The following is a 72,089-nucleotide window of genomic DNA, read 5'->3' on the forward strand; positions in this document are numbered from 1 at the left end:
TCTTGGTTTCCATTTGATGGAGATGTTTGGGAAGGATTGGGAGGTGTGGCCTTTTGGAGGAAATGTGTCACTAAGGACAGACTTTAAACTTTCAAAAGCCCGTGTCATTCCCAGTTAGATCTCTCTGCCTTTTGCTTGTAGATTAAGATGTAAGCCCTCAGCTACTGCTCCAGCACCATGCCTGTCAGCATGCTCCCATCATTCCCACCAGGATGCTCATGGACTCTAACCCTCTGGAACCATGAGCTGCAAATTAAGCACTTTCTTTTAAAAGTTGCTTTGGTCATGGTATTTACTCACAACAATATAAAAGTAACTAGGAAACTCTCCAGACTCCCCCTGCCTCACTTGACAAACAACTCTATCCATGCCAAATCCTTTCGTATCCTCAGACTTATTTCCCCAGGCTCTGAGCACTATTGTCCCTCTATATCCTGCAGGCCTCTGATCAAATGAATGTCACATCCTTGAAGTTACCTCTGTCTCCTTCTCCATAACAACTGTGACTCTTTCCCACCACACCCTAGTCTCTTTCTTCATTGTGGTTTTAAATTCTTATAATGAAAGTATTACTATTTATTTACTTGTTGTTTTAATATCTTCTGTGGTAGAAAACACATTCTCCACTCTTAGAACAAGTAGAACAGTATATATTTGAAGGATGCTTCTCCCACAATGTGCCCTCAAATTTGCCAAATACATGAATGAAACAAAGATCTCAAAGGATGGTAAAAGAGGAGGAGTCCCAAAAGAGCAGAGGTTTAAAGAAATTAAATATTACTGTCAATTTCTGCAATTGGTTGTGTTGGTTTAACTGTGAACGTGTTTGAATATGAATTTGAGTGCATCCACGGGAAGAATTTATTACCTCTAACATGCAGGAAAAGTGAAGGCACACAAAGGGACTGTTCCAAAAGCAATACAAGGAGTTAAATAGGGAGCTTGGCCTTGGCCCCGAATTGCTTTATTTTATACGCTGTCTGGTTCCCACAGAATGTGAGGTGGCTTTGAAAGACACAGACAGTTACACAACTTACAGTGTCCACAAAAACAAAACAATCCAGTTGCTCAGGAGAAGCACGGCTATTCCTGGTATAAGGTCTGAAAGCGACTTCTCCCCTGGGTCCTCACAAAGGGGAGCAAACCACATCCTCTGTCCCATCTTCCAGGATGTGCAACAGTGGGGATCCTGGGACTGTTTTTTGACATTCTTCAATGTGGGCTGATGGCACAAAACCAAGCCTCAGATCCGTGGAGAAATTCTCCAAGGGACCAAATCAAGACAGGCCAGGTGTACCATTCTCTGATGGTCTTTCTCAACCCACAAAAGACATCTGAAGACTCTGGGATTTCACAGAGAGACCTTTATTCTTAGTCCCATGAAATCTCTCTCTTCCACTAACATCTCTAGTAAATATTCGGTAACAGCAAGCAAGAAGAAACAAGCGTTGTGGAAACAGTCAATGTTCTGGAACTAAACCTCCATCCAATTACATTGGTCAGATGTTTCAGGAGACATCATTTCAGCAGTCTGGAAATAAAATGCATTTCTCTCTCATGATGCATGTTGAATGTTCTCAGAGAGTTGATGGCATCAGGCAGTTCTTCCACAGGGCATACCTGGATGAAACTGGCAATGTGTCCCCTACGTCCTCAAAACACAGCATCCTATCAGTCTGAGGCACATTCTAGAGCCAATGGAAAGAGGCATAGAAAGGTCAACCACTTCCTCATAAAAATATGATCTGTCATTCTGTTTGCATCAGAGTAACAAAAGTGAGTGTCATTGAAACATCTAACTGCAAGAAATTCTGGGAAACAAAATATGTACTTGGGCAGACTTGTGTCCACCTAAAACTCAAATAGAACATTTTCTACAAGACAGAACGGGAAGGTGTTAAGGAGGTATGGAAAGACAATTAGGATCCACTACAGGGTAGGAACATCTGCTCATGAGTACCAGCCCACTGCAAGCCAGAAGGAAGTGACGGAGACACCAGCTATTGCAGGCTTGGGTTTTCTACATTAATGATCCTGTCTAGTGCACAATGAAAGATGAAGGTCCCAAAGTTGTATTCATAAGCAAAGTTGTACTCTGATTAGCTGAGAGGGGGGAGGGAGGAAGGGAGGGAAGGGGAGAGGGAGAGGGAGAGGGAAGGAGAGAGAGAGAGAGAGAGAGAGAGAGAGAGAGAGAGAGAGAGAGAAATAGATGCTTCTTCTTCTCTCAGATGCCAACGATGGCTAAAAGAATTCTTGGAAAATTAAGAAATTCAGATAAGCTAATTGCAAGATGTTAGTGAAGTTAAATGAATAAGGAGATGGCTACATTGGACTCTTAGCTACTAAACAGATGAATGCTGGCAGGCTTTTACCAAAATAAAGCACATTTTTCCTGGGATAGTTGGTCTTGGACCATTCTTTCTGGCAGCCATTAGATGACAGCATTGGTTTGTTTGCTAAGACGTTCTCAGATGGATGCAAAATGATGATGTCAGCATAATGTTATTCTCTTTGCAGAGTGAGGTAGAAAGCACACACCCATCATGTCCAAGTGATATTACCACTCGTATTTATGAAAATAGAGCATGGACATAATACACACACACACACACACACACACACACACACACACACACACACACACACACACACACATATATATATATATATATATATATATATATATATACACACACACACACCAAAAATAAGGTTTAAAAAAGAAAGAAAAGAAAAATGTTAAAGAACAATTTATAACTCTTGGTTCTCTCGCTCCCTGTTCCCATGTACCCTCCTTCCTCTTCTCTCTCCTCTACAGGAGGTAAAGAATGTAACAATGGCCAGCCATGTTCAAAATATATAGTAGATTTGGTCCGAGAAGCCCACATATGCACTCTGTCAAATGAATATTTATTTAGACACCAAGTTGGCAAGCAGGCAGTCTATGGTTCAAGAGAAATAGAGGACTGCTCTGTTGAATATGGAGTAGATTCCAGTCTATCAATCCGTGGGCATGCTTCCAAAATCTAAATTGAACAGCCACTGGCAACCCTGAGTAAGTTGCCTTAGCATGAATTGATGTTCTTCTGGATGTGATTTCCTTAAACATGTGTGTTCCTATGTTCTTGTCTGCATACCTGGGCATGTAAAGAATGGCTCACCCAACAGAGCAGGGCTTTATCCAGATACGATTGGGACAGAGGAGCAGGAAATGGAAACTCACATCCATTAAATACCCTGTGTGCCAGAGACAATAGTGTATTGCTTATCTTTGATTTCGCACTTGATTCCCGCAAGAATCCTGTGAGTCAAGGATTATTATCGCCCTTTAGAGATACAGAACCTGAATCATAGGATGTAAAACGACCTGACCTAGGTCACTCACTGAGAAGTAAAGATTCAAACCAGCTCACTCTGTGGTGTCAGTTCTTTCAAACTGGATGCACTGCTGATCTGGCATTCTGCTTACTCTAGCCTCCTTCCCAAAACTGACCATAAATAGTGGTTGGATCTACCCAGCAGGGAGAAATACCAAGAGGACTCTTCTGCTAGAACACTATGGAAATTTGAGCTCCAAAGACTGTGTGTGCCATATTGCCTACTATACAAAGAGTTTAACCTGGTGTCTTCAGTCCAATGCATTTAGGAAAGAAAGGAAGAAAGAAAGAAAGAAAGAAAGAAAGAAAGAAAGAAAGAAAGAAAGAAAGAAAGAAAGAAAGAAAGAAAGAAAGAAAGAGTGAATGAATAGGAATCATTACAGTTCGTTTAAGAATGATGTACTGTTTTCAGAGACATTTCATGATGTCTACCCTGGATCTCAGCTCTTTTGTATACAAAGACTTCCTGCACCGGGTCTCATAGTGACCCACATCTGTCCATAGCATCATTGTTACTACTACTGAGCACTATGTTTTATACAAAACATAGCTGAAAACGTACAGAATAGCTCATGTACAGAACATAAACTGTTGTTCTGTGTCTGTCCTGATTAGCTTTTTGTCAACTTGACACAAGTTAGAATCATCTTAGAAGAGGGATTCTCAATAGGGGGAAACACCTCCATAAGGTTGGCTGATAGGCACGTTTCCTGAATGACAATTGATAAGAGAAAGCAAAGCCACCACTGTGCAAAGATGATCCTAAGTTGGATACATTATATAAACAAACTATCAGGAGCAAGCGCTAAGAACGCTCCTCCATGGCCTCTGCTTTAGCTTTTGCATCCCAGGTCCCTACACTAAGTTCCTGTCCGACTTACAAAATGAAATAAACTATTCCCTCCACACACTGCTTTTTCTCACCATGTTTTATTGCAGCAATACAAAGGTCTTGTGGGTGTTATCTCATCTAATCCTGTAATAACTCTACAAAGGATATACTTCCTTCATTTTTTAGAAAACAAAGGTTTTGAATGACTTCATCACTTGATTCTATGATTCAAAGGACTGGATCCAAAATTGCCCAGTTCTAAAGGTGGTTCTAAGCCAATTTGACATTTGAAACAGATTTGTAAAAGTATAGCTCTACACCACACATTTTCAGGGATTACAATAAAAATAATAATTTTCCTTATTCTTCCAACTTAAAATACATAATGCCAAGGAAGAAGAAAGTTTTCGGATGCTTTGCTAGAACACCTCACCTATAAAACTCACATTTAACACCCCTAAGCCTTCTGCCTCAAGGTTCACATTAGCTCACGGTTTTAAGTTTCAAACATGGGGAGAAACAAAACACCAAGCACTCAGGAACATTGACAGAACTGGTATAACTCAGGTCGAGTTTTTCAATCTTTACCACCTTTGTTCATTCATGGTGTCCACCCAGGAGCACACAAAGCTGTGGGTGTCAGAGACATAAAGCACATCTGACACAAGCGTGAGCAATAACCAGCCATTCAAAACTCCTAAAACAATGACAGAGGGAAACTGCTGCAGAGTGGGCAGCTCCTGTGTGCCTGGGAATCCACTGGGCTAAGCTCTATGTGGAAGACGGTGTTCCCTGCAGGATTAGGCATACAAATGCACTCATCTGAAGTTTATCTAGTGTCAGCAATTGTCCGCCTAACTTTTTAAAACTTAGAACAAGGGGTTGGGGAATTATCTCAGTGGTAGAGTGCTTGCCTAGCAAGCACAAAGGCCCTGGGTTCGGTCCTCAGCTCCGGAAATAAAAAAAAAGTGAGTCACTTAAAACTTAGAACAAACAGCAGAAGCTCTTTCTCCAGAACTGTTGATCATTGGCATTGCTGAAGATTACCAAGACATCGTGAAAATAAAAGAAGGCAGCCGGACTTGCGGAGAGTGGAGATTGTTTGCTTATTCCATTGATTCTCTCCAGGGGATGCACCTCATCCTCAGAGGCACCTGGGGCTGACTCCACCCACCGCAACTCCATCATCACTTATCCAAGGAAGCCGCTGCTGAGACTGCTGCAGGCCTCTGCTCTCACTCTCCATGCATAAACTCAGCCATAGGAAAACCAGCTCCGGAGTAACAAGTGAAAACATTCAGGGCAATGAAAAATCCCTTCTGCTCTGTTATTTCCTCATCACAGCCACTTATCTGTGTACAAGCTCAAAACATTTTTAAAAAGCAGCAACACCGTTGCACTCAGTGTTTACGTGGAGGAACAAAATCATCACTACCGCCCTTCCCTAAGGACAGCACAGCGCCTCAGAATTCACCTGGAAAGACAGCCTAACAAATCACGAAACACCTTCCTCATTGCAGGTGAGACTTTTAAAAGGTAAAAGTGAAAAGAGATTTAGAAAGTATTCAAACTGAATCAGGATGACTTCATGGGAAAAGATATTATTTCATATATTATGTTGCTTCCATATAATATACATCTGCATGTCATGGATATGGAGGGAAATTCCTATGTTAGTATGGTTTCAATAAGTGTATCACGGATCAATGAATTCAGAAAGTAAATATTGTTTCTAGTGAGCCGCGTTTTGATCATCTGCTACTCTTCGCCCTAAAGTGATTCACCTAAATTACAGCCACATTAGAATATTTGTCCTTAGGGGAACTCGGTCTCTTGATAAGCCACTTTACTAACCATCATTCATCCTCACAGTAAACTGCAATAGTTAACAGGTTATTAGCTTCCCTGTTTGGGTACACAATGACATCTTGATTGCCTCAGGGAGAGTGACAAGAAAAGAAGTAAGAATGGATCCCTGAGACTTTCCACCAAGGAGCTAGAATTCAAGCATCAGAATCCCAAGGGTGGGAGGCATTGAGAAGCATCAGGACTGGGTCACTTCAGCTCCCATTGGCAAAGTCTCCTCCATGAGTGATGAGTCTGACCTAATCCTAAATCGTATCATTCCATTTTGGGGACATTGATATTGTCTTAGTCTCTTTTTCCCTGTTGCTGTGACAACATACTTTGACAAAAGCAATTTAAGAGAGGATGCATTTATTTTAGCTCGTCCATCAAAGTAAAGTCCTTCTAGAAACCAAGGGATCTGGAGTTTGAAGCAGCTGGTCACATTGCATCCACAGTCACGAGACAGCAGGGATTGGTCGTCACAGCTCAGTTCCACTCTCTACACTTCCCCTGTCCAGAATGCCCTGCCTAAGAATGGCTAAGCCCACAATTAACATGGGTCTTCCCAACTCAACTAATGTAATCAAGATAATCTCCCACGGCCATTCCCACAGGTCTGTCTCCCACATGACTTTACATTCCATCGTGTCAGTGATCTATATTAACCACTACATGTAACTATTAATGACTCTCCTCGTGTTGACCCCAACCTTATTGCTTAGTATCTTTTCCTCCTTGACCAGTAATAGCACAAAACAACTCCTCATCCGTCCACTCTACCTTCAAAAGCAGAAGGATGCAATCTCCCTCATCGATTAGTCTTTGACCAAGTTCTTCTAAGCACCTTCACATGACCTCACCTCAAATTTCCTCTTCACCCTGATCACCTTGCTGGTTTAATAATAACTTGCCCATGCAGTGTGCCTGGGTGGTTAAGATCAGATCTGCCATAAAATTGAACTGTGTTAGCTCGTTCTTACTTCTCTTTATTTCCTCACTCAACACTAAAGGGAATTTATCAGAAAATCTCCATTCTCAACCTCCTCAGCCATGCCACTTCCAGCCATTCTTAGCAGCCACAGAGACTTTGTGACGAATGGTCACACAATGTCCTGAAGAGTATAAAATATAATGTCAGGTAAAATTCCAGCCAGAGGCCACCACCACACTAAAAGAAATTTCTCTCCTAAAAAGAGGCACCTGGGTGATTGTTTATTAGCTAAACAAATCTAGAGAGATATTGGTAAAACTCAAAATAGTAAGATACACCCTGCATTATGCAAATATAGCTGTAATGTATATATGTAAATATATGTAAATATAGTTTTATATTCACCGTGTTAAGTCTTACATGTCTTCGATTTTAGCAATCTGTACTTTTAAAGATATGTAATGTCTCTCTAAATAGACAATAATCTCTTCCCTGATATAAAGTTGTTTAATTTATCTCCAAAGTGTTCCTAATATATACAACCATGCTATAAATTTCATTTTTCCCTTTGTTTACTTTTTTATTGTATTTTTTATTTACATTTCAAATGTTATCCCATTTCCCATCCATAAACCCCCTATTCCATCCTCTCTCCCCCTGCTTCTATGAGAGTGTTCCCCCATCTAACCACCCAACCTTTCCCGCCTCCCGGCCCTGACATCCCTTTACACTGGGGGAATCCAACCTTGGCAGGACCAAGGGCTTCCCTTCCCATTGGTGCCCAACAAGGCCTTCCTCTGCTACATTTGCAGCTGGCGCCATGGGTCTGTCCATGTGTACTCTTTGGATGATGGTTTAGTCCTGGGAGCTCTGGTTGGTTGGTATTGTTGTTCTTTTGGCATTGCAAACCCCTTCAGCTCCTTCAATCCTTTCTCTAACTCCTCCAGTGGGGACCCCGTTCTCGGTTCAGTGGTTGACTGTGAGCATTTGCCTCTGTATTTGTCATGCTCTGGCAAAGCCTCTCAGGAGACAGCTATATCAGGCTCCTGTCAGAATTCACTTCTTGGCATCAGCAATATTGTCTGGGTTTGGTGGCTGTATGTGTATGGGCTGGATCCCCTGGTGGAGCAGTCTCTGGACGGCCTTTCCTTCAGTCTCTGCTCCAAACTTTGTCTCTGTATTTCCTCCTATCAATTTTTTTGTTCCTCCTTCTAAGAAGGACTGAAGCATCACACTCTGGACATCCTTTTTTTTTGAGCTTCATGTGACTAATATCCACTTATCATTGAGTGCATACTATGTGTGTGGTTTTTGTGACTGGGCTACCTCACTCGGGATGATATTTTCTAGTTCCATCCATTTGCCTCTGAATTTCATGAAGTCATTGCTTTTTATTCTCTAGAAATAAATTTTTGAGATATCATCCAATAAGCATTGGTTAAACTAAAGAGGGGTGAGGCCTGCCTCTTGGATACTTTGGTTCCTTTTATCTGGAAGCATCATGAGTCCTTTGTGTGTGTGTGTGTGTGTGTGTGTGTGTGTGTGTGTGGTGTGTTTAATGTGTAATCTCATAGACTCTTCATGCCTATGACTGTACATGTAAGAGTAAGGTCAAGTGTGGTGTTTTATAGCTGAGACTCAGGAAAAAATGGAAGATCCAGGAGAGAGATGGGAACCACATCAAACATTCCCATGCTACTGCTACCTTAGGGGGCATGTAGGCTGAGAGAGCAGAGATGAGAACAGAGAGAAATTAAAATGTCTGTATATTTGCTTAAACCTGTAATAAACAAACCAGGCATGCAACATCTTTGCATAACTCTCTTACTAATATATGTATGAGTAACATGATTGCATATGGAATTTTGCAAAATAAAACAATGGAGACAGTCCCTGCCCTCAAGGGGCCCTGGTGTGAATACTACAAAAACAGAATAATAAATGGTCTAGGGAGGCAAGCTTATCCAGCTAGAAGATGGTGTCTGCCCAATGCTAGCGGAGAAGTTAGTTCAGGGAGCTTGGAGTCTGCTGATGAAAATTCAAGACTGTCCAAATCAAAAGCCAACCTTAGCCTTTAATTTCTGTCTGTGAAATAGGACTGATTCTAACCACAAGATAAGACTACAATGAATGGGTATTGGCTGAAATAAAGTATGGAGAAAGAGCCCTATACACTATGAAGAAATATGCAAATATTAATTAAAATTAGTCCTGAATATTTAAAGCAAGATCTTTATTAAAATGTTCCATCATTTCCTTCACTTCCATCATTATCGCTCTATTAATATTCATTAAGCATCTGCCTACAAGTCACCCACTTACTTGTACGTGCACTAACTTTAATCCTCCCCCAAAGTCCACAGATGAGAACCATTATACCCAACACAGCGATAAAGGAACGTGGCGCCTAACACTGATGGACACGATAATAAATACAAAGTCTTTTTGATCTGCTCTTAGGATTTCTTCCAACATATCTCTACCAGAATGCTGAGTTTGAGTATGAGGATCATGGTCTGATTCAACCATGTGCTTTCTTTCAATAGTCTACTCATCCCACCAACATTGACCAAGATACTAAGATAGTTCCAGGTGTATTAAACAGAGAAGATGGCTTTGTTCATTCAGAGCCGAGTTCAACCCGGATAATAAACAAATAAACAAATACATCAGTATGATGGTACCAAGAAATAACAGGTGCTAAGGAGAAAATTTAAAAGACAACCAAGTAAGTGAATGATGACTGAGTGAACAGCATTATCATTTATCTAATTAGAAAGCTTTCCATTTTCTCAATAGAACTTAGTCTTTACATTTGTCCTAATTCTTCAACCAAAGGCCAAGGTCATGGGGTCCCAAGCAAATACTTCCCGTTCCAACATAGAGTTGCATGCTGTTGGAAAAGGAACTATATAGACTGGAAACATATGATCACCTTACAGTTTCTCTTAGACATCCTCAGTCATGTAAACCTCCTCTTGGGTTGATGACCAGCCTGAGATGGTGTCACAAAATGAAGACCATCTGGGAAAGTTGCTGTCTGCAAGTTCACAGTTCTAGTATGCCTAAGTCCCAGGACTGTCAGGTACAATGAGATCCAAGATTTGCATGATTCCTAGCAGGAACATGGTGATGTGGATACTTTAATGTCAGAATTAAGACTAGAGGCACTGGAAATCTGAATGAGAGAGAGACAATTAATTACCATGTAAGAATGTCTTCCTAGGCAAAATCTACATGGAGTCTTGGCCAAGACCCCCTTAGTTTATTACCAATGAAAATTAATTTGTTTTAGTTGGTTATGTTGTGAAGTATAATATGTACTATAATCGTATGTGGTTTTCTAATGACCAGAATAAATCCCAAAACATCAAGTACAGCTCCTGGGCTATGGCAGACACAAAATTCTCTGGGATGACGCCAACTGAGATCTAGAGATAATGTGATGAGTGCCTTTGAAGTCCAGCCTCCTCATTTAAAGAGAGGCTCTCTCAATAAGTAACCCTTACTGACAGTTTACTTCTCCTTGGGTGGGGAAGGCAAATAGCAACAGTGAAGTTCTGGGAGCTAAAGTGTGAGACCTACGTTGAAATGTATCTCAGCTATTTCCTGGATGAGTCATCTTCTCTAAGCCACTTATCCTTTTTAAGACTATTTCCTCATCTGTAGAAGGGAGATAATACTTATGAAGCAGCATTCTTGCAAGGATTAAGTAAAGGGACAGACATCCACATTCATCATAAAGACCAAGACATCATCCGCCTAGATGTGTTTACTATCAAGACGTGTTGCTTCGGTCTGATTGAGATGTGTCCAGCTGAGAGTTCTCAGCAACGATTCCTGATGTACTTTTGAGATGGAAAGGGAGAGAGGTTTCAGCCTTCCAATGTTACAGTTTTTGAGCAGAAAGTGAGGGTGCATTTTCTGAGCTCTGTTACGCTTCCATGACTCAAGAAGTGGCTACTCCAAGTTCAATGCCATGAGTTTTGATGGCTATTGGAGTCCAGAAGAGACCTGCTGCGATTTCAGTTCTTATGACATGTGAATAGGAACAGAAGACATGATTATTTATTAAGGAAGAAAGGCACTCCTGAGTTGGAGCTGAAGAGAGTTAAACAAAATATTCAACCGCCACAAGAGTTGCATCCCCTATGGTTACTATACACAGTACCTGCCTTCTTCTGTTATCTGTGTATCATGTGCCTTATGTGCCTTTCTTATATAAGTTGTCCCTTACATGTAGCCCTGGATGGGAGGTGCCAGTCTTTCTTTCTGTCATTAGTGTCTTTCCTATGCTAATCTTGATGCCCCTCTGCCGCCACATCCCAAGGATCTTCATAAGCACTGAACAAATACTCCATTTATCCACCCAATTCTTTATTAATCATTCTCCATCTGTCATTGAATATCCATAAGCTCATTTGATAAGTCCATTCTGAGCCCAGTACTACACAGGAGCAGTTCAAGGACTGGGTTCACCATCCAGAAGGGGAGGCAGGTAAGTAAATCAGTGTCTAACTGTGATGCATTAGGATTGGGACAGCAACAGTAAAAAAAACAATGCTGATGAGAAGAGTTAATGTGGCTGCCCAATCTTCGGTCTGAAAGCAGCAAACAGTGTCTCCAGATGACTTTAACAGAAATCTTACCACACAGCAAAGGTCTGACGAGGACATCCAGCCTGGCCTACTTTCATGGCCTACTCATGGGATGACAAGTTGTACTTGCTGATGCCAAATTCAACATAGCAAATCCCCAGGTACTGTGATGAGATGTAACTGATTCTAGTGACAGACATGTCATAAATGGTACAGACACCGTGACTCCCAACATGGAGAACAAGATAGCATGTCTCCTCTCTGTTCTGATAGTGGACATAGGTGCGACTTTCCCCCAAAGACACATCCTAAAGGAATCCTCTGCATATAAAAGTGGATTTATCAGATGCCAGATGCAAAACATCTATAGAGTGCCTCCCATGTACCAAACACTAGGCTAAGCAACTCATATGCAAGATCTTTCAGGACTCCTTCAGCTCTTTTGGATACCTAGCTATACAGACAAACTGAGGCTTGACAAGCAAGCAGAGTTTGCTCAATATTGTCCACTTGGAAAGTAGCAAAGCCGCTACTTGATTTATGACAACTATGTGACCCCTTGTGAAAAGAATAAATGTTAGCTATTGTTGAGAGGAAGAGAGTGAAGATGAAGAGGTCAGGAGCCCCAAGAATTGAAAGAACAGTCAACATCTGAAGAAAGGGTACGAGACACACAGATTTCTTTGCCCCAAAACTCTTTTATTCTTTTATTCCTAAAAGCAGGCCTGTGAATGGAAACTCACCATCCCAAATCCTGATTGATGTTTATCTCTAGAAGGGAGTTTTCAGAAGATATCCCAAGTCCTTCCAAATTCTAAAGACTACCCATATCAAATCTCAGGCAATGAAGTGTAGCACTGGAGTGATCGAATTCCTTTGTCTTCATTAAAAAAGAAGAGAGAATGAAGTAAGCAGGCGGCTATGACAGTGCACAGCACCCCTTCCAGGGTTGAGCCTGCTCCGCACCACTGGAACTCACACTGAGGAATCTTCCTGTGGATCCTTACTATCTTGTCCGCCCAAAGGGACTGTGGCTTCTTCAATCTGGAAGAGGGGATCCTATGACAATAAGGTCCAGAGAATACACTCACTCCAGTGGGTTTTTCCTTTGATCTCCAAAAGGCCAGTGGTTTCTGCAGAATAATAGTTCCTCCGTTGACCTTTCGTTGTCTAGAATGGACCTTGATTGTTCTTACTAATCAATACCTTAAGTCAAACTTCAAGTTCATGCATGGGGTACCAGGACAGACTGTGTATAGACTTTTCACAGTCTTCCACTGCTTTAACCAACAGCTTAAACCCTCACTACGTTAATTAAGCTAACAGTAATTTAACAACACCCCACATTAATTAGGCATGTATCAATGAGAATTTGCAATGAAGCAAGGCCCCAAAAGTCAAGCCACAGCTTCTCTGGCACAGCTGTCGATCCCTCTCCATGTGCCCTTATCTCCCTGTTTCCTGTTCTCTTTTACATATATCAAGATTTCTACTGCTAGCCTGTCCAGAGGGCATCCCCTAGAGCAGTGGTTATCAATCTTCCTAGTGCTGTGATTCGTTAATACAGTTCCTTGTGATGTGGCGACCCCCCAACCGTAAAATTATTTTTGTTGCTACTTCATAACTGTAATCTTGCTATTATGAATTATAATGTAAATTTATGATATTGCTGATGGTCTTATGCAACCCCTTTAAAAGGATTATTTGTTGTCCCCTTCCCAGGTGGGCTACAATCCACAGGTTGAGAACAACCACTCTTCAGCTCCTGAGCCAGGCAGAGGCCTCTCTTGCTGGCAGTTGAGAGGAGTCCATTCCAGGCTTTTGCCCAAGGCCATTGGATGAATCATTGGTGAAGACAAAGTGCCTAGCCTTCGAGGTGTGGCTGCTCTAGATGACAGACCATCTATCAGTTTTCTCCTTGATTCATTCATTTTCAAGGGCCAAAACCATGACAACATCCATGGTTCTCATTGGCAAGACTCATTAATGACAGCAAGCACCCTACAAGGCCTTCCATGCAAAAGGTGAGAGATATCAGTTCCTGTAAAAGGGCAACACACTGCACAAAGCCCAGCCATGCACAGAGCCAATGTGTGCTGTGAGGTCAGAGGCCAGTAAGGTGTGCATTCCATAATGAATGTCTGAACTTGCCAGATCTTGGGGAAGTTGGACTTCTCCCAAGAAGAGTCTTGCCCTGACTCTTGATAACTGTCAGCACATCTCAGAAAGGCAGGAACTCTTGAGATAGAAGTGCCAAGCAGCCGGGAACCATTAAGGCTAAAATTCAAGTTGCTGAAGGAAACCGGAGCCTGGGTTCTTCTTTCTTCTCCAAGCTGAGCCCTGAGAATTCAGGGAAAGAATGCCATTAATGTGAATGCACTCCAGGCCTAGATAGCAACATTTCACCAAGGCAGTGAATTGCAGCACACGGTTTCTCATTGACATTTTGGACTGCATTGTTCTTTCTTATGATGACCTTTCCTGAACACTGTAAGGTGCTGACCAATGCCTCTGGCCTCTACTGTCTAAGTACCAGCAGCATCTCCTGCTGGTGACTATGACAACACTGTCTCAACATTGCCAAATGTGTCCCAGCAGACAAATTCATCCTCACTGGAGAACCAGTACTACAGTGGCTAAAAGTGTGTGTTCTGGAATCACACCGTCGGTCTATCAAGGGACCTTACAAGATATATTAATTATTGTGATCCTCCATACCCTCAATGGAGCTAAATATGCTAAAAACAGGTTAGAGGAACGAATGAGACAGGCTTCATAGAACCCATGACACATATCACACCTGCTTGTCAGAAAAGGAAACTGAGGCCCAGGGATATAAGAGGAATCCTGCAGCAGTGAGCAGCCATGCTGGGGTTTTACCATTGCATGGCATAGTCCCTAAAATGTCCCAGAACCACTGTATCTAGCCCCATCCTGGACACTGTAGCTAAAGGAGCAAAAAGAGAAAAATCTCTGTACCACATCTCCAGATTTAGCAAAGTAAACAGCCCAGCAGGTTAGTAACGTCTGCTGCCTGCTATGCTGGTAAGAAATGCAATGGTTCTCAGAGATCAGCACTTGACCCAGCCCAGTTTGTATAGTCAGAGCACTCAAACAGTGTCCCCAAAGATGCCAACCCTCTTCCAACCTCATCATGCTGCTTAATTCATCAAGCAAGCAGTAGGCAGTTTTAGAGGCTACAGTGATGTCCCCAATCCTGACCTAGCAGGTCTGGATTGAAAATAGGATTTTCTATAGACTGAAAAAGAGAAGTTGATGAGCTTCTCACACAGCCTGGATCAAATATCTTCACTCAGACCCATATGACGGGCCAGTATAAAACATGCCGGCAATCACGTTATCCACGGCAGTGTGGTTAGAGGTTAGCACACCCAGGTCTCCAGTGTGGTGCTCCTTGCTCAATGTCAGAGACAATTAAAACTTACTCAGCATGAATAAGCAATATGGGTGAGTAAGTAAAAAAAAAAACCCAAGTGCCACAAACAGCTCGTCCTTTTCCTTGCCGGTTGCCTAAGAAGGGACAATGATCCTCGGGACAGACAAAAGGGTTTCTTTCTCAAGTGGAGTGAACTAGTTTAACTTCCCTGAATTTCACACAGGGAGTGAGCTCACTGCTGAAAGCTCACGTTCATATTCCCTCTGGTTGTATTAAGTCACCTGCATTACGGCTGTGTCACCAGGAGCCTTCAGGAACCTCAGTAACTTGGGCCTGTTTCGAGTGATAGGACCTGACCCCAGCTAAGACAGTGGGAAGGACCAATCCCCATAGTGATCCTGTAAGGACAACTTCAAGGGATGTTTTTATTCATCTCTGGTAGAGAAGATCCCAGTGTTGCTCAGAGGATAAGAATTCAACCCGGGAGGATAAGAATTCCCTGGGAAGATCTAGAAATAAATACCCTTTACTCCACCCCAGAATAGCATCCATCTTTGAACATGGGAACCTATGTTATAACAAGTTCAGTTGAGTCTAAGACTCAACTTTAGAAAAGCACCACCCAAGATGGACTTCTCTTTAACTGTCTATTCCATCAACTCACTCAACAAATACTTGTCGAAGGTCTACTCCTTAATAGCTTTGCCACCAGATGACAAGTATATAGGACTGAATTAAAGGGACAACTGTTTTTGTCCTTGCAGGCTTTACATTCTCCTCCATACAGCCATGGGGTCTGGTGAGCACTTTTGAGCATTAACTCATGAAGGAGTTTAAAACATATCCTTATTCCTGGCAGGTAGATAAGTACCGAATCCCACAACCCTGCACAGCATTTAGTAAGCCTTGGGATTACTCTGGGTGACAAAATGACAGAAACGGAAGTGAGAATTGAGTGACGTCACCCTACATTTTTACAGTCCCCTGGACCACCCCAGCACTCTTTGCCCAGAATCCTGAACACCTTGAGACCAGGTCTCATGCTTCCTGGCTTCCTGAGGCTCAGCCTGGCACCTGGACCTCACTCCGTATTTGCTGAATGAGTGCACAAAGGGTTAAACCCCCATTAGCCTGGTAGCTTACCCAGTGCTCTCAGAGACCTTAGAATGCCTGAGACAACCTGGCCTGAAAAGGGGGGCCCCTGTCTGTTCACAGCCCATTTCAGCAGAACATCTATAAGCAGAAGCTAGGTATCTTCCCAGTTCCCCTCAAAGAAGTTGTCTTTTTCCAGAAGTCCCGCCCTATGCAATGGAGGAGGGCAGGAGAAACTGCAATGGAAGGACAACAGATGGAGCTTTTATCTAGGGCTTGGGCACTGGGGAAGTGTTAGCCCCTGCCCAGGAACATTACCTAGGTGATATTAGCAATTAGCAGCCCAGAGTTTTCTCAACTGGAAATCCCAGGACAGCCTGAAAAGGGCAGGTTTGGCCTGGTTTGGACACTTGCTGGACTTAAGCCAGACTATGTGCTTACTTGGGAAGGAAAAGCCTAAAGCATGAAAAAGTATTCTGCATGCTGAAATCATGTTACCCAAGAGCAAAGTAGAAATGAGGATTTCAGGTCATATTTCAGCTCTCAAGGAATAAAATCCCCTCTGAGTCTGTCTATACTGTCTGTACTTAGCTTGGTGACTTGCGTTTAAAAACATAGTTTATAGAAGAGGGAGTTTGGGGATACAATGAGAGCAAAGATACTTGGGGCCTACAGGAGGGCCCTAAAGAAAAGGAGGAGGAAGGATTAAAAGGAGAACAGGAAGAGAGAGGAGAGAGGGGGAGGAAGAGTGGGAGAAGCAAGAACAATGGGGAAAGAGGGGGAGAAATAGAGGAGCTGGAGCAGGAGGAGAATCAAGAGGAAAGAAGAGGAAGAGGGGAGGAGGAAGAAGAGGAGGAAGATCTGGAAGGGTTTCAAAGCTGGGACACCAGTGAGCATCTCTTGATGAACAAACTTTACAGCTCATGCACCAGAAGAATACACCGGAAGTAAATGACAACTGATACCCCAGAAGCCAGAAGCTGATGTCAGTTTAACTGGCAGCTTGCCTATGACAGTACACGAGCAAGGCTGACTCTTGCCCCTGGTTTTCAAAAACCTCTTAGACAAAGCACATGTAAATAATTTAGGGGCTCACAGCCTGTGCATGAAGGGAGGGGGAACAGGGGAGGAAGAGCATCCCAGCTCAGCCACCTGCCTGTTGCTACCCAGTGTAGAAACCACACAGCAGAAGCAGCTCTGAGGGAGGCCATGAAACTACCTAAAGGCTCAAGCTTCTCCTCCCAAGGTGACTTGGGGCTCTGGACATGGGTCTAGACTTGTAAGAATGCAGGGGACCTTCCAGAAATTCATTAGGTATTCAAAGCAAGAGGACGTACCAGGAAGTAAAACCAGCAAGGAATATGGAGGTCAGACAATGATCAGTCAACTGCTTGCCCAAGTCAGGTGCCCTTTTGCCTTTGAGGTCAGAAACCTTTTTTGAATCTGAACAAGGGCTCCCTCCTAGAAAACTCTGTCTCTGTTCTTCTCTGTGTGTGCCTGCCTCAATCTATCTTTCTATCCCTCTATCTGCATCTCTCTCTCTCTCACACACATGCACACACTGAACTAATGCGTTCAGATCCCTGGATAGGTATCCACACTGTAGACAGTAGGGAGATACAGATGATTTGCAGCAAGCAGGTGACATGTCTTAAGAAAAGATAGAAGAATGGATGACCCTGGAAGATATGGAAAGTAAAATATGCCAGACACAGAAATAAAAATGCCGAATGGTCCTGCTTGCATGGGAGTCAATGAAGTCAAATACAGTTATGTAGATACAGAGAAGATGATGGTGGTCACACAAGTGGATAATGGAGTCATGTGTTGGTCAAAAGTCAATGTTGCATGAATGCAAGATGGGTAACTATAGGGCTCTAACATGGAACCTTATGACTATAGTTAATGATATAGTTTCCTACACAGGAAATTTGCTTTTTTAAAAAGTAGGATATGGGCGCTCGCTCCTCAAAAATAAATGGTGGCAGATAGATGTGTTACATAGCTTGAGTGTAGGAATCAACTCACAGTGTACACATATATCAAAGCATCTTGTCCCATACCTCAATTTTTTTAAGAAAAGTGTCAGGGGAAGAGAAGGTGGAAGTCTTCATTTGAAACCCAACAGATTTCGGCATGAGACCCTGCACTGGCTCTTGTATGAAGTCAGACCAGTTGGATCATGGTTGAGTGGACTACAGTACTACAGGCTATGCAATCCCTGTCTGAAATATTTGGAACCAGAAGCATTCAGAAGCTTGGACATTTTCATATTTAGGGATATTTGCACATATACTGAGATGTCTTGGGGACTGGATCAATTATTAAATAAAGTTCATTTTTACAGCACATGCACTTTGCATGCATGGTCTGAATGTACTCTTATTTAGTGTTCATGGGGCATCCATGAATTGGAAGACATGAGCAGGTGTGGAATTTTCAACTTGATTGATCAAGTCTACATTCAAAGGCTTGGGTTTTAGAGCACTTCAGCTCAAACCCAGTTCTCAGTTTTCAGATCAAGAATTCAGAGTCATTTTGCACCTACCCCCCAAGACTGTAGAAAAGACTGAGCGCCTTGCAGGAATAAATGGCACAGATCCCAGAGCTTGGGGCAAGCACCTGGTGAAGACTTGTGAAGAAACTCAGCTCTTGTGGGTACAGCTAAGAGGAGAGGAGCCTTGGTCATCACCACATGCAGCAAGGAGTCCTGGTGGCACAGACAGTGGCTGTGACACAAACATGGGAGGCATGAGACATGACTTCTTTCCGACATCCATGGCACCTGAGCCTGGTGGAGTCAGAAATTCATGATTGGAGAATGACCAATACAGTGGCTCATCAATTGTGTTTTCAAACAGATCAGACAACCTGGTTATGCATAAGTTTTAAACTTGGCAGCCACCAGTCTATTCTTCAGGTTGTGAAAGCAATATTCAAATGTCTGATGAGGCAGATTCCCAGTCGGATGATAAAAGCCTCCATTGAAGATGCCGACCATAGATTCAGCATGGACACTTCATCCTGGCTTACTCAGAGGGAAGAACGAAGATCGTTTGAGGTCATCCTGTTTACAGAACATGTCTCCAAATGCTGAAACACAGTAAGCACTTAATAGCCTCATATTAATTGGCAAACTGAATGAAATAAGAGTCACCATTGGACACTGCAAAAGAATAGAGAAAATATTAAAAATGTGGCCTTGGGGCTTCTGTAGTTACCCCATTGCTTCCATTCTGAGATGTTTAGAGGGACACCAGGACTAGACATGTCCTCAAAGACCTAGACCCAGTCCTTGCTACAGATTGAGTTGTGCCCCCTTCCCACCTCCATATGTTGAGGTCTTAATCCAAAGTCTCTCAACTTGACCTGGTTTGAAGATGGGGTCTTTGTAGGTAAGTTAACAAGAGGTCCCTAGGGGAAATCTAATATTACCAATGTCTTTAGAATGGAGGAGATTTAAAGATAAGCACACATCCAGATAGAATACTACAGAGATGTGAAGGTAAAGATGGGTGAGCTAGACTGAGGACACAGAATAGCTTCACCTATGTCCCCTGGAAGAAAACAGCCCTGCTGCTGCCATATTGTTCTCGGCCTCCACAAGTGTCTCCAGGAAAGGTCACACTGAGGCAGTAATGAGCTAGGACAGGAGATGGAAGGGAGGTAGAAGGGATGGGGGGGAGGCTTAGCTTGTTTTAAGTTATCTGCACAGGTACCATAGGCAACATTGTGATTTGGTTTGTTTGTTTTTTGGTTTTTGGGTTTTTTTTGGTAACTCTGGGGAGACAAGGAAACCAAGCTTCAAAGACCCTTGTTACTATACTGGGAAGGGATTGACAAAGACAATGTGCATTCCAGGGTTGATGAGAGGATGCTCAACATGTTTCTGTTGCTAGTTGTGAGGCTGTCTCTGTCATCCAAGCCACCAGAGGAATTTAAGGCAACCCAAGAGAAGGAACTTCTGGCCTATGCACATCCTCCCAGTGTCTTTTTTCCTGTCGTTATAAGGAAGAACTCAAGGGCTAGGGAACAGCTGTCAGTGAAGCTTGGGGACCTGAGTTTCTTACTTCAAAACCACAAGGAAATGTCAGGCATGGATACACTTGTAATCTCAGTACTGAAAAGTCAGACACAAGCAAATCCTAGGAATCACTGACCAGCCAGCCAACCTTATTCGGTGAGCTCTAGAACAGTAAGGTATCTCGTCTTGGGGGACAAACTGTGGATGACATCTAAGGAATGACACCCAAGGCTATTCTCTAGTCTTCATGAACACACACACACACACATACACACACACACACACACACACACACACACATTTGCACACGATGTGCATCCTCATACAAGCATACACATAAAGAAGAAAGTAAGTTGCCCCATTGAGTTCTCACACTCTCCCATCCTTCTTTAAAAATTTAGAGGAGACCACATGAAGATGGTCTGAATCTAGGAGCCATTGAGGACAAAAGATAATGTGGTTGACATTTCCCTTCAAAGCTATTTATATGCCAAGCTCAGCCCGCCTCAACTAGAGTAGGTGGCATCTAACCTATGGGTCCCCATCTAGACCAGACTGCTCCACACTAAGCTTCCCTGTTCTGCCTCTCTGAATGGAACAGGGGCATCACTGAAACAGCAAGAGGAAGCAGGGAAAATGAGGCATGGGACCATGCAGAAACCATGAAGTCGCAAGAACTGGAATGGTCACCACCCTATCAGATCCAGTCCCACATCTTAAGATCTTGAGATATGTAGGACCTCAGCAGACTACCAGCATGGGGACCATGGGCCTCCACAACCTTTCTTCAGCTGCTGGCCCACTCATCCTTAAACTCGATCAGGAATAAGAGAACACCCCTCTTCTATAGTTCAGCTGACTTCCAAACAGCTCTGGTAACTAAAATCTTTCTTTACTGTGACCTCCTATTAGGATACAATAATTTACTGCCTCCCCGAGCCACCTATATTAAGTGACAGTAGAATAAAGTTTCAACCCAGCTGCCACTGACTCCCTTCAAGCATCTGAGGGTGGCACTCATGTCCCATGCCCTCTAAACAACCTCAGCCCTTCAGGGTGAATGACCTCTGCTTGTCCAGCCTCTCCCCATTTAACTTCACTTCTGCTCAAGTTCCTCTGAACTCCTGCCAAAGCCAAAACAGCTTGCTGTTTGTCATTTAAGACTGATGCTGGGAGGAACCTCACTCCGTGTCCTTTACTTTGCTCATCACCCTGGCAGAATGTGTGCCTGGAGCAGTTTGGGAGGATTTATTTTGGCTCACAGTTTCAAGGGCTATCAGTCCATCACCGTGGGTAAAAGCACAGCAGGGGGGAGCTCCTGATGCTGCTGGGTCACATCTTAGGAATCAGGAAGCAGAGGTCAGAACGGGAGGCGGTCCAGGACACAACCCTCAAAGGCCTGCCTCAAGTGGTCTATGTCACCAGCCAGATATGATGTCCCAAAGGTCCCACAAACTTCCCAAACAGCACCACCAATGGTAAAGAAGTGCTAAAACATTAGCCTGTGTTTTCACATCCAAAACCATGCCACACTCCAGTCTCAGTCTCCTGTGTTCTCCAAGATCCAGACAATCCCCTCTTTGGCATATCATGACAGCTCTGGGCACTCCAAAGGACATCTTTGGTCTTGGGATAAAATGTACAAAGGGAGAGAGTGGAAGACAGAGGCAATCATGGAGGGAAAGTCATGTGTTTTGAAAGCAGGATAAGGGTGTGGAGTGAGGGTGGAAAGGAGCCCCCTCCTTCCCATTGCTCTCCTAAATGTGCACGAAAGGCTGTCACTGGATTTATCTGCAAAGTATGGAAATGAGATCCTCTGGGGCAGTCAGCTGGAGGATATGCAGATCTGATGTGTTTACCATGGGATGTTCTGAATCATAAGGAGGCCCCTCCCCCACGGTCTCTTGAATCAGGTGAGGATACATTTTTCAGAATTTCTATTTCTGACATATTTGCTATCTCTAAATTTCTACCTTTCACATGTGCAATAAATAGCCACTATATAATTTATAAGCAAACAGAGCTGCAATCCTAATCATAAATATTAATGGAAGAGCAGAGATTAAGACGCATGCTCAGTCTCGGAGCCTGAAAAAGCACTTCTCTGGGATATGTCAGTGTGGCAGCCATTCTTACCTTCCACTGACACTGGCTGGCTGCACACAACAACGTTTCAGTGCTGCTGTAAAAATCATCACTTTTGTGGGACCTGTCGACTCTTGGCAGTGTTATGAAGAAGCTGGTAAAGCTGCGTCGGCAGAGGTAATAGATCTAGCATGAGGGAGAGGACCATTGCACTGATTCTTACCAGCTCAGATGACACTGAAGGATTGTGCTCTGTGTCGGAAGTTATGCTCTGTAAACAACCCTGAAATATCGTTGGTGTCTTTTCCACAGTCAGGGACGAAGATATCTAGGACAACTTGAAACCCTACCAGCAGAGGAGATTAGATAGAACTGGGTATGCTTAGCCTGCCTTGAATGTGAGATAGATAGGAAATAGTGCCATTTTATAAGGAATCGTCTTGAGGGAGAAGAAGGACGTACTTTATGTGGTCCAAGGGTTAGTGCCAATAGGGGGAGTTACAGGTAAGAAAACACATCCTGCAGAACTTCCCCAGAGTGCTGCCTCCAGAGATGAACTGGTTTCTGCACTAGCGGTGGGCGGTGGGCGGTGGGCGGTGGGCGGTGGGCAGTGGGCGAGCACACAAGTTGGCTTCTGGTTGAAGGTGCTGCAGAGCAACATAAGGGCTGTTGACCTAGAACGTGAGCTCCTTGGGTGGTTTTACGTGGTAGATGGAGGGCTAGTTTATTTCAGTAGTTGTACGGTGATTGAGCCCATGTTCTTAATTCAAATGAGGTTGTGTTTACTTAAGCCAATCAGAATTTAAAAGAAAAGAAAATCGTCCAGAGGCCAGAGAAATGGCTCAGCGGTTAACAGCATGCACTGCTCTTCCGGAGGACGTAAGTTTAGTCCCCAGCACCCATGTCAGGCAGCTCAAAACCACCTATATCGCCAGCTACAGAGCATCCAACGCCTTTCCACTGGACTCTGCTGGTGCGTGCACTCATGTTTACATACTCAGACTAAGACATGCACATGCATAAAATCAAAATAAATCAAACCCTTTCTAATAAGTAAGAGACACACAGACTCTGGAAAAGTCATGTCTGACCGCTGTTGAGGCAGTATGGACGGGAAGCCCTCCTACCAGCCCCAAGACCCTAAGTGCAGCAGCGAGTCTATCTAACACACTCTCCAGCCCAAGGTCACTTTCACTTTCTATTGACCCCTCCCCCCCTCCCCCCCCCCCCCCCCCCCGCCGCAATTGCTCTGTAAGTCGCCTTTCACATACGCAGATCTAAGCAGCCGGAAGTTCAGTTCTTCTCTGGAAGAGAGAGTTCTTCCAGGGAAGTTCCACAGGCTGTGGGCTAAATCGTCTGGCCTGTGACTCTAAAAGAACTATAACCCAAAGTCCCCAGTGCAACGGGATCTGCCTGACTCGGGAACAAGCCACCTTGGTGCCTTTCCTTTCCTCCTTCCCATCCAAAGGTGCCTTTCTTGGACTCTTGACCATCTGCTTTCCTGTTAGAAGATAAAACTGACAAGCTTTAAACTCTTTATCCTGGCTTCTCATCCTGCCTTTACAGGATCCTGCGTCTACAGGAGTGCACACTTATTCGGTGCTGTCTTCCACAGTGTGTTTGAACCTCAAAAGGCAAACAACCACCACAGGTAAGTCTTTTAAGTTTCGATGCTTAACAGGACTTCTTAGAGAAAATTTTTGTTGTTGTTCAGGAAGGACTTCTGGGCCCCCCCCCCAAATAATTCACAGTTATATTAGAATCATATGTTTTGCTCCTCGCCATTTGGAAAGCATTTTCAAAACCTTACTTTTTAAAATCTGATTCTAACAGTAACCCAAGATGAGTCTTGTATTGATTATCTTCACTTGGGGGCTAGCAAATAAAGACCCAGAGCGGTTGTTTAACTTTATCAAGGCCACACAGCTTTCAAAACCACGCCCAAATAAATCCCTCCATGCCAAACCCATAGCTCAATCCACTGCACCACACTGCCCTCCAGTGTCTTGCCCAGCTATCGACGCAGCATGCAGAGTCCATCTCAGGTTTCAGAGATGCTGAATTTGGATGCTGGAGGTAAGTTTTAGAATGATCCTCACTCAGCTCACTGCCGCCCCTCAGAAAGCCAAGAGATCTTCTCAATGGCCTAAGACACGTAGGTGATATCTGACTGTCCCCTAGCATGATTCTAAATGGGATGACATAAGCAAAGGGCTCATACAGAATAGCATGTTCGGTATGCGCTCAACCTTCCATGGATGGTCTGTTGACACACTTCACTTTTCCATCCATCATCCTGGAGAAGTTGAGACAGTGAACATAAGTCCCCACTCCTCATATCTCTGTCTAAAGCCCAGATGCACACTACTGCTTGAATGGTCTTCAGAAAGTTTGCGAAATGAATAATTTCAGCAGAACATGTCTTCGTCTAAGACAGTGGTTCTCAACCTTCCTAATGCTGTGACCCTCTAATACAGTTCCTTGTGTTGTGATAACCTCCACCAAAAGTTTTTTCATTGCTTCATAACTGGGATTCTGCTGCTGTTATGAATCATAATGTAAATATCTAATATTTGACCCCCAGGGGAGTCATGACTCACAAGTTGAGAACTACTGGTCTAAGGGAAAGCAAAAACCCAGGAATTTAAGGGAAAAGACAATAATACCAACACTACTAACTGGTCTCTAATGCACAAGGCATCTCAGATTTTGTGTCCCCCCCCCATGGGTTATCACCATGCGTCCTCAAGTATCTGAGCTTGTCCTCATTTGAGACATTCTGTACCTTGCTCGGACCACATGGATCATGTGGACAATGTGCTGGACCACATGACTCATTCTGGCTGGAGTCAAGAAGACAAGTAAGTCAGTGCGAGCATGTGTCCTGCCCTGCTTGGGTGTGCAAGACTCTAGTCTGCAAGGTCTCAGATCAGCATTCTAGGAAAAAAGCAGTATACAACGGATGAGGATATAAGAGGGGACTTAGTAGAGAGGTACCATCTGAAGGATGCACAATTTGAAGGACAGAAAACCAAGGTTTCCCAATGAGGGCATTCAAGTCCAAGTTTGTTCTACTTCAGTCTCTTTCTTTCTTTCTTCCTTCCTTCCTTCCTTTCTTTCTTTATTTTTTAATCACTTGCCCATTTTTCCATTCTCTACTTTAGTCTCTTTCCAATTAATTAACTAATTAATAATTTCTTCCATAAGATTATCAGTGTCTTCATAATGTTTGTGGCAGCATTTTACCCTGTTTATTGTCTTTTATCTGTGATGATTAACTGTGTAAATGTTCTCCACCAATAAAGTGAAATCAGGTTTGAAAAACGTACTTCCCATACTGCCTGCAGTCCTTCGCCCACCTGCCTGAAGCCTTCCACACCTTATCTAGACATTTCCCAACCATCCCCACGAGACAGCCCAACCTCCTTTCATGCCTCTCTGATCCTCATCCAACCCATCCCTCCTCCTTCCTCCAAATCTTCCTCTTGCCATGAATCATGGGGCCCACTCAAGCCTCCTTCTCTCTGAAAGACACAAAATGGTTTATTTACCTAAGACTCCCTCCACCCCCAGTCTTCTCTGTCCTCATAGGACATCGAGGTGAAGAAAGTATGAGGCCTAGCAGAACAAGAGAGGGAGCCTACTGTGCGTGACTCATGGCTTAGCAAGGATGAGTGAGAGAGGCTGAGGTGGGTGTGGGAGCAGCAAACACACAAAGAAGAGAAGGATTAATTGAGCCAAGCCAAGCTCAACCTTGAAGATGCTACTTCGGTGTGTTCTCGAAATAGGGCTGAGCTTACGGCTGGTTCTTACTTGTTAGTAACCAGTTCACCCATCCCTTCTCTTAAGTCCTCCTTAATTAATCTTCTTAAAGAGAGCAACCTGACTCTGCCAGATTTGCTGGCCAAGTGTCAAAAACCTGTTCTACCACTAAGATTTCAGCGAAGTGCGTCTTAGAGATCTTCGAATGGAGTTTGCACAGAGAATAAGGAAATAGCTGTCCTTCTCCGGTATGTATGTCCACACATACTGGCGAACACTCGAACCCTGAAGGACTATGGAGCTGCATGGAGCTCACCTTGTGCGTGAGCTCGTGTATGCATTTAGCATGAAGTGTGTGTGTTGACTTCAACTATGAGCGAGAACATGTGGTCTCTTCCCTCCTGGAAAGCTGAAGAAGTTAGACACACATTTAAACATCTGCAACACTCTGAAATCAATTGTAACACAACAGAAACCCTGAGAGCATCCTCGAGGAATTACAAAAGACACTAAAGGTGCCTTCCCCGAGAAATGGATACCTAGTGTTCTCTTTGAGTTCAGGAACTGTGTCTTGCTCATCACATGGGGCTGGCTCATAGGAGGTAGCCATAAGCACACACTGAACAAGTACCCAGGATTCCAGAGAATGTGTAGGAATCACCAGACAGAGTGGAGAAAGGAGGTTCCTGACAGGAAGCAAGCATCAGAATGAAAAGCCCAGCAGATGGCCATATCAGGACAAAGGTGTATTTTTGTGTGGGAGTGGCTTTGCGAACACAGATGAAGAAGAAGGAAGAAGAATCAGGAAAAGGAAGAAGGAAGCTGGGTCAGGAAACCATGCTAAGATATTGCAACTTGGCCCTGGGAACAAAGAGTGAACTTACTAGTGGGGACCAGCCAGAGGGTTGCCCTTGCACACAGACCCTCAATTGAAAACACTACTTCCTAGATTCCAGCAACCTGAGGCTTTCTGGTTTTCCGCCTGAAAGTCATAGCAGCTTGAGAGAATAACCCAGAACATGAAGTGAATTGGTAAGCATGTCAACATCTGGGCAGATGTCTCCCTGCTCACTTGAAGTCCATTGTAAGACAGCTGAGAACTCTGTCCTTCACCACTTTGCTTCAAGTACATTCAACATGGTCCTGTTACCTAGTTCCTCTGGATCTTAGGGTGTAAGCCAGCAAAGGGAGGCTGTCGCAGAGATAAGCGACATCCCCTGGCACATCCCTGGGCCCTACAGAATAAGGCAGTCTGTAGAAGTGAACAACAACCCAGGTTGTAGCCTTAAAACAGACAACACCACATTCTCCATTCTACCTTTGTTTCTTGCTTATTTTTCTTCTCATTGACATTCAGTAAGTGAAATCCTATATCAATGTTACAGACCCAGATCTACCTGTAGCTCTCTAATTACCACACATCTATCATGGTGCTTAAAATAGTCCAAATGGCAGTTCTTGAGAAATCCTGTTCAAACAGAAGGAATATCACTCAGGAAGGTCTACTCAGACTGTCATGCTTAAAGGAAGTCCAAGTTAATTGTGTGGAGAGGAGACATGGCCAACCTCTAAATATTTCATACATGAAGTCACAGTACCAGAAACATTAGAGGAAAGTTCATCTCAGAAGCCAACACACCTGAACATTCAAATGATACTACCCACCCACCCCCAGCCCTCAGGCAGCAGCTGCTTTGTGATACCCCAAAAGAGAACCAAAAGTAAACGATAATACTGAATTTGGGGGATGTATAGTCACTACACATCTATAGATATCCAAAGTACCTTGATACTGTACCGACACGGTACCGAGAATCGGGCGAAAGCCTACAGGATGAAAGAAACACACACACACACAGGTTATCGTGTCAAGCCAGGAGAGGGAGAGAGAGGGGGGGGGGGGAAGAGCGGAAGGAAGAGTGAGAGTGAGGAAAAAGAGTGAGAGACTCCTGTAGCTTTATTCACCACTTATATACCCAAGTCTCCAGGTAGAAAATATCTGGGAAGCACAGTGGGAAACCCTGGCTCGTAACTACCTGGCTCGTGACTTCGGTAACAAAAGACCGACTAGGAGACCTGAACTAATTAGGGAGAAATCCAAGAGCAGCCTAAATCTCAAGGATAAAGACTGAGGAAGCAAAAGGCAGAAGTAAACTGACCACCACCCAGGTGTGGTCCAGGTGTGTCGGTTCCACGTGCATCAGCCGGGCTCAGCAGAGGTCATGCAGTGGAGACACCGGGTGTTCACTACTTGGTCTTTTCTTCCTGTGCCGTAAATACATGGGAGAGGCCTCTGTCCAACAATCCCATGACTTTAACTGTGGTCATACAGTTACAAAGCAGCCAGGCCCAAATCCAATATGGCACTACACTTGAGTCTGATGTTTCACCTCCCCTACATTTCTCTTTTCACTTTGTAATACATCTTCCTCTTAAAGGCTAGAATGCAAACTAGCCAGCTGGTTTCCCAGGGATTTAAATATATTGCAAATTCCATGATAGTTGGCTTAGTCCTAGCAGCTGGGGCAGCAGGAATCTGGAAGCGCTTTGTAAATGAGGGGCTCAGGCCGTTTCCTTTTGGTGGTGAGGAAGGAAAGTAAGACAGAAAAAGTCCACCTTCTGCTACTGCCCACTAACCCACGTGATGGGACTGATAGGGCCCCAGTGAAAAGATTCTGCCAGAGAACAGGGGTGCACTTGCGCTGACAATTAATCAGTGTGAGAGGCTCTATGGAGGACATCAGGCCACACCACATCGTTCATTGCTTTCAAATTCATACTGATAGGGGATAGGGACGTAGCTCAGTAAAACTGTGTTTGCTTAGCAAGCAAAAGGTCCCAAGCACCACCAAATAAAATTCATACTGATTTATTACCTAACTCGATTCAGTGCAGAAAATCATTCTTGAACACTTGTTGAAATCTAGCTTCTCCCCACTGGAAGATTCAAGAGATGAAATGACCTAATACTGCTTGAAGAAGTTCAGTATTTAACAAGAGAAACAAATATACCGACAACACGCTGTAAAACTAAACCAAGTAAAACTAACGCAAAAGTGTGGTTCAAGCAAGTGAGAGGTCAGAGAGTTTGCGCCTGTATGCTAATGAAGGGATCTTTATTCAGCCCACGCCATCTACATGCACCTACTGTAATCTAGGCACTGTACAGAAAGCCAGCACTCATAGGTTTGCAACTCAACTCATAAGCCATTCAGACACTGTGGACTCCTAACACTTAGTAGATCAATGACTGTGAAAATGGAACACAGGGGACTAGAGCTGGAACAACATTTAAAAGTCCTTGCTGCTCTTGCAGAGGCCCTGCATTAGGTTCCTGGATCCCACGTGAGGCATCTCACAGGCACTTGCAATTCCAGCTCCAGGGGACCAGACACCCTCTTCTGTCATATTGTTATGCACCCCTGGATGTCAGTGAACACACATGGTATACATGATGTACATACATTCATGCATTCACACATACACATAAAATAAAACTAAATCAGTATATTAAAATGAAAATGATACATCCCCAAACTAAAAAAAGGACGAGATTCTTTTAGCTTCTATATTTGAATGGTCTTTTATTGTTTAGAGATAGTATTCATACGCTAACCGCTGCTGACCCTGGCAGGTAGTTGCTTCAGAGATGGAATTGAGCATTCAAAGACTGACAATAGACGTGCACACCGAAGCCATTTCCCTACAACAGTTCATCAAATTACCAACGTTGCCTTATATGGCAGGTGCTACAGTCCCACTTTGTTGATAAAGAAAGTGATGAACAAAGACATTAGCATACCCAAGTCACCTTTCAAGGGAGGGAGTCAAATCTGAACTCAGTTGGTCTGCCTTAAAATTGTGACTCAGGTGAAGCCTTCTTCCTTCTTATAATCAAATGCATTTTGATGGTGACCTCGTGTGCTCACTGAGCTATGGTATGGTTCTCAGCTTCACGTTCACTTTACCAGGTACACGTAAGGCAGACAAACTTGCTGTCCATTCCAGTCCAATTAGGGGACCTGTCTTTTTCACTCACCCAGAGGCCTTGAGTCATTTATTTATTTATTTATTTATTTATTTATTTATTTATTTATTTATTTATTTACACTCCAAATGTTGCCCCCTCCCAGTTCTCCCTTGTAGAGTTTCTTCCCCTCCTCCCTCTCCCCTTCATCTCTGAATGGACAGCACCCACTCCCTGGTATCCCCTACCCTGGTGCATTAAATCTCTGCAGGATTAGGCTCATCCTCTCCCACTGAGACCTGGCATGGCAGCCCTCGGCTACATATGTGCCAGGAGTCTAGGACCAGCCAATGTAAGCTCTTTGGAACTTTTGACCCAAAATCGGTCCTGTCAAAAAGAAATGCAGGGACAAAGATGGAGAAGAGACTAAAGAAATGGCCAACTAGTGACCGCCCCATTCTGAGACCCATCCCATGGGCAGGCACCAATCCCTCACACGATTAATGATGTCATGCTGTGCTTAAAGACAAGAACCTAGGATAGCATCACTCTGTGAAGCTTTACCAACAACTGACTGAGACGGATGCAGATACCCACAGACAAACATTGGACAGAGGTTGAGGACCCCTGTGGAAGAATTAGCGGAAGGATTGAAGTAACTAAGGAGGGTGACGCTTCACAGGAAAACCAACAGTGTCAACTAACCTGGACCTAGGCCAATCTCTGGGAGCTCCAAGAGACTGATCCACCAACCAAAGGGTCTTGCCTCTTCTAAGGCCGCTGTGGACCAAGTCCTCTGATCAGTAACTGAGGCAGTCAGGTCTGGCCTGGCATAGATACCCAAAGCCAGTATGATATTCAAAGGAAGTTTACTTAACTTTCGATTCCTGATGATTGACGGAAGTGCCACACACTCCATTTGCCTGAAAAAGATTACTTCAGCATGGAAAGTTTTCAGGGTGCGCAATACTAGCTGCCCACTCTTTCCATGAGGGAACTGTGAAAGCAAACAGAATCGGGTCCTAGAAAAGCTTCCTCCATTAAAAGAAAAAGAAAACTCTTTTGGAAGCTGCTAGCTTCAAAATCTTTTGCTTTTATTGGTGTAACACTGGTGAAGCACCTAGCGCATGCCTTATAACATCCTCACTGCTATAATCACCATTACCAACCACCATTTTCCGTGCCCCACAACAGCCAGGAATCATACCAGAATCTGTGCTTCTGCAAGAGATACAGGGTGTCCAACCCAGCGCTGATGGTTAGTCATAGCACTGGAGAAACTAAAATGTCAATGGTAACCCTCAGGTCTACAGATTGGCAATTAGGTGCTCTCTCTCTCTCTCTCTCTCTCTCTCTCTCTCTCTCTCTCTCTCTCTCTCTGTGTGTGTGTGTGTGTGTGTGTGTGTGTGTGTGTCTCTCTCTGTCTCTCTCTGTCTGTGTGTGTGTGTGTGTGTGTTCATGAAGATATGAAGACGCATGTGTGTATGAGGATGCATGTGTATATGAGGATGTCTGTGCCCATGCATGTAAGACCAGAGGTCAACCTTGAGTATCATTCCTCAGCTACTGTACACCTGTTTAGAGGCAGGGTGGATTATAAGTGTGTGCTATAATTTTGGCTTTTTACATGGATTCTGGGCATCAGGTTCTCCCGCTCATGAAGCAAGTACTTTAGCCACTGAGCTGTATTCCCAGCCCCATTAGTGAGGCTGAAGCAAAGATAGGTGATGTCCGCAAGTCTGCTAGAAGTACTCAGTGTGGAAACAGAAATTTGCACTAATTACGCACCTCATGACACAGGGACTCAGACAATAAAAAGTGTGTGGTTAGGACCAAGAACCAAAAGAGCTGGACTTTAAGACTAGATGGACCACAGCGAGCCTGACTGGTGACACTGTCAATCCTAATAGTCCCAATCTTTTTTTCTCCACAAATAACAAAATGCCCCCAACCAAATATGTGCTGCGCAGAACTGAGTTATAATGTTTCCGTTGCACGCGCGCGCGCACACACACACACACACACACACACACACCATTGTTGGCTGGAGATGGGTCATGGAGCTTCTCTAACACCTGGTTTCCTTGTCCTTGTCCTTCAAATAAGGGAAATAATTCTCTCTTGCTCTCTGAGCTGAACAATGATGCTCCCTTAATGTTGAGGGTAATGATCTTTCCACCACTGACTTTGACCTCCTGTATGGTCAAGTGGTGAGTAGATGGATGGGTGGATGGATGGGTGGATGGATGGATGGATGGATGAGTGAGTGGGTGGGTGGATAGATGGGTGGATGGATGGATGGATGGATGAGTGAGTGGGTGGGTGGATAGATGGGTGGATGGATGGATGGATGGATGAGTGAGTGGGTGGGTGGATAGATGGGTGGATCGATGGACAGATGGATGGACGGACGGATGAATGGATGGATGGAGTGCATATTTACATTGTGCCTAATGTTGCTCTAGGTAGTCTACAACTATCTCATTAGGAAACAGATGGGTTCAAATCCAACTCTTCCATACAAAAACCAAGTCTTCCAAGATTACTTTGCCCCTTCCTTATCCACAACATATAGATAATTAAGGCAGAAGTCAGGAGATAGGGTTATGTCTGTGGGTCTCCCAGGGGCCTTGTCTGTCCTTACATCAGTTTAACTGCTTGCCTTGCTGACTAACATGTACTCACTGACTAACATGTGCTCTGAGCCCCCAATCTCCTGGGTCCTGTATAATGTGAGGGACAAAGCGCAAGTGCCCTCTGTCCTGTTCTAGTATCCCACCCTCCAGGTGTTGCCTCTAGACAAGAAAATCACAGCCCATGCCAAGACTCCCAGTTACAGCAGGGTTCTAAGGAGCAGCTGGGGGGTTGTTTTCATTTCCTCGGCGCACCCGTCTCCCCATATTTAGTTGATATACTCTAAAGAAAAGGCCCCAACACCTGGGGGTAGATTTTTGAAAAATGTGTGGACCATATGCATACCTAACATGCATCAGGGCCGGGGAGAAATTGGTACAACGCAGCCAGGCACCAGCCATATTTTTTTTAATTCCTTAACATCTTGCCTACAAATTGCATCCTTGAACACTTCAGAGAGTTGAATAAGCCCCAAATGCTTGCAGCTTATTTCATTATTCCTTGTTTGGGCCTTTAAAGGAGAAGGGAGCAGAGGATGTCAGGAACAGTTTAACAGCATCAGGGCCCATTAGGGTGAAGAGCAGTGAAATAAGTTGATTCCTGCATTTCTTTTTCCTTTTTTCCAGAATCATACACTCCTCTGCAAGCAGTCCTATGGCCGCCTTACCACCGTGCATCCTATCCTCTCCTGAGTCGGTTAGCCCACTGGTTGGCTGCCTATCTTTTAAAGCATAGAAGATGGAACACAGTTAAGGAGACAGTCTAATGGCAATAAGCAAAGTAGACGAGGCGATGGCACTCAATGTGTTAGAGGACGGCAGGAAGAGAGCCAAGCTTCTGTACTTCTATTGCTCCTCTGCTCTGCAGCTTTATGCAAGCCCCTGCACTTCTCTGGACTTCTGATACCTCCTTTGTTTAAGTGCAACAAAGGTGGCAGTGTCCACCTTCAAGGAGCCGAACTGTTCTTCTCAACACTCTACTACACCATGACCTCTTTACCATAATGAACTGACAGCTTTGAAACCATGAGCTAATGTAAATCTCTCTCTCTCCCTCTCCCTCTCTCTCTCTCTTTCTCTCTCTCTCTCTCTCTCTCTCTCCCTCTATCTCTATCTCTATCTCTATCTATCCCTCTATCTCTCTCTGCGTGTGTGTCTTTATGTGTGTCTATGTAACTCTGTTTCTCTGTCTGTCTCAGTCTGTCTCTCTGTCCCTGTCCCTGTCCCTGTCCCTGTCTCTGCCTCTCTCTCTCTCTCTCTCTCTCTCTCTCTCTCTCTCTCTCTCTCTCTCTCTTTCTGCGTGTGTGTGTGTGTGTGTGTGTGTGTGTGTGTGTGTGTGTGTGTGTGTACGTGTGGTCTATATTTGTGTGTGGGAGTGTAAGTCTGCACACCTCTTTGTGTATGTGTAGAAACCAAAGGAGTTACAATGAGTGACCTTTTCTATTACTCTCTGCCATGTTCTCTTGAAACAGGATCTGTCGCCAAACCTAGAGTTCACCTTTTTCCACCTGGCTGTCTGGCCCCAGCAGTTTTCCTGACACTGCCTCTCTGAGTGCTAGAGTTACCTAACCTTTTCCTGAGTGCCAGGGGCCCAAACTGTGTGTGTCTTCATGTTGTAGCACGAGACCTCACCCACTGAGTGACCTCCACTGCCCCATATCTTTCCTCCTGAACTTATGCCAAATAGTCTGTCACAGCAGTGAAAATACTAAATTGGGTTCAGGATTCTATCTCAAGTATCCAGGTCAGGGAATTCTCTCCTCTGCCATTCTTAGAATCAAGTTGGACAGAGTAAACTTACTCAAATATATAGCCCTGGCCAATCCTGTAGACATATGCAAATGCTGCTAACTATGTTTGTCTGTATCAGTTGATATGATGAAATATCAATACAGGATTAGAGATACTAGAAACAGATTTAGGAAGACAGCATGTAAATTCAGGAAAGCTGAAAGAAACATCAGATCACAATGCAGGCCTGATCTCAAATGAAGGAGAAAGGAAGGCAGGAAAAGATAGCATTCAGACCTTAAAAGTTTGGGGGGAAAATACTCAAACTAAAGTAGTGAAGTGGCCCAACAGAATTCCTTATGTCCAGAAACAGTCTTTGTTGATATTTTTGCTAGACCCAGCCAGTGGCTGGGAGCAGTTCATAGGAAGTAGGGTTTGGGCAAGAACATCCTGGTGGACTTCAGAGTATCTGGGACTCTGGTCTATCATAACCTCTAAGATCTAAGAGGCTTATTCTCATGGCTGCCATGGTAACTGTATACTGCATCATGGGAAACATGCAGAGCACTTGTAAAGTACTTGAGGGCTGATTTATAAACCTAGTTGAGCATTTTTGTAATATTTTTCTAAACTAGTCAAGATGATAAGGCAAGTTCCCCTAAAGAAGTACATGAGCTCGACATGAAAGGCAATTCAAGTATCATAAGTGTGTGAAACTCAACTCAAACTGATGTGCAAGATACAGATGACAACAGAGTTCCGTGGTAGGTGGTGTGTCCTTTCTTATCTCAGTAAACCCAAATGGAGTATTCATGTTTCTAGTGCATCTGAATGAACATGTCAATGGAGAATTAATTGTCAAGAGTTGTGACAGACTGACCTTAAAGTCATCCTCCAACTCTTAGTGATCTCATTCTCATCTAACCCCCTTCCTAAGTGCGAGGGACAAAAATGAGTGAGTTCTCAGCAGGTTAATATGATGCCACTCCCAGGGTAGTCTGGCAGGACAGAAGACTGTCTGCTAAAGTTCTGTTAGCCTTTCACAGACCTGGGGACTCCTGTGGAGAGAGACACGGGGAGAGCTATGCCAGCATGAAGAAACAGCAGCGTTCTCTGGGGAGGCACAGGAAAGGAATTCTGCCAGCAGCTCGTTGAGCTCGGAGGCAGATCCACTCCTCTGGAGAATGTTCCAAGCCATATCTTGATTGAAGCTCTACTAAGTCATGAGCAGAGAACCTGATAGATGACCCACATAAAACATAAGATAATAAAGGTGTGGTTTTTCAAGGCATGTTTGTCTTCATTTGTTTCACAGAAATGCATAATCAATACAGTCATGAATATGATTGTGCAGAGTACTGCTCTGGGCACAAGGGGCACCTGAGCATAGTTAACTAGTTTAAGAGAAGCAATAGTCAGACATAAACTACAATATAACTTAGCAAAGTGTTGAGAGTTGTGTAGAGACAAATCCCTGGAAATATTCATAGTCTAAACTATTTTCCACCCTCGGGCATTGGGGAAAGCATTACAGACACAATATCTTTATACAATCTGGATACCTTTATACAATCATTTCATATCTACAGAATGGTCTAGACTTTGAATCTAAACAACAACATCTTTACAGGGGTTATATTTTATCTTTTTTTTTCCACTTGTGGTACTGAACATCAAACCCAGGACCTTGCCCATCACAGGCAGCTACTCTACTCGTGAAGTTCTACTACTACAATGTCCTAGCCCTAGAGTTTGGCTCAGAGTCTCTCTGCATAGCTCAGACCGTTTCTTCATTGTAGAGGAATGCCATGCCTAGGAATGTTTTTACATTGCATCTCCTCTGCTTGGCCAACTTAGCAAAGGCACACCTGTTCCTCTCTCCTGCGAAGGGTGTGAAATGACTGCTGTGTGTAAGACACAGAGGAATAAAACAGCTGCTAGCAACGTCACTAAGGAGGGGTTCCCTCCCAACTGCCAGTCTCTATGGCAACTGCCAGCCAAGACCTGCAAACAGTTATGACGACTGCCTTACATATCTCTATAGGAAGGGAATCCTTGTTGACAACCTCTTGGTTGCCATGGTTTCTGTTTCTCCCACGACCTTGGATGTTCTCTGGGTGTGTCGCATAACATGTGCACAGACTGGTGTGTGTGTGCACTGAAGCTCAGCGCATGCTTGCTCTTGGTGTGAGTCAAAACAAGCTGGAGGAGTGACAAGTGCAGACCTCATGATGAAAGTGATACCATCCTCCTTCTTAGCCTAGGGGTTGGGGGGATATGAAGCAGGGAGCCTGAGGTTGCTCACAGGATCAGCTGAGAAATTCCTTCAGATTGACTGAAGGGAAGGATGGTGTGAGTTTCCCCCAGAGAAGGGTACATCTGCAGGCACTAAAACTCCTCTTACATTTTGGACTCAACAGAGGAATAGCTCACAGTGGAAGGATCTAATGTGCTCCATTCCCAAAGGCAGTCAGTCACCCCTGAACTGGAAACTGCAGTGCGCATCCGTGGCCCTTGTTCTCGGTAACTAAAGTTTGCAGGCTCGCCTGTAGCCCTTTCATTCCGGAATAGCAGAAGTGTGAACAAGACAGTCAACATGAGAATCTTTCCTAAATGCTACGGCTGTAATTTCTTGCCTAATGCTGATGAATCTGCACCCTTACGATGTGGGATCCCCTCAGCGTTCCTCACACTGCATCATGACTGAGAACTGCCCTGCAGCTCTTGGATAAGTGCCGATCCTGAGTCAGTGGGCGGGTGAGGCTGGAGAGCCTCCCCGTATAACAGGCCCTCAGGTGATGCTGAGGAAGCAGGTCCAGGGGCCAACTAGCTACAGATCATGTGAGGATGATAGCAAGGATTCTAGGTAAGGGCACGGTGTGTGTACTTGGTGAATACCATCATCGCCTCTGCAGAACATTTGCATTCTCATGAGATCGTTGGACTGTCACATTCTATTGAGAGAACTAGGACAGAGAGTAAGTAGAGATCCCATTTTGAAAGTAAGGGAGTAGAATCTTGAGAAGGTGAAATATCATGATCAAATTTCTAAAGTGGATGGGGTAGGGGCAGGAACTTGACCTTGGTCTTCTAACTCCCAGCTCTTTGTCCTTTCTGACACACCATGCTGTGAACTCTCATGTCCACACTTGGAATGTCACTTAATTGATTCAAGATGAAAACCATCTCATTTTATTTTTGAAAGCCAAAAAAACTCTGAAATCAAAACCTGGCACAGATACTATAAAAAGAAAAAAAATAATAACTCTATAGGACAATCTCAAAACATTGAAGGAAAAAAATTCTAAATAAAATATTATCAAATCAAATCCAGCCGTACATTTGAAGAATAATACAGAATGACGAAGTGGAGTGTATCTCAGGAATGTAGAATAGTTTAATATAAGGAAATCTATTAACATAATTCATCACATCAACAGGTCAAAGGAGAAAAACCATATGTACATCTCAAAAGATGCCAAAAGATATTTGATAAAATTCAACAGTCATTCAAGATTAAAAGAAAAAAACTCTCTGGAAACTGAAAACCACAACCTACTTCAACAAAGGAGAGGATAACTTCCTGAAAACAGCTGTCAGTCATCCGATTAATTGGGAAACACTAGAAATACAAAGTTGGCCTGCCAATCCTCATTCCTATTTTTAACCTTGTTTAAGAAGTCTTAATCAATGCAATAGAATAGGAAAAATAAATAAGAAGTAGAAATAGTTTATAGGAGGAAATAAGATTATAATCATCTGCAGATGCTGGTTTTTCTCCAGAAAAAAAATATATATAGATATATATATTAGATCTACTAAAAAGAGTTGACCAGTTAAGGGGCTAGAGATATGGCTCTGAGTCCAGCCCTTGACACAAAAGCCTGAGGCTCTGAGTTCAGTTCCCCAAAGCCCAGACAAAGACAAACACATTAGCCTGTGTCTCTAATCCCAACGTTCCTACAGTGAGGTGAGGGATGAGGCACAAGAGAATTCTCAGTCCTCAGGCCAGCTAGCTGGACATACATTCCCCTGAACAGCAAACAAACAAAGTGGAAGGCAAAGAGCTGTATCTGAGATTGTCCTCTAACCTTCATGTGTGCATCATAGCAGACTCACACCACGCTTCAATACAGAGATGCGTGCACATCAAACACACAGAGACAGAGGGAGACATACACACACACGCACACACAACACACATCCACACCACACACACAACACACACACAACACACATACACACCACACACACAACACACACGCACACAACACACATACACACAACACACACGCACACACATATGCACAAACACACACAACACACATACCACACACATACACACAACACATATACATACCACACACACACACAACACACATACACACACACACATACCACACACACATACACACACCACACATCCACACCACACACACAACACACACATACACACACAGAACACACATACACACAACACACAACACACATACACACACCACACACACACACACACACACACGCATGCACACACACATATACAGACTCAAAAACACATACACAAACATACACAGGAGAGGGGAATTGACAAGTTAAAAAGTAAAATTTACAAAAGATCCAGTGCAAAGTGAAAAACCAAAAAATTAAGATTCAAAAACTTAATGTAACAAATAGTGTTCATGAAAACTTTACAATTTTGTAGTGGGGAATAAGGGAAGAGCAGAGTAAATGGAAAGAAACCCCTACTCTTAAACAGGAAGTCCACATATTAATTTACAGGCCTCTTATTTTTTCAGCCACAATTACAGTGGCATTTTTAACACTTCAGCAAACAATCGTAAAGTTCATCTAGGAGAGTAAGTGTGAGAGAATTATGAAGAAACTATCAGAAGAGAAGAATAATGTAGACGCACTCGCTCTACTAGATTTTTTAAGTGCTATAAACCCGCAATAAATAAAATATTGTAATAAAAGTGCCAAAAGAGAAGGCAAGATCAAAGACACAGAATAAGAGCCTCAGAAAGCTTCCCAAACACAACCAGCTAAAAATGTATTAAATGGCAAGGGTAGCAGTTAGGGTTCATGGGAAATTCTGAACTAGTTTATTACCTACGTGAAAGCGAAGGAAGTCACAGTCCTGCCTTACATAGTCAACCAAAACAAGCTAAAGTCATACTGAAGAGTCAACATTTTAAACAATGAAAAAAATGTGTGTGTGTCTGTGTGTGTGTCTGTGTGTGTGTATGTCTCTGTGTGTGTGCATAAATATATACACATACACACGCAAACACATATATCCATGTTTTCACTCACATAAAACAAAATCTGAAGACTAGAGAGAAAAGCTGGTATTTGAAACTACCTGGATATAAATATAATCTTTTATACCGAGAAGGGGAAAAAGGGGAATGACATGCTAAATAAAACATGTGAGATAAGGAAAGAATATCACTAATGTGTTGGAAAGATTTATAAGGCAGTGAGAACATGAATAGTCTTATATTAGAAAACGGAGAGTCTATAAATAGAGCTCGTTTCCAAGCCAAGAAATACAGTTAGCAAACACAGGAAGAGATGGCCAACTTGGTTATTAATCAAAGGGGAAGCTCTGCACTTTGACACTAAGACTTTCACATACTGCTTGGAGCATAAATCGGTGCGTACTTTTGGAAAGGCAGCTAACAATTCATCTAAGAGGTGTTAAAACTCCAGGACCAATTTCAGCTAAGAAATTCCATCTCTACAGGTTTACTACCTCCACAAATACCATAAAATACATATATGTACTAGGAATATACCTAGCATGAAAGAGTATACAGTGTTTGGTAACATTCTGATAAAAATATAACATGCAGAAAAACTAGATATTCTATAGATTGGGGTCTGGTAGGGGCTTTCTTCCATTTTTTTTGTCTATCCTATGCTATTTTGCCACATCAAGTGTGATTTGCATTTGTAGCAAGAACAAATATGTGTTGCTTTAACCTGGGAGCCTGTGTTGAACTCTGAGGAGTGGAGGAGCTGTGCCAGCTAAACAAGGCTTAGGGCAAGCCAATTTCTAAAGAGTGAAAACCTGAGAGGGAGGAGACTGGAGACGGGCTCTCCTAGAGCGTGAGATCTTCGGGATGCTTTAGTGGTCAGGGTGAGGCAGGTGAGATGAAGGGAACCCACTGAAGGTGAGTCACCAGGAAGAGGGGACAAAGACATAAAGATGTGGCCAGTGTGGAGTGTAAGGGTGGGACAAGCCTTGGGGAGAGAGGGCTAGCAATACAATGGCTACCACATCAAAGCAAAAGAGCCGGGATTTCGAGACCGATTGGCCCCAAGAGGAAGCAGCCACATAAGGTGGAGCCCAAGACAAGAACATTCTTGAAGCAGAAGCTTCATCAGGATAGAAGTTTCTTTAACATGCATTGCTCCCTCAATAAAGGCGACACTCTGCATTTGACAAAGGCTACTGTCTTGGTTGATTTCACCTGACACTCACAGATAATCCGATGAGACAGTTGTGCCAGCCCTCATCCAGCCGGTGTGATACCTGAGGTGACTTTAATCCTCTGCCCAGGTCTCTAAAAACTGACTAACTCAGAACAGAAGTCCCAGGGTGGTCTATTTTCAAAGCCAAATTACTATCGCTGATATTGCTGTTTCTCTCTAAGAATAGGTGATAGGTGACCTCACACACACACAGGTAGCTTTGCTTTTGGGAGGCAGTGGGGAGAGGCTGGGCATGTGCATAGCCTCATGGTAGAGCACTTCCTTATGTGCCCTAGGATTGAGCCCCAGCACCACAATATAAAATTAAGTGAATTTTTAAGGAAATTAGGAAGTGTGGAACAGAGCTGTTATAGTTAGCAGTGCAAGTACACTGGGGCCACACAAAGGACAGAACAGTAGGAAGACCTCATGATCTCTATAATAAAGAACAGGGGAAGCAGAGACTGGAAGTGTAAGAACCTATCTATCAGTAGCCAGCCACTGTCGCTGCCAGGTCTAGATTGAATCACGGTGACAAGAGCAGACCAACATCCAGGTGTCTTAAAACAATTAATGTTTCTTTTTTTTTCTGGATCATACTACACGGTCGTCACAGGGTTCCAGGAAATCTCTCTACTCATTAAAGCCATTCCAATGAGCAAAAGGCCAGGATCTTACATGATTTTGACAGTCATCGACTACATCTGTATCCTACCACAGAGATATCTGTGCACCATGTTTAGTGCTGCTTTATTCACAATAGCAAGGAAACAGAGCAGCCCAGCTGTCCATCAACAGATGACTGGATTCTGTGCACAATGGACTTTCACTCAGATGCTAAATAAATAAAGTTTGCAGGAAAATGGGTGAATCTAAAAAACAAACTACAAAACAAGGAGACCCAAACTCAGTAAGACAAAAAACATATGTTCTTTCTCATATACAGATCCTGGTTTACAATGCATATGTGCACATGAGCACAAGTGCACAAACACGCACGTATGCGCACATGCGCACACACACACACACACACACTCGTGGTTATATATGTGGGCAAATTCTAACAAACTAGAGGAGAGAGCTAGAAGGTAAAACTGGGTACTGAGAAAGGGACGGGGAGGACAAAAGGACACGTGGAACAGGAAAGAAGAAAAGAGATGGGAAGGTTGTAAGGAGATAGCAAAGGGTGCCAGAGACTGGGAGGAGACGCTGCTCAAACACGCTTTGAGATGGAATAATATCGAATAACTTGTATGCTAATTTAATTTTCATTTTCTAAGAAAAATTGGAAAGAAAGATCAAGGAAAAGGGGGGGGCAAGAGGAGAGGAGAGGAGAGGAGGGGAGGGGAAGAAGAGGGGAGGGGAGGGGAGAGGAGAGAAGAGGGGAGGGGAGGGGAGGGGAGAGGAGAGGAGGGGGGAGGGGAGGGGAGGGGAGGGGAGAGGAGGAAAGAAGAGGGAAAATTGAGTAAACATGAAAAGCTTTGAAATGGAACTGATACATGTCACCTCTGTCCCAGTCATTGGCCAGAGCCAGTCCCATGTCCTATCCAGTCATGGGGAAACCTGAACGTTGAAAAATCACAAAGTTGTGGTGACACCCATCCAGTGCCAAACCTCTGCGGTTAGCAGTGGGGAAAGCCATGGCCCAGTGCAGGAAGAATGCCAGTTCTGTGAGGAAGCCTTTGGGAAAATCCACATAGACAGAGAAAAAGAGTCACTTTGGAAAAGAAGAGTTCAGACTCCTGATTTCTAACGGCAATATAACATATATTTCAAAGGAAGCTTGATTCTCTTAGCTGAATGGCAGAACGGTTTTTAAAAGAAATCCTGACTCCTATCCTCCTAATACAGAAGAAAAGAACTCTGAAGAGGATTAAGGTTGCAATGAAACCAGTAACTAAACTGTCAATAGCCAATCAGTCAAAATTGATTTTTAAGATGTCTACTCAAGTCAATACTAATTTACTAGTTTTAAAGATGTATTTTTGTGTGTATGTGTGTGTGTGTGTATGTGTGTGTGCACATAGGTGTGGGTACTCAGAGTCCAGAAGAAGGTGTCAGATCCTCTATAGCTGAGGTTATAGATGGTTTGAGCCACCCAGTGTAGATGTTAGGAACTGACCTCTACTCTTCTGGAAAAGCAGCGAGTACCCTTAGCCAGCGAGCGGCCTCAAACAGCTCCCAACATTACTTGTTAAAGCACCCTTGGGATGCTAGCTTCAGCTCTGTGCTAGAGCACTCTATCAGCCCACTCAGAACAAATGGCTTTTCTCGTGAATTTTGAGCCAACCAACTCTGTGCCCAGAGGGAAAGTGGTGTCTGGAGAGCTGGAGTTGGAAGTGACGCTTCCAACTCCACACAGTGGTGGAGAGGGTAACCTAACACAGGAGGCTGATGTAACAAGGCCAGGTGTGGAAAAGCCTGTGTCTTCGTGGGCTTTCAATAGCTGCTCTTTCCCTCATTTTCCCATTGCAGTTCAGCTTTCAGTGCATCCGCCACAGGCAAGACTGCAGTTGTGAGAGGCTTCCTGATGGCCCCGGTTTCATTTTACAAGACATAGATCTGGACCTCATCCCCCCCATGTCAGTAAAGGTGTTAAATATTTTTTCCTCACATGATTTCTTTTTGTATATTGTACCTCCTTCAAAAGCCAAATTGCTAGTCATAAAGCAACCCTTTCTAGAGTTCTGCCTCATATCCTGTGACAGTGAGACAGCCCGAGAATCAAGTTCAAAGGTGTGTTAGTGAGTGATGAGTCTGAGTGAGCTATTAGGGGAGCTGGACCAGGAGGAAGAGTAAAGGCCTGCTGGAGATGCATAGCCCATCCTTGGAGTCATGTTAGGAACAAAAGCATCTGCACTAAGGACCTAATTTATCATTGGAGAAGATAGCAAATATGTTATTAATGAAGGAATAAATCACTCTTGGGCAAGCAATGACTTCATTTTCTCTTGGGGGTGCTCAGTTTAATATTTTCCCTACAAACCATACCCTTGGGCAGTTCATGGGAGTCGAGGAGAGAGGCCAGATGCGTGTCTCTGCAAGCCTACAGCAGCACCGTTCTTAGGCAAAGTGATGCCTCTAGCCTCCCTGTCCACTGCCTTCTCCTGGACCTCTGGTATCTTCTAGTTGTAACAGAAGCAGTGTTGATAGAGATAGACTCACACACTCATCACACATGCTCTTCCTAAAGCAGAGCAATGTGTCCTAGAGGCAGGAAAGAGCTGAGTTTGAGAGGCAAGGGACTGTGGGAAGAGAAGGGAGGATGCTCGGAGTAATCGGGACCAGAGAGCGGGTGCCACAGGAAGCTCCTTCATGAAAAGGAGCGATATAAAGAACAAATGAGTCACTGTGAAACTGCTCCCAAGGACGTGACAGCAAGAACAAGAGAAGGAGACTGAGAGGCACAAAGGGAAGAACATGGTCACCCTCTCATCCCAAGTCAGCTGTGCTACTTTGTGAAGGTCACATAGCTTCTCTGGGCCTCTTACCCACTTGCATATAAGTCGGGGATACTGATCATCCACCAGAGAGCTGAAATGAAGATTAAATGAGATAGTATGAGTGAATCCCAAATCCATGTATAAATGTCAGCCATTATGACCATCATGGTTTTATTCATTTCCCCATCTATGTTTTGCGATTCTTCACAGTGACACAAAGGTGAATGAGGTAAAAATAGCAAGACTAAATCTAGCCACCTAAAAGCTCTAAATCTAGAGGAGCAGACCTGAGGAGATACAGTGGGAACAGTGTGAGGACTAGCTGGGAGAGCAGCTAGCTGGTCATATTACTTTGTGGGGAGGGCCAGCAGGCAGCATGGATGGCACGGACATGAGCGCTGAGGCTGTCTCCCAGCCAGAAAGGTGGGCAGGACTTGACCTGTGGGCTTTGGAAAGAACCATGGTAAGAACATGGCTTTCACCCTAAGAGGGAGGGACATGCCTACACAGCCTCCCTGTGCACAGGGTCACAGTCCAAAATCTATTCCTGCCTAGCTTGAAGATCAGCAAGTTCATCTAGAAGTTTCCATGTTCCATGCTCCCTGGGTCCTTGAGAAAAACCATCATGTCCTTAAGCTTTCTCAATTGACTGTTCTTCAAAGAAAGCCTAACCCAGTCCCTGGAGCCCAATCATCTGCAGGGGGAACAGTCACAGACACAGTAGCACATCAGTCACATGCAAACTCCTGAGGGTAATTTCTCAGCCATGACCTTGCCTCCCGATTCCTTGCCTGGCCTCATGTCACTTGTCCTCAAACACTCAGGGAGTCACAGTACCAAACCACCTGCGGCTCCCCGAACACACCACACTAGTCCATACCTCCTTGTGTTTACATTTCTCTGGTATGCCTGGCATGTGCTTCACTTTTTTCCCCCTCCCTGCTGAACTCTTTGATCTTAAAATCCAGCCCAAGAATGAATGACTTTCTTTGTGAAAGTCTAAACAGTAGTCCACTCTGTTTGTCACACACTCTTTCTCGTATACAGATCCTAGCTTGCAATGTACACATGCTAGCGTGCACACATTCCTATTATCTCCTCTATAGTACTACCTCTTTTGCATTATTCTGTCATTGTCTATGTCATATTGTGTAGGTCTTCTATTTTAACACCAATCCCTGTCTAGCCAGCACTAGGGCACTGCACACATGCTGCTCAAGTGGATAAACCCATTCATCCCTTTGTTACTTTCATCTGTGAGAGAAGCATGCGATATGCGCTACCTGTACGTAAGCCCAGGATAATCTCTCCCATTCACCTAGGGGAAGACAAAAGATGCTTAATTAGGGGAAAACCAAGGTAATGTAAGAAGGTATTCCCGGACTTTGACCCTATGGTGAAAGACACAGGTCCCAATGACTAATTTCAGGCACGGTGTATGCAGTTGCAACATTTCAAGGCACTGAGTTCCTGTGCTGTCAAGGTGATCCTTTAGCTGGGTGAAAGATCATCATAAAAGGGGTGTAGGGTGTGTCCCTGCCTTCCTGCCACGTGATGCCAAGGTCACAATGAATAAAGACTAGCAGGAAGTATTCTTCATGATGACCAGGGCCAGGAATTCTCAAATGTGAATATGCATTGGAGCTAACTGAGGGCTTGTTAAAACACAGGTGGCTGGGCCCCACCCTGGAGTGGCTGATTCAGAGGGTCTGAGGTGGGGCCTGAGAACCTACTCTCCTATAGGTTCCCAGGGGCTACTGATGCCAATGGCCCCCAGACCCTGAGAACCACTGATCTGTGGAGTCCTAACGTCTTTCCATACTTGGAAACTAAAAATATAGATGCCCTGGCTACCTGATCCTGCTGCCAGGCAAACGTGGTCAGATCTGTCTAACCCTGGAATCTGTACACCGGTCCTATTGTCCTGCCTTCCCATGGTGTGACAAGTCAAAGAACTTCAGAGCACCTAGGCTTCTTCTACAAAAGACAGCGCCCTTACTGACCTATCACTGTCTACCCTCAAAGGCTTGTTATGTCGGGATAGTGGGGACAGGATAAACAAATGTCCTGTAGCTTGAAGGCACTGAAAGAACAAGAAATCTGACCGTAAGAGGGACAGCAGGTGTGTGCAGAGGATGCAGAAGAATTTTAAGGTGTACAGGGCAATAGATGTAACTCCAAGAGTTCAGATTCCCGTTCCTCAACAAATCAGAAATTCTCACCATTAGCAAATAAGACAGGAGGGGGGGGGAGGGAGAGATGAAGGGAGGGAGGGAGGAAGGGAGGGAGAAAAGAAGAGGAGAAGAGAAAAAAGATTAAGACCAGAGCCCTTCTCCCTAGGCAGCTGTGCATGCTGAATGAGATGATACAGTTAAATCTTTAGTAAACTAACTGGTAATCACAAATCTTCATCGTCATGGAAATCACAGTGTCAAAGGACTCCTCTCCTCTTCCCAATAGTATTCTAATAACAATTTGTGGCCGTGTTTGTTCACTTTACACATCGTGAACATTGTTCTTTTTAACATTATTTTACTTATTCTTGAAGAATTTCATGTTTGTGTTCCATGGATTTTGATGACAACTCCCACCCACTGCCCCTCCCACTCCTTCTAGACCTTCCCACCAAGTGCCCCTCCCAAGGGCGTGGTCTCTTTTATTTTCTTTTTGTAATCTGTCAAGTGCTCCCTTAGATACATGAGGGAGGTACGTGCACAGGAGGAGGGCTTTTCCTGTTCTCACAGCCTCTGAAGACACAGAATGCAGCCTCCTAAGCTGTCATCCCAAGTTGTCCCTGCTTCAGTCTCTTCAGAGGAACATGGCTAAGATCCTAAGGTATTAGAAGTGAGAGGTTAACAAAGGTCTCGGGACAACATAAAGCATCGTCGACTTCTCAGTATGAAATGATTAGAACAGCCCAAGCCAGGAGAACACCTCTGCTAGTTAGTTATTCCCATGTGTTGGGAGCCACTGCTTGGAATGCTCCACTCCTGTTACAAGACTATGGAGCAGGAAGGATTGCAACCAAATTTGGTTTTCAAATAACAGCCGTATCAACAACGAAAAAAACTAGCAAGAGTAGCTCGGGTGAGGCAGTTCCTGGATTAGGTGATGTAATCACTGCACACAGATTGATATCTATTTGCAGTTCTGTGACTTGCTTGTTTATGCCCTGGGCCAGTTCAACTGTGATTTTTTTGCTTTTGATTTATGGAAATTCTTCACATATTAAGAATCTCAATTATTTTTGAGTCCTGTATATTGGGAATATTTTCCCAGTACAATAGCCTCCCCATCCCTCTTTTTAACTTGGGCATGTGGATAAATTTTTGAGACAAGGGCTCACGCATGTGGCCTAGGATGGCCTCAGGTTTGTGGGTTTCCTTGATGCTTAGATTACAGAGACAAGCTGCCATGCCTGCCTTTGATAACCACTTTTCAATGACATATGCGTGTGCGTGTGCGTGTGTGCGTGCATGTGCATGTGTGTGTATATGTGCATTTTGTGCATGTGCACATGTATGTGTGTGTTCATTTATGTGTATGTACACATCTAGGGTACATGTGAAGGCTAGAAGACAACCTTGAATGTCATTCCTTGGACACTGTCTACCTTTTATTTAAAGCAGTGTCTCACTGGCCTGGAGCTCACTAAGTAGACTAGGCTGACGAGTGGCCCTGGGACTCTGCATACAATTCACCAACAGTGATAGTACGTGCTTTTATCACACATGTTCTGGGTGTCGAATTCAGATCCCTATGTTTGCAGGCCAAACCCTTTACTGACTGAATCATCTTTATAGTTCCACTGATGTCTCCTTATGTATGTTGTGCCTTTGTTTATGAATTGTAACACATACCAATCTTTTTAAAGCCTGATAGTTTATTTGCATAGAAAAGTTTCATTCATCTATAATCAATCGACTATATTCTTTATTTTCTTCTAGAAAGAAAATTGCTTAATGATCAGTCATACTGCTTAATGGGTGATATAAAAATAAACCAACTTATCTGAAATGTACTTGGATGGAAGTTGGAGTAGTTTTTTTCACCCTACATGATAACTAACTATGCCAAAATTGTTTCTAACACATCCTCTCCTCTGGATTCGCATGCTCCCCGACGTATAAAGCAGGTTATTGCGGCAGTCATTGGCCTCTAGAGCTCCCCTTGGGCCTCGTTCACTGCACAGTTACTCAGACACAGCCAGTTACTGCCACATACTTTCAGGTATTGCTGTATGGCACTTTCTTTTCCTTCCAGTCACGGAAATTTCCTAGGAGTCCTAGGGAACTAGGACTGTCCCTAGTTCCCTACGCAGTCCTCCTTGTCCTGTGCTGTTAGCTGATCTGATGTTTTGCCTGTTAGGCCATCTGACTCTGCCCTGTTAAGCTGCCCACAAAATTCCATTCACACTTAAATTGGGAAGAAAATATTGGCATGGGTCATATAAAGAAATGATATTTCTGTAATAAAATATCTCTGTCATTCCAATTATCTTACTGTTGACTCCAAGCACTCTCCAATAAACTTTATGGTTTTCTTCCTATTCAGCGATTACACACAATCTTTAATGCCAGAATTTGGGTCTTACATATTAAATTAGTATGAGTGACATGTTTTCTGTGAGCCTCTAGGTGACCATATCTTGTATAGACATCCTAACCAACTTACTTGTTAGGTTCTTGAGTTTCACTAACTTTTAATGGAAAGTGAAAGGATTCCATTGGTTCTGCAAGTAGGGGATTTTGTCTTCCCACAGTCAATATTTGCAATTTTCCATCAATTGTCTCACCTTGTTCACCAACCAGAACTACATTTCTAGACTCATATAACAGTGAGAGAAGCTACCTCGGCCCTCATACTTGGAGGGAAGCTTGAAACATGAGTTTCAATAATAGGAAACTACCACTTGGCCAGACCAGAGCAAGTCAAGTACAGAACCCACAGGCTCCAAGTGATTGTTTGGCTATTGAATAAATATTATAACTTAATTTCATTAAGAATTAACCACCAATTAAACCAATATTTCTGAGTACCTAAAGTTTCCCGAGGACAGATTTACACCATGAACAGTAAACTTTTTAAAAATAAAATGGCCAGCTGTGGTGGCACAGGCCAGTAGGATTTGCTGAAGGAGGCAAAGGCAGGAGGATCACGAGTTCGAGGCCAGCCTGGGCTACACATTTTTATCCACCCAGTGGTGGCACATGCCTTTAATCTCAGCACTTAGGAGGCAGAGGGAAGGATCTCTGAGTCTGAGGCCAACCTGGTCTACAGAGCAAGTTCTAGGACAGTCAGTACTATACAGGGAAACTCCATCTCAAAACAACAAAAAAAGAAGATTATAGACAAATGACAATGCTTGTTTGTAATCTCAGCCCTTGGGAATTGAGACAGTGAATTATGAGTATCCTAAACTACATAGCAAAATACTATGAAAAAAAAACCACTGAATATTTCAAAGGAGAAGGCAAAATCATTGCTAACAATGGAAATAATCATAATAACGATGACAGATCAGGTAGCCTCTTAGGGGCTACCCAGAATCAGGTTTCTTCCCAGAAGAAACTGATTCTCCCTCCATAGCGGCCATAAGTGTCCAACAGCTCCTTAGCAAGGTGAGACTCTCCAAGTCCGTCCCCATCCGTGCTGGGATTTGGTCTAGCTTGATCTTGGGCAGATACTGTTCCTGCAGTCCCAGCTGCTGGGAATCCATCATGTTCCAGTAAGTCGCCCTAGACCTGTGCACACACCAGTAGCACCAAGCAGGCCAAGTGGGGCTTTTTTTTAAAGGGCACAGGAAGTTGAGGTGCAAATGGGCAGGTGGAAGAGATGGGGAAGTTGGAGGGGAATGACTGGAAACTGATTTGATCAAAACATATATAGGTATGTATGAAATTCTCAAACAATAAACATTAAAATAACTTCAAGAGATTCCGAGTGCTAGAAACTGGGTCAAACAAAAACATCCTTCAAATAGGGTGGCCAGGCTCACTCCTCCTGAGGAGAGAGACATCAAGGATAAGACTGGAGGCAGTGTGGAAACCGGCCATGTGATGATCTAGATGCAGGTACAGTGGGAAACTCAGCTGCTGAGTTCCTGGGCCTTCTTGGGAAGGGACGGAGTCACACTACCATGAACAGAATCCCAAAGGCACAGGCTGGGTCTGAGCTGAAGCCAGGCAAGCAAGAGCCTGGTTTTGAACTGGACATGGACAAAGATTTTGGAGTGGCCTGGGCTTTGAACACTTTAGAATAGGACAGGTTTCATGATCAAAGGTGACTAGAAAGTAATAGGGGGAGGGAGTGGTTACCTGGAGGAAGTTCTCCCTTCTCAAAGGAGAAGGGAAGGGAGGAACAGGGTGGGAAAGGTTCTAAGGGAGGAGGGGGGAGGTGACACTGGGATATAAAATGAAAAAATAAAAAAGAGGAAAATTGAGACCACCCCATTATTTCTGGGACTGAGGGACGTGGTGGTAATGAGCATCTGTGGAGGTCTTGATGGAAGAAGAAAATTCCCCTAAGGGTACCAGCTGCTCAGCCATTCTGTCATACAGTGCAGAGACTGGAAAGACAACTTAAGGTCAGATCTGAGAAGGCACCAAACTTCCCTTGGAAACACAGGAGTCTTAGATAATGCTTCTGAGCACATAATAAAGGCCCTTAATTCTCCAAAATCGGAGACCAGCTCCTGGGAGCCTGACACAGAGGACGGGATTCCTGCCTTGAGGGTCCTCACCCGTGGAGGGCCTATATTGTCATTCATCTTTCTTTAAACAGCACCAGAAATGCCCATGAGGCACAAGTTTACACAGCTGTGCCCAGGTCATTTTCTCTCAAAAAGTGACCTGACATCTGTCTCCTTCAGTGTGGGACCAAAAAAAAATTTTTTTTAAAAGATGAGTAAGTTATATCTTTGTATCTCACACTGTTAGAAGACCCAGAGAAATACAGAACTGCTTCCTGACCAGACCTGTGGGAAGCAGGGAAGGGAATATTCTGGGCTTGGAAAAGAGGAATTGTGGATCATACAGATGCTTAGAGGGTTAAGCTAAAAATAAGCAAAGCATCGCTACTGAAGACACACACTCAGCTCAAGGCAAGACCTCAAGGGGAACAAACATTTGCTGTGTCATAAAGGGCATAGAAATGGCAGAAGAGACATTGGAAGACAGGCCAGAGCATACAACACCATGTGGCACATGTAGGAATCAGAGATATCCCCAGGAGGCTACCAGATCCTCGATGGGACTAAGGCTTGAATTTTGGAAAAGGTCTAGGGGACCAAACATTTAGTTGGAGCATGAGTGTAGTACCAAACGAAGACCTCCAAGAGTCTATGGCTGCATTTTAGTTAAGAGAGATTAGACCCTGTGCAGAAGACAGAGGAGAAAAGGTCTATGAGTTCGGCCCAGGAGAAGCTGTAAGGGCAGGGACGGGGTTTGTTTGGCTTCACAGGATATCCTAGCCAAGCAACAGTAACATCCAACTTCTGGGGATGACGTCTGCTCGCTCCTGCCGTTCCCTGAGTGTGTCCGGGCATGTTGAAACCATGACGTGAGCTACTGCCAGAGTAACCTGCCACACGCAAGAAGTGAGGTAACGGGAAAGAAGAAACAGTACCCCTCAGACAGGAGTCTTCAGCACAGTTTCTAAAGGCATTGCTGGTCATCAAACCAACAGGCCACTGGTCACCATGGTAACAACAATCAAAACACGGATTCCTGCTTTCCTGAGCTGGTATTGAATGACGATTGTGCTGCACAGAGGAGCAACTTAATCCCTCAGCGCACAATAAACAGAGTTGCCAGCTCCAACCTTGGAGATGATGGAGAAAAATAACTTGTGAACGGACAAAGTACATTTCTCAGGGTGGATGCACTGTTCAAGCCAAGAATCAAGGAGGGAATCTTTTTTCTCTCAGTTTGAAGTCATTGCTGTCTCCAAGCCTCTTCCCCCACCAACCACAGTTTTTAGGGAAGGAGACTGTTACAAATGCTTAAGAAACATGATGAATTTGCTTTAAACCCCAGATATGCACGTCTCTAGCCTTTCTGGGAAAATCAAACAAAAATTTAATGATAACTGTGAAATATTCACATTTAAAGTAGATCTGATAGTTTTCTTTTATGTCACCAAGGCAACACAGAATCTATCTTCCTCTCTTTGGAGGATAGTGTTCCTCTCCAAATGCCTGATGCAAGCATGAAACACAAGCTTCCCTCTCCTTTCATTCCATCCCTATGGCCGAGTGAGGTCAAAATCCCTGGATGTAGGCCCATGACTGCCAAGTCACAGCTGCTCTGGCCTGGGGTTTCCTCACTCCAAGGTCACTGGGCAAAATCATAGAGACCCTGGGATGCAGCGTAAATCCAGTTCCTCATTTCGAAGCCTATTGCCTCCTCTTCTCCTACAAGAATCTCAGAGAGATAAGTCCTAATATAATGAAGCACACAGGGAAGCCTGCTTTAATTCCCTCCTTCACTCTATTCCATCAACAGATCAAGGGCCCAAGACTGACGGATGCCAGCTGCTACCTCTCACTCTGAATTTGCATGGAGAATGTCGCTGGGTAGACACCACCCTGATTGCCCTGTAGTCAGCTGTGTACCTTTGGACCAGCCAGTTCTAGTCAAGGGCAGAAGCCATTTGGAACCCACGCAACTATCCAATCCCAAGTCCAAGTTCACTGGGGCTTTCCAGAAACCACACTCTGCCTTGGACTCTGACATGGCTTAACCTTTGGTTGTCAGTCTCTTTCCAGAGTTTGTTTACCCAATGTTAACACCGAGATAGTATTGTGTGCTGAGGTGTAATCACTGTGTGCCTATTCCTCAGCGCCCATTCCATTTCTCTTGCTGTAAAAACCTAAGTCAAAACCTAGATTCTATGGAGTTCCAAGTTTTTCCTAAATATATAGGATCATTGAGTGAACTTAAAAGACAAGATGGAAACCAGACCTATCAAGCCTCATGACTTAAGTTGGAGTCCCAGGAGCCACATGGTGGAAGGACAACCAATTCCCACGAGTTGTCTTCTGACCTCACACACATATTGTGATATGATCGCACACAAAGTAATGTTAAACGGGCTGAGCAAGTTGTGTTGTGTGTGTGTGTGTGTGTGTGTGTGTGTGTGTGTATAACAATGATAATTAAGGGGGAAAGAGCCCATGAATTTGAAAGGGAGCCAGGGAAAAGCATGATAGGGTTTGGAGAGAGAGAAGGGAAGAGAAGAATGATATAATTCTATTTTAACTTAAAATAATAATAAACTGTGGGAGCAAGGTCAGTACCCCAGACCTTAAATACTAACTTTAAGTCCAGGCTTTGCAATGCACCAGCTCAGAGACTCCAAATGTGTAACTATCACATCTATTCAATAGGAGAAATTTTAATAAAAGTCAGAAATTTTTAAACCTTTCCACCAAGTCCTGTCATCCCTCAATGCTCAGAGACTGTTGCAACTTTAGGAGGAAAGATTTGAAGGAGTCACCACCATCACCACCACCACCACCATTACCATCACCATCACCACCATCACCACCATTATCATCACCATTGTCATCACCACCATCAGCAACTGTACCATCACCACCACTACCACCTTTTGTAATCCAGATAACATTTTCTTAAAAAAAAAAAAACTCTCTTTCAAAGCTGGGGATGTGGCTCAGATAGGATAGAGTACTTACCTAACATATATGGAACCCTGGATTCAATCTTCAGCACTGCATAAACCAGGCACAGAGGCACAAGCTTGTAATTACAGCATCCAAAGTTAAGAGGCAGGAAGGTGAGAAGTTCAAGATCACCCTTGGTCATATAACACACTAAGTTGAGACCAGCTTGTGTTATATGAGACATTAAGAATGAAAGTTGCGTCTTTTTTTTTTCTGGACAAGAGAAACAAGATCATGTCCAAATGAATTCCAGCCAAGGCAACCTGAGTCAAGCAAAGAGGGAAGAAAGAACTTCAGGGAGAGGCTGGGAAGAAGGTACCATTCTGCACCGATGCAAAGGACCTTGCCTGACTGACTCAAATACTGAGGAATTTGAACTTTGGCCACGCAGGAGCCCTGAAAGAGAAAGAACGTGAGGAGTCAGCGAGCCAGCAGTGTCTGAAGGATGAAGGAGGGAGAGGTGCATGAAAGAGGATAGGGAGGGACAGCAGCACTGCTGCTTCCTCAGTTACTGAACAGGAGGCAGAAAAATGGGTGGGAGCATGCGATGGGGTGTCCTTCACTACTCAGAACTCTGCTACGCTATCCCCTATTGCCAGCTACTGTCTTCTAAACTCATTGCTATCAAAAGGCTGAGACAAAATGATTCCTTTACTGGCAACTGATGTTAATGACTGGTCACTTTATACCAGAGAAGAACACTATGAGCAAGGGTGTATCGACTTCAACTGATTAAGAAAGGCCATGCTACAGTCCTCAGCCAGTCTATGTCACTAGCTGACTCTGTCCTAGACAAATTTACCCTTTCCCTATGACCCTATCCTATGTCCCAGCATCACGAACCCCTCCTCTGTAATCAGCCACCAGCAAGCCTTCAGCAGCCCACCAGCCCAGCCCCCTGTTATCAGCTCAGCCAAGTCGGGAAAGTCCCACAAGATTTCCCAGTAGACCTTTGAAGATAGAAATGCCACATGCAAGATTCTGATTTATGATGTGGCGTGCACTCCACTCTTGTCTCATGTTTCAACACAAATGAGCAAAAGCAGATGCAACTGGAACCAAGAGAAACACTTATCCAGGGCAGTCCTCAGCACTCCTGCAGCCCAGGTGGGGCCTGACAAGGAGCAGGACAGTGTTTCCTCCAGGTAACCCAGCTCTATGGTCGTGCTCATCTGACCATGATATAGCAGGAGCTGCAGTGTTCAGATATTTGGTTCGTTGGTCCATGTGTTAGTGCTGGAGTCATGGATGCAGAGTAATTGTGCATGTGCAGGAGTCTCACTTACTGTGACATCTCCATCTATTTATATCCCCATATATCATGTTTTGATCATATCTACCCTCTCCTGGTCACTCTCTTTCCTCTCTCCACTCATTCCTCTCTTCCTAATAGTCTCTCTCATCTTCTTTCAGGTTATCAGATCAAAGTCAAAGACAACTAACGAAAGGGCAATTGGGTCTTGAGGACTCTGTCACCAGTGAATTGATGTTGTCCACAGGGAGTGTGCATTTCTGAGGTTCTCTCCATAATATATACTGTGTGTGTGTGTGTGTGTGTGTGTGTGTGTGTGTGTGTGTGCATGTACATTCATGTGCATGCCAAAATATGACATGGGACATTTTCCTTCACTGTTCTCCATCCTAGTTTTTTGACTGGTGTGTGTGTGTGTGTGTGTGTGTGTGTGTGTGTGTGTGTGTGTGTGTGTGTGTGTGCATAATGTCTGTGTGTGGGCACATGAGCCACAGTGCACACATGTTGGTCAGAGGACTTCAGTAAGTCATCTCTTTTCCATATTAAGTGAATTCACCAAGTTTGCATAGCAAACACTCTTTCCAGTGAGGCATCTCATCAGCCCTGCACTTTATTTTTTTTTGGGGGGGGGTTCTTTTTTTCGGAGCTGGGGACCGAACCCTGGGCCTTGCGCTTCCTAGGTAAGCGCTCTACCACTGAGCTAAATCCCCAGCCCGCACTTTATTTTTTTAAATAGTCTCTCACTTAATCCACAGTCCTCTACTCAACTGGAGTGATGAGCCAGCAAGCCCACTGGAATAATCCTATCTCTACACCCCCAGGCATACACTGTGCTTCCACTGTCTACCTGAGGCTGGGATGGAACTCAGATTCTTCACGATTGCACAGCAAACACTAGTGACAAGGGCACCTCCATGGGCCCTACCATACCAGTTTTTGTTGGTTGTTAATTTGCAGAACAGGGAAATGAGTGAAGGACAACTATGTCTTGGAACCCAGTTTGTCAAAGTCAACTTGCTTCATGTACAACATAATTGAAGAGCTGGGTAATTAAAAAACGCAGACATTCCAATCAATGGTGAACGAATCCAACATTCACTTCTCCACTTGATAAGTAAACCCAGAGCAAGGAAGCACCTACTCCAAAGTTGGCCAAGAATAGCAGTCATCAGGAGAGGGGCTGTGCTCCTGCTTCATGTCCACATTTAGTCTAGCAAACATCCCACAGATAGATATTAACCCATTTTACAGATTGGTAAACTAAGAGAAGAATGGCTAGTGCAAGTCACAAGGACCTCACAGTGTCAGATAAAATTCTACACCAGTGAAATGTAGGATTGGGGAGAAAGAGAGAAGATTCAGTAAAACCCCTCATTTCACCTCTGCAATCCTCAGGCTGCTATATCTGTAAATTGAAGGTAATTGTATTATACTTTTAGGATCATAGAGATTTCAAAAGAAATGACGTGTAAAATTACTAGGGAAATACAAAGTAATATACAGCCAGAGAAGAAAATGGGCTTTCTTTCTTCCAAATAAAAAGTGAATTCATTGGAAATTACCTTTCCTTTGGAAAAAAATAAAGGAAGAAGGGAAGGAAAGAGGGAGGGAGAGAAGGAAGGAAGGAAGGAAGGAAGGAAGGAAGGGAGGGAGGGAGGGAGGGAGGGAGGAAGGAAGGAAGGAAGGAAGGAAGGAAGGAAGGAAGGAAGGAAACCTACACACTCTGTTAGGGTTGATGATACAGTTCAACCGGTAAAGTGACTTCCTACTAAGCCAGGCAACCTGAGTTCAATCCCTCAGACCTCTGTGATAAAAGAAAACCAATTCTGCAAGTTATCCTCTACCTCCATTCTCGAAAGCACACTGGTTGCACACACACACACACACACACACACACACACACACACACACACAAAGAGAGAGAGACAGAAACAGAGACAGACAGACAAACAGACATAGGAAAAAGAGGGAGAGAGATAAAGAGTAAATAAAGTGTAAAAGAAACAATAAAATTAAATATGTGCAAATGTAAAAAGAAGATGCGCATAATCCAAGGTTCTGCTGTGAAGACACAGTGCAGACATGTATGTCAGCAGGAGCCCCCCCACATATGTGCAGATGTGCATGTGATCATTAAATGATCATTAAACACCATATGCTGTCTGGGAATCTTGTTTTTCTCAAGTCATCCATGGGTTAAAAAAAAAATCAAAAGACTTATTTGGAGGATTCTATTTTGAGTTTAGTTCAGCCCACTGAAACAGCACAGTGGTGTATTTAATCGACTGCCCTTCTTTTCACTCTTGAAGCTAGTCCCAGGGCAAACTAGTTACCTACTTGGGAACAGCCTGTGCTACACAGAAACCAGGGAGCCCACATAGCAGGAAAGTCTAGCCTGCTCCAGTTGCCTGGCTCAGCTACAACACACTGTGTAGGTACATCCAGGCCTCTTCTTCTTTTTTTTTTTTCTTTTTTTTTTCTTTTTTTCCATCTTTATTAACTTGAGTATTTCTTACTTACATTTCGACTGTTATTCCCCTTCACAGTTTCCGGGCCAACATCCCCCTAACCCCTCCCTCTCCCCTTCTCTATGGGTGTTCCCCTCCCCATCCTCCCCCCATTACCACTCTCCCCCAACAATCTCCTTCACTGGGGCTTCAGTCTTGGCAGGACCAAGGGCTTCCCCTTCCACTGGTGCTCTTACTAGGATATGCATTGCTACCTATGAGGTCAGAGTCCACGGTCAGTCCATGTATAGTCTTTGGGTAGTGGCTTCGTCCCTGGAAGTTCTGGTTGCTTGGCATTGTTGTTCATATGGGGTCTCGAGCCCCTTCAAGTTCTTCCAGTCCTTTCTCTGATTCCTTCAACGGGGGTCCCATTCTCAGTTCCATGGTTTGCTGCTGGCATTCATCCAAGCCTCTTCTGAACCAGGCCTGTGACCTACACTGCAAGCCGGTCGGTCAGGTGCCACCGTGCGTACAAGAGCCATGGCTTGAACAGATTCATTCCCACTCTAAATGAATTGTAGGGCAAGAGTCAAGGGGAGGGAGTAAGGCAAGCTCCTGCCCTCAGGCCACCTGGGAAGAGAGTCCCTCAAGTCCAGGCTCAGGGAGGCTGTGACTGGTGCCCTTATTTACTCCGAATTTGCCAACAGTCTGTGTCCAGAACAGAGGATATGTTCCCACTGCAGTGGTGGCATGAGTTTCCACAAAACTGAGCTGGTAAAATAATAAGCAGTGCTTCTGTCAAAGGTTCCAAGGGGCAGAGGAATCAGGTGCAGCTTAGCTGGGTGCCTCTAGTTTTTGAAGAGAAGGGGAGGCAGAAAGAAAAGAAGGGGATCCCAGGGTGTCTCTGGTACAAAATTCTTAGGTTTTCCCTGGGTCTGGTTACCACCTTTCATTCTCCCCCTCCCCCTCTCCCCCTCCCTCTCCCTCCCACTCCTCCCTCTTCCTCTCCCTCTCCCTCTCCCTCTTCCTCTCCCTCTCCTTCTCTTTCTCTCCCTTCTCTCTGTGTGTTTCTCTTTATCTGTGTGTCTCCCTTGTCTCTGTCTCTTTCTCTCCCATCACCTATCTCTCCCTCTTTCTTTCCCTCCCTCCTTCCTCTCTCCCTGGACTTCCATGACTTTTTCTTACAAGTAGGTCTCTAACTTTAGTCTCCACTGACGAAGGAAGGAGTACCACTAACTTGCACTTTCCTACCTGGAACAGGGATTCAATGTCTAGTGTTCTATGGATGAAGGGGTGAAGGATCCGACGAGAGCAAAAGAAGACTGAGTCCATGGGGATTCTGTCACATCATGATTGCCTTTGACCCAAAAGGTTGAAGGCTTAGGTGCTAAATCTACTCTGGAGCTCTCGGACCCGCAGGCAGGCTTCATGTAGCTGTGGTAATGTGCTAACATTTGTGCTAAGTAAAAGTTCATATTCTGGTTCAGTCTTTCGCAGATGAGACCCCATCACTCAGAGAGGAAGCTGCTGACCACCCCACTCCCTCATTACCCTATTGTACACTGGACAGGACTAGACCCAAACCCTTTCTCCACATTTACCCAAGCTGGCTCTAAGTGGCCAAAGAGCTGCTTAAACACTCAAGACTCTGTTCGGGATATTCCTGGCAGCAGGAAAAGTTCTAACTCCCTCAGGCTATGTACCAGAACATTCCCTGCTCACGTCTGCTTACCAAGTAAACAGGCAAAGCAGAAGAGGGAAAAATCTTTTGGACAAAATGATGCTTTGCCATTCAAAACCATTTATCTTAAGCACCCCTGAGGCAGGAACCATGAAACTCCCTTTCATTTCTCTGTCTTTGCACACTGCTTTGCACTGGATCCAGGAGCCAGCCAGCTACCAACGCACTGAGGACTGGCCATAGAACACCAGGGTGATATACTCTCGGAGGACTTCAGCACAAGACTGTAAATGGTTTTCTCCTGTTAAGCTTTCTCAGGAAAAGCCTTCACCCCACTTACTACCTCATTGTGGGGGAAGGTCTCTCACTAACCTTGGATCTCCCTCAGTGGTTAGACTGGCGGGCCATTAAGTTCCTGGGTCCATCAGTCTCTTGCTTCCTGTTCCTGAACTTCCAGGCATATGCTACTGTTGTTGTTGCTGTTGTTGTTGTCGTCGTCGCTGTTGTTGTTGTCGTCGTCGTCGTCGTTGTCGTCGTTGTTGTTGTTTGGGGTTTTTTGTTTGGTTTTTACTTTTTGGTTTTTTTAACATGGGTGCTGGGGATACAATCTTGGATTCTCACGAATGAGTAGCAACAACTGTGCCAGCCTGGCCACCTCCCTAGCATGAACATTTTTAATCAAACCTATATCACCCAGCTCAAAGGGCCTGTAGCTCTCCAGCCTCGGCCACATGGCAACACTCTGAGTGAAGAACTTGAAAGTCAGCTGGCTCCTTTTGTGACAGTTCTGAGTACTGTCAAACAAGTGACAGTTTGAGTACTGGCTCAAACATCAGTCAGCCAAACACGCCGCGCCTGTTGACCACCTCATGTCACCAGCTTGCCACCTCCCTCTCAAACATGGAGGTCAGGTGTGTCTATCACTTGTCCGTACATCTCTCGTTCCAAGCACAGAGGAAGTGATCGGGTGATCTGAATTGGGTAAAAGTCATGTTCTCTCTCTATGCCAGTGACGCCACCTGAGAAAGCTCTCAGCACCTGTGGCTTCCACCTAAGATCCATTCTCATAATTTTCCCCCGTGAAAGACAGATCTTGGATTTTTAGCAAGATGTGTAGCTACCCAAGATACACAAACTACTCCTTACCTTCTCTTGCAGCCTGGTGTTGCCGTATAAGTAAGTCCTTGGCCAAGAGGATGAACATAGAAGTAACAACTTTTAAAAGAGAACTTCTAAAAGAGAGCTGTGCCATTTTGCTTCTTCTTTCCTTCTCTTTAGACTCCTAACCTGATGGTGGGAGCTGGAGCAGCCAGATTGGGTCATGTAGCATATTAGCCATGTGTTGAGGACCGCAGTACAAAGGGTAAAAAGACCGATCTCTGGTGACTTAGGAGCTGCTTAAACAGATGTCTTCTTACTGAGGAGAGAGACACACTTCTATTTTCTTCCATCTAGTCTGTTGGAGGCATTCTGAAAGAACTGTCTTCTCACACTTTATCATCTCAGCCTGGTTTATATTTATTTAACACGTAATATAATAATAGCATGTGCATGTTAGTCAGGCTCCCACCACAGTTACAAAACACTCAAGATGAATAACTCAAAAGAAGGAAGGGTTTACCCGGGCCTCAGATTCAGAGGCTGCAGGTCATGGTCTCCTGTTGCCTTTGGGCCTACATAGCATTGTGGTGGGTAATGCATGAAGGAAACCTCTCATACATGGGACTCAAGAAGTAAAGAGAGAAGGAGAGAGGGGGAGAGAAGGCAACAGGGCCCCAATATCTCTTCAGGGCACCCACTCTGTGGCCTAGCTTCCATGAACTGTAGTCTTAGCCTTCCACAACTAGCCATGGGAATAATAAGGATATGATGATTTGTTTTTCTTGTTGTTTGGGTCCCTGTTGGATTAGGAGCTTCATGAAGTGAAGACCTCTGCTTGGCTCACAGACATTTCTTTAGGATTTAGAAGACAACCTTGAACATGTATTGGGAAAGTATTTGTTGGGCTGGAGAGGTGGCTCAGTTGCAAAGAGGCCTTAGTGCTCTCCCAGAGGACCTGAATTTAGTCCTCAGCACCCACATCTAGCAACTTACAACTGTCCCTAACTTCTGTTCCAAGAGATCTGATACCCTCTCCTGGCTTACCTGGACTGACAGAGACATACAGATACACACACACACACACACACACACACACACACACACACAAATGAAAGTAACTTTTTAAATTACTTGTTGAATGTAGGCTTCTGGAGCCAGAGAAGCCCAGAAGAATTTGAAAGTTCAGATGAAAGTCTTCAAACAGAGCCCTAAAGCTCCAACACTTAGACACAAAGTGTGGACCAAGGCCTAGATCTTTTCTGAAAGATCATTCGGAACAGGGCAGGAGACTAGAGGAAAGAAAGGCTGAGTATGCTAAAATACTCCTATTATGCACTCAAAATAAACACCTGGCAGAATACCTCCACATCTGGAGCACGTCACAAAACTACAATTACTGTTGGCCAGGCTGTGCGTGCCACAGCTATTACAGGGTAAAGACGGGTGATTGAAAACAGCAGGTTGCCATGGTACAAAATTGGTCACTGCTGAATAATTTGTGTGTTTGTCTTCAGATCCAGAGTGCCAGAAAAGGGTTATATCTTTGGTGGGGACAGGAAGGTGACTTCTTAAGACACCTAAATGGAAAAGCAAAAGAACTAACTTGCTACATACCTCCCCCAGGCCAGGCGCCACACCTACATGTGTTCCTTTAAGTGGGAATTATTGTCCCCCTTCCCCAGACACACAGAGAAAAGACCTGTGTCTGTCAGTTTCCTGATGCTATCATAGGATACCTGGGATAATTAATACAATTTTTGTGGTTCCGGGCGCTGAGAAGTCTATGGCCCAGGAGTCTGCACGGAGCAAGAGTTTCCTTACTGTGGCATCTGTGGTAATCCGTGGCAATCGAGAGAGTGCCTGAGAGGACTAAAGAGATAAGCCAGCAGGTGAAGGCTCATCCTGTCAAGTCTGATGACTTGAGGTTAATTCCTGGGTCCACCTGGTAGGAAGTCAGACAACTTGTCCTCTAATGTCCACACACACACACACACACACACACACACACACACACACACACACACACACAGTAAATGGGAAAGAAGGGGAGAGAGCAGTGGAAGTCAGACTCAACCTTTTATCAAATACCCACATTAATAAACCGGTGACAGAGCCCTCAAGACCTAATTATCCTCTTGTTAGGCGTCTTTGACTTGCTTCTGAATATTACTTCCCCGGGGACAGTTTTCACATATACACATTTAAACCACAGCAACCTGGGTATGCCCAGGGTCCCAGAGCAAAGTAACCCAGTCAATGTAGAATGCAAATCTGATGCTACAGATTTTCTCTGTTCCTTCCACCCCGAGCACTCAAAGCAAAACAAACAAACAAAATAAAAAAAAAAAAAAAACAGCAAGCTTGTGGACATGGGGAAAACTGGCACAAGTCCTTTGCTGAAAGAAGACAGACACTGAATACATATATACATACAGGTATAAGTCAGACAATCATTAGCCGAGGAAAAAGAGCCTTGAGCTACACAAAAATCATCCAGCGTATCTTTGATCAGAGGCCAGAGGAAAACAATACAAGGAGAAATTTGTGTGAAGGAGAAGTCACTGCAGAGACTGCAGTGTGCAAGTTCAAGGAGAAAGAGAAGTGACTAAGGCCATAGTCCTCAGCACAGTGTGAAAGGGTCACAGTCCCCAAGATTGCTCTCTTGCTCCCTCTAACCCCATTCACCTGGTCATTGGGCCTTGACTGGTGCCTGAAAGGTGGCATGCCCAAAGATATGCCCACATAAAATTCTCAGAAATTGTACGTTCTGCCTTATTAGGGGGTGGCACTTTATAGATTTAATTAACTAAGACTCTTAGTGAAGATAAGCTCTCCTAGAACAATGTGATAAGCTCAAAGTCCAAAGATGTCTGTGAGATCTAAAGACAGGATGGTGGGTACCAGGAAACAGGAGGAGCATATACAGTTAGATGTGGCTGACAATAGACAGTGTGTGCTTAAAATGTTGTCAAGAAAATATGTCTTCTGTAACTGCTCAGAAGTGAGGAGGGAGGGAGGGATGACAGGATGGAGGGATGGAGGGAAGATTATGAAGAAAGAGACAGGGAGAAATTCGAAAAGCACAAGAGAGAAGACTGAATGAAGACTGAGGCAGAGATCACAGTGAGACAGCATCGGGGAAGTCAACAGCCACCAAACGCCGGAAAAGACAAGGAACAAATTGTCCCCCAGAGCCTTGGGAGGGAGTGAACTCTTGCCAACATGTTCACTTGGGTTTCTGGCCTACAAGACTGTAAGAGAACAAATCTGTTTTCTTAAGCCACAGTTCATAGACTCTGGAACATCAGCCCTAGGGAATTAATAGATGTGCCTTTTCAAAGTTTCTACCATGTCTCATGACCGACCAGAATTTGCACATGCGCATAGAAGGATATTTACCCACCATCCTCACAGTGCCCCTGCTTTCCTCTCCAGCCGTGGCGTAGTTCTTTGGAAGCTCTTCGGCTTTGGCTGGGTCATGTGACCCTGCCTTCTGCCACCTAGCTATCAGTACCCACCAATCAGGGCACAGTGAAACATGATGGTGGTCCTGTCCTCCCATGCTTCCCAAACTGCCTGTCACTCATGCTGAGAATGCTGTAACTGTCCTCCCCCATCAGAGTTCTAGAAGTGACCTCCTAGTGAACAGATGCTGGCATTGTCAGCCATGGGGCAACCTCAGGAAATTTCCCCATGGGGGTTACACACCTGTAGTCAACCTAGCCAAGAGTCTTCCGCTTCCAGGGTACAGAGTGAACTGATACATCCCAGTGCCTTTTCCCCCAACATCCCTGAACATCTGCATTAGCAGGAGATGCCTCTCCCTAAACCCCCACCTTCACTCCCTCTGCTCTCTGCCATGACTTACTGGCTCTTCTGACAGTTTCTCTCTGTAAAAAGAGACTTACCAGTGAGTCGCCAAGAAATCTGAGTTTTACCTTGAGTCCATGATTTCAGCACCAAAATAAAAAAAAAAAAATGACATCAGCCCTCAGAAGTCCCTTTCTTTTCTGAGTAATCTCTTAGGACAACCACTGCCTCAAGCCATCCCCATCAGCTCTGGGGACTCAAGACCCTTAAGGCCATTAAAGACAACTCTACTGTCAAGAAGCTTTAGCCAAAGTACTGTACAGGATTGCACTCAGTAGTGAATAAAATTCTTTACCAGTATCTAGCTTTTGTGACTCAAAAATATCTCACTAACAATAGAACACAGTGGTCAGGGCAAACAGAAAGCTCTGTACACAGAATAGACCCTACAGGCCACACTCTGTGACAGTGACGGAATGGCTTTATAGCACTGAGAACTGGAGCTGTTTTTACACTATCAGGACAAGGGCTTAATTAAGTTCACAAGAGAAAACTAAGGAGAAACGTACAAGATAGAGAAGTCAGAGCATCTGAGGACTCTATTATTTATATATACCTAACCCCTTCTGGCCTTAGGATGGATTTTTACAAGATATCCATGGCGAGTAACAAAACAAATGCATGTTGGCACAGTCCACGGGCTTCCCTGACCAGGTCAAAACCCAGGAAGGCCAGGTTCAAAGTGAGTGACTTGCTGCACATACTTGGGACAGCCCCATACAGTGTTTATATGAACACGGGAAATTCACTCCAGTTCCGAACCCCTTTCTTCTCAAAGGTAACAAGACATGGCATTCACTAACCAACTACTACTGCCACCCGTGTCAGAGACATTACCTCATTGGTCATTACCAGCCCTGTAGAAAAGCTTTCATTACCGCTGACTTACCCCCTTCTACTGTGACCTATCTGCCTTTTGGCGACAAGAATTCAGGCAGCCCGAAAGAGAACATGAAAAATATTCTGACCAATAAACATCATTGGCTAAAATAAATCCCGGGTAGGATGTGTCACAGGCTACGAGTCTTTATTCTTTCTCAAAACATTAAGCCTCCAAATTAGAGGGTACTCAGTCCTCATAGCGTCAGCATCCGCTTCTCTGGAGTATTTTCTTTAATCACCAAGCTACTTTGCCCGAGTAGAGAATGCTTTGATTCCAACACAAAAGCTGAGTCTGACCTAGTCTACCAGTGACTGGGTGACTGATGGGGTGGGAAGAGAGGGGGAAACAGGAAGTGAGAACCCACTGATGTTGAAAGCAAGAACACAACTGAGACAGTACACAGAGTCCCAGGTATTTAGTGAAATGTGACAGGGAGACTAGAGAAATTCAGAAGAGACTCCAGTTCCCATGGTAACAAGGAGACCAAGTCAGGTAAGCTACAGGATCAGAGCTTTTTGGAAACCTGTCAGAGAAGGGATAACATAAAGAAAGCTAAAGAAACTTAATCCCAGGAGGTGGCAACTTTTCCTGGAGAAGAGATCAGCTGAGCCTCCATGAACTGTTAAAGCTGAGTGTGGGGACAGCAACACTGTTTACCCACTGATATCCCCACTGACCCCCATGACGACCCTCCACAGACTCCAACCACTCACACACACACACACACACACACACACACACACACACACACACACACACACACACAGGCTACCTTGTCACACTAGTCATCCCCTGATTCAATAGTCATCTGTGTCCTTGGAATGGCAACTATTGAAAACAGATATCATCATGTCCCGTGCAAGCAGATACACAGTTTGGAGACAAGCACTGGCTCAGGTGGAGCTGGAGGCATCTGAAAAATGCATAAGAACTATGTAGCCTGGCGTCTCTGCCTCTGAGGGGAGAGCCTGTGTTCTCTCCACTGCTTCGCTTTCAGAGCAAGTTAACATCTGTCCATGCTCCACATGCCTGGGATGCCATCAAGATGTGTCAACAGGCGGAGCCTGGGGTTGGAAGAGCTCAGCGTCTTGATTGCACTCTCAGGCCTGGAAACTGGGGAATGAGGTGGGACGGCATAGTCATTAGCCAATCCCACTGAAAGGCCCCTCTGCCCTTGCCATGAGGAGATTGACACCAAAGGTTACAGAAGCCTCTGCTCTATGCTTTCATCAGGGTTCAAAGATCTGGGGTGTCCACATCCCTGCCCTGCTGGCCCTAAGTAAATGGGTATCGAAGTCTTGATTCATCAGCCACCCCTTCCATCCCCTCCTCTACTCCCCAAAGTCCTGTCTATGACCTTCTCATGTCTTATGAAGAAGCCACATTTCCCTTTTATCTTCCCTGGACCACACTTCTGAGCTCTGCCCAAGGCTCAGGTCTGAGACCTGCAAACTGCATCCTACCCCGTCTGCATAGCTGAGTGCATTTTGAATCTAAGCTGTCCCCCACGTGTTCACGTGTTAGAGGCTTGGCTCCTAGCTAGTGCTGCTCTTTAGGGAGATGTCACAAACATTAAGAGACAGGGCTACCTAGAAGAAATGGGTCACTAGGACATGCCTCTGAAGGTTGTATCTTCTCCCAAGTCCCTTCCTCCCTTCCTCCCTTCCTCCCTTCCTCCCTTCCTCCCTTCCTCCCTTCCTCCCTTCCTCCCTTCCTCCCTTCCTCCCTTCCTCCCTTCCTCCCTTCCTCCCTTCCTCCCTTCCTCCCTTCCTCCCTTCCTCCCTCTCCACTCCCCGTCTACTCCCTGACATGTACTCTGCCCACCATATTCTGCCTCCATGGTGTTTCAAAGCAACAGATCCAGCTAAGCTTGAATTAAAACATCTGAAACAGGAAGCCAGACTAAAACTTTCTTCCCTTTTGAGTCTTTCTCTCAGGTGTCTCTCACAGAGACAAAAAGTGTGCACCTGCACTCACACACATATATCATAAACACACATTCACATACTAATAATAAAGTTCAAAACACAGAACTCTGAGGGAGCTGTGTATACATGAGTCAGCATTCATTCTGCACCATTTACATACTTTACTGTACATACATTATTCCTCCACAACCTAGAAGCTTTTTAATACCATCTAGGGGTATTTGTGTATGCTTGTAAGGCAAACAAAAAACATTTGAGGATAAAAGCTGGAGCAGTGTAAAAACAATAATAACTATGGACCCTCCCTTGAATTTGACTTATATATTTGTAAGTTAAGGCTTGCCTGAGCTGCTTTAGTGAGTTCAAGCCCAACTTGGACACTTTAGGGAAATTCTGTCTCAGATTAAAGGCTCAGCCTGGTGACAAGAGCTGAATACCTCCCTTCAGGTTGTTGGTCAGGTGTCCCAGAGACAACAAAATAACACAGGATACTGCCGTTGCTCCTGCTTGCCCACCAGACCTCTCGATGAAAAGACCACATTGCTGAAGACACCAGACACTGTGGTCACAAGACATGGGGAAATCAAGTTGCTACTGACCAGGAAGCCTCCTCCCTGTCAGCTAGCTTTCACCTTCTGGTGCTATTAAGGCTACAAGGAAAGAAAAGTTATCAACAGTTCCCCTCGGTTATGACTCCTGTGAGCTACAGTAACCTCCCTGGCAAGATAGGCCCATGGGTACAATATTTTCATGAATGTTATCAGAGTAACCAACTGCTTTCTGATTGTGTTTAAGGCCAATTACACTGGAGGAAACTCATGCCAGGTACTGTATATCCCTGGGAGAGAGCCTACTACTATTATGTTGCTAAAAGGACATGGTATCAAACTGTCTACTAAATTCTTATCTCTATACTCAGAGGGCAAAGCAGCTCTAGGTCCTCATTAGAGAAGCTTCTTTTTGTAGTAAAGTTCCCTTGATACAGAGAATCACAACTAATCAAAGTGCAGAGACTAAGTGTCAGTAGAGTGGTCAGCCATAAACAGGACATCAACATCACAATAGCTCATCTCCTCCAAAATTCAGGAACACCAGGGAAGATGGGGCAGAAGGACTGTGAGAGCCAGAAGCCATGGAGACAAAGGCAGTGCCTTCTGTACTCGTGAATTTCCAGAGCAGCTGCGGTTGGTTGCACAGTCAACATTCCAGAATGGACGGCAGAGGACTCACAAGGCCCCACTCTTTGATCTTTTGGTACCATGAAGGCTGCCAGAGGAGGAAAATTATCAACTGGCTTACTTGGTTGTGAGCTATTAGCAGGGGATGATGGCTGGGAGAGTCAGTGTTGTTCCGACTTATACCTCCAGTGCGTCGATAAATGGTCCCATAACCATGCTCATTTCCCTAATGCATATTAGAGTCAGTGGGTTACTTTTTTAAAAGAACAAGATGTAGAAGAAGGACATGGGGTGTCTGGGAGGAGCTGGAGTGAGGTAAGAAGGTGGATATGATCAAGAAACTTTATAAACATACATGAAGTTCTCAGTGAAAGAATAAAATGTATTTAAATATAATATACTATGTAATTATATATATATATATATATATATATATATATATATATATATATATATATATATATATATATACATTAGTTTGTGATATAATCAGTAGCAGAAGACTTACTCATCATGCACTGCCCCGGATACCATTCCCAGAACTGAAAAAAAAAGAAAGAAAAGAGGGAGGGAGGAATGTGAGACAATTTAAAAATGAAAGGCAGTTCCTTGTCCTTTGCCTGGTCTCCCAGTTTGTGATAACAGGGAAGCAATAGCACCTGTCACAATGGGGCACTCTTCAAGTTTTCAAGACTTCTGTACCCAAAACAGGCATGGGGCCGGAGCCAAACACTTGCTGAGTATTTTGTCTGGCTCCTGGTTTCATTCACTGCTATGAACAGTTCAGTCAACATGATGAAGTACTGAGTTCCTCCTGTGGGAGGGTAGGAAAGTCTCCTGGGATACTAATGAGGAGACCCCTCTCCTAGGAGGAATCTTGTTCTCCTCAGTATTGGTACTTTATGGCCTTGTGATGCTGTTGGGGGAAGCTACAAATTAAATCAGAACCACAAGAGAAAGCGGGCATGCTGTCACTCCAGGAAGTTTCTTCAGTGCCACAGGGGCTAGCTTGAGGCAGGATGCGTTGGTGGAAACAGTTCTTAGAAAATAAGCCCAAAGTCTCAAATGCTCAACTGTGTTTTGGTAGGAAGGACCGAAATGCCAAGTTATGTCTTGGGGCAGAAAGAACGTGAGCTGAGAGTTCTTACCTTGATCCCGACACCAGAGCTATACAACTGTAGGCACTGTTGGACATTGGCTGCAGGCCCATAAAATAAAGCCAGTGAACTCTACTGTCGTCTTCAGTCCTAGTCACATGAACATGTCTTCCTTATTGCCCATGACCACCACACTGTGACTTTTACCCAAACGCCCTTTGTACTTTTTGCACAACATTATTTGGTAAAAGTTGCCTCATTTCCTCACTTTTTTCCTTGAAAGCGATTTTTAGAGGAAACTCAACAGAATTAGCGTGAATGGAAACTGCTGTCCCTGGCCAGATCAGAAGGCAGCCATAAAATAAATACAATGAAAACTCAGGGATGCTTTTCATTATGTCCAAGAGTGTGGAAAGTGCTGTCTGCATGCCTAGGTGCCTGGAACACCTCTCTCCATCTCTCTCCTGTCCCCCTCATCCATTCCCTCCCCTTCTCTTTTCCTCTCCCCTCTTCTTTTCCTCCCCCTCCCTTCCTGTGAAGCAGAAGGAAGAATACACTGTAGAAAGATGCTAAGAGCCATCCAGAATATGTTTGAGACTTCCCCTTGACTAATCAGAAAGACAGAAAGAGAACCTAACAGAGAATAACTTCTCACTGGACCCCTAAATATGAGTGTCCTGACTTTACCATCAAGACTGCTTCAAAATTCACATTGATTGGAAAATTATTGGTAAGATTTTTCTCTTACATTGATATTCTACAGGGGTTCTACTACAGCAGAAGAATGACATCAGCAAATGAAAAAGTTCTGAGAGACAAACTATGCTGAGGATAATGGCCTTCAGTATCCAAATAGACTGGGCTGGCTCCCTCAAGAGCCATCGACTAGCAACAAAAACCACAATACCAGGCACAAGAAGCCCCTTTGAATTGTTGGTCAAGGTTGTTCAAGGCACTCTCCAAATCTAGTTTACTGCTGTTGCCCCTGGTTGCCTCCCAGAAGCTGAAGGTGAGTCTCTACTGCTGGATATACCAGGTACTTTGGAAACAGGACCCAGAAGATGCAAACTGGTTGTAAACTGAAAGCCTTCTCTCTGAGGACCAGCTTTAAGTGGTACCAGAAGGTGCCATGTAAGCCTCTAAAAGAGAGAGACAACCAACATTCTACCAAGATGTGGTTCCTGTGAACTGAAACAAGGACCAACGTGGCACAATATTCTTCTACCCACAGATAAATAAATATAGGTCTTACCCCTCATTGGAGAAATGTCTCCTTGCAAAAGACAAGAGACCATTACCGTTAATGAAAACCCCAACCAATCAGAATGCACAGAACAAGTGATCTTTGTGGTGCCCAGCCCTAACTGATATGTCTACAGCACAGATCATGCACCTAAGGCTAAAAAAGCATAGCAGAAAATGGTGTGAAAAAGATTGTAAGAACCAGAGGAACAGGAAGTTCGCTGTGAGAATTTGTCTCCTAGAAACGTCAGAACCTACACCCATGAAGTCTCATCAACAAGGCTGCCTAAACAAGACCTCAACGAGAATCATACTCATGCGTGTGCCTACATGGAAGCAGGAAACCTCGTGGGGCCTCAACCCTAGACAGAGAACAGGCAACTAAGGAATTCTGAAAGCAGAAATAGTGTTCCATAGGAAGAGCCTCCCTCCCCACCCCACACACCAAAAAACCTGGTTATCTAGTACCAAGTGGTCATCCCTGAAATTATATACTTCAGGTCTTGATAACAGTACATTAACTAAGGAAGTTTTATACACACACACACACACACACACACACACACACACACACAAACAATTAAAGAAATAAAGGCCATGAACTATACATAGGAAGGAGTGTATGAAGCAAAGAGAAGAGAGTGTTAGGTTTTAATTTCAAAAGCTCCATTTTTTAATATATCCCAACAGAAATAGTATCGAGCTAGAGAGATGGCTCAGCCAGTGAATAACCTGAGTTCATTCTCAGGGACCTTCATGGTGGAAGGAGAGACCAATAGCCACTAGTTATCCCCTGATCTTCACATGTGAGCCACGGCACACATACATGCATGTGTACATACATACATACATATATACATACATACTACATACATACATACATACATACATACATACATACATGCATGCAATTATAAAATAACGACAATATCAGGGCATTCTTCACACTTAAAGGTACCTTGGAAACATATTAATAAGTAATATATGATTTGTGCAGACATTGTTGAGTTTCAAATAAACACTTCTAACTTAGCCATGCCATTCTAACTTAACATGCATCCTTTTAAAGACCCTCCTCTAAAATGCTGCTTGTACCATCCATTTGTTGAATGACACATTTTGCCAATATGCAATGATACATGATAAAAGTTTATATCACCAAATGAGCACAGCTTCCCAAAAGGTGAAGTCCAGATGAAGCACAACTTCTGGCAGATTACTTCAGAACCGAAGCACAATTGGGTGCGGTGGGCACTGTGGGTGCAGTGGGTGCAGTCGGCGCTGTGGGTGCAGTCGGCGCCGTGGGTGCCGTGGGCGCTGTGGGTGTTGTGGGTGCCGTGGGTGCAGTGGGTGCTGTGGGTGCTGTGGGTGCAGTGGGTACAGTGGGTGCAGTGGGCGCCGTGGGTGCTCATCTTGATGGCTTTGTGGGGTTCTCAGTGCAAAGCCTCCTACAGTGCAGACTCTCAAAGAGATTCACATCCTTGCAACCATTTAAATATGATAACCTCTATCATATTTGGGCCTCTCT

The 72,089-nt window shown here is 44.3% G+C and overlaps 2 long non-coding RNA genes across 2 annotated transcripts; one reads left to right on the forward strand and one right to left on the reverse strand.

The window, feature by feature from the left end:
* Window positions 1–12,476: 12,476 nt before the first annotated feature.
* On the reverse strand, window positions 12,477–54,322 carry LOC148005802 (uncharacterized). The gene is made up of 2 exons (XR_015620239.1): window positions 53,895–54,322; window positions 12,477–13,926 (listed from the first exon to the last, which is right to left on the reverse strand). It is a non-coding gene; the product is annotated as an uncharacterized LOC148005802 (long non-coding RNA).
* Window positions 23,456–35,564, forward strand: LOC148005803 (uncharacterized). The gene is made up of 3 exons (XR_015620238.1): window positions 23,456–23,652; window positions 23,751–23,835; window positions 33,174–35,564. It is a non-coding gene; the product is annotated as an uncharacterized LOC148005803 (long non-coding RNA).
* Window positions 54,323–72,089: the final 17,767 nt, after the last annotated feature.

The sequence above is a fragment of the Rattus norvegicus genome, chromosome 5, assembly GCF_021556685.1.
Source record: "Rattus norvegicus strain SHRSP/BbbUtx chromosome 5, alternate assembly SHRSP_T2T, whole genome shotgun sequence".
Lineage (NCBI taxonomy): Eukaryota > Metazoa > Chordata > Mammalia > Rodentia > Muridae > Rattus > Rattus norvegicus.